At 41.7% G+C, this 72,089-nt stretch overlaps 2 protein-coding genes across 10 annotated transcripts; both read left to right on the top strand.

Moving 5' to 3' along the window:
* The first annotated feature begins 18,904 nt into the window (after positions 1–18,904).
* On the top strand, positions 18,905–21,195 carry LOC147426117 (uncharacterized). Its single transcript, XM_086499253.1, has 6 exons — positions 18,905–18,925; positions 19,080–19,168; positions 19,847–19,988; positions 20,422–20,445; positions 20,536–20,601; positions 20,698–21,195. The coding sequence occupies exons 1-6, from the start codon at positions 18,905–18,907 to the stop codon at positions 20,884–20,886; spliced, it is 531 nt and encodes a 176-aa protein (XP_086355379.1). The 3' UTR covers positions 20,887–21,195.
* On the top strand, positions 21,057–51,984 carry LOC147426116 (CBL-interacting protein kinase 23-like). 9 transcript variants are annotated; one of them, XR_015186306.1, is made up of 14 exons: positions 21,079–21,479; positions 21,898–21,960; positions 22,028–22,099; positions 22,739–22,846; positions 23,296–23,376; positions 23,462–23,515; positions 23,607–23,732; positions 23,996–24,085; positions 24,183–24,332; positions 24,597–24,710; positions 32,212–32,328; positions 33,704–33,760; positions 34,091–34,349; positions 51,830–51,847. XR_015186306.1 is itself a non-coding variant. In XM_086499245.1 (14 exons), exons 1-14 carry the CDS (start codon positions 21,249–21,251, stop codon positions 51,926–51,928), a joined length of 1,437 nt encoding a protein of 478 aa, XP_086355371.1. In that variant the 5' UTR covers positions 21,079–21,248; the 3' UTR covers positions 51,929–51,976. The 9 variants fall into 9 exon arrangements, 7 of the variants coding, with proteins under 7 accessions (XP_086355377.1, XP_086355374.1, XP_086355371.1 ...); XR_015186305.1 differs by lacking the exon at positions 51,830–51,847 and adding an exon at positions 38,922–38,995; XM_086499245.1 differs by having other exon boundaries at positions 34,275–34,349; positions 51,830–51,976.
* Positions 51,985–72,089: the final 20,105 nt, after the last annotated feature.

The raw sequence follows: 72,089 nt of genomic DNA, 5'->3' as shown, positions 1-72,089 counted from the left end.
CTTTGGGAATTTCCATTGCATAGTATTAACCTATATATATAAGCTCAAAAAATATAAGGTATTCACATATGCATCTTATGAATACCATATGACATTCATAGTGTAGTACATTGAAGTAAAGTTTCTCCGGTGTTTATTTACGCACTATAATATTATTGACCATTGATGAAAGTTTGGGAATTTCCATTCCATAGTATTAACCTATATATATAAGCTCAAAAAATATAAGTTATTCATATATGCATCTTATGAATACCGAATGACATTCATAGTGTAGTACATTGAAGTAAATTGTCTCCGTTGTTCATCCACACACTATATACTATTGACCATTGACAAAAGTTTGGGAATTTCCACTGCATAGTATTTACCTATATATATATATATATATATATAAGATAAAAATATATAAGGTATTCCTAATGGCTTCAAAAAAAATAAAATTCGTGCCAACATTGTGCAAGGATACTCTAAAGAGAAGAAAGCTATTGAAGAGAAAAATAAAGGAGAAGAGAAACACAACCATATCGATGTGTACTCGACCACCTCTTTATATGGACTCAAAAAGTCTTTTGACTTTTCACCTTCGTGTGTTTTTTCATTTCCTACACTCACCCTTCACTTATGCATTTAAGATGTTTTGAAAGGATTTTTATTTTTTTGAGATTGGGGGGCCCTAAAAGAAAGGGGCCTTATGTGAACATAAACATAAACAAGCTGCTCAAAAAAAGATTGCGTAAGCATGTTAAAAATTTCAAGCTCATCTGAGGCCAACCTTTTGGAGAAGTGGTTCACCGAGAATGAATGCTCTCTCGTGCTACAAGTTTTAGGCAATGAGAGGTCTCCGGGTTGCCACGGATTGGCAATAGAGTTCTTTAGAGCATTCTGGGATGGTCTTAACTCTCCAATCACGCAAATGGCTAATCAAGCCGTGGTTGATGGAATCTTGGACCTGAGAATTAAAAGGGGCCTCATTAAGCCTATCCCAAAACAAGTTTGTTGCTCCCATCTGAAGCATTGGCGACCATAACGATGATGTCAGTTGCCTATAAAATTATTGCCGAGTGTATAGCCCTTAGGCTCTCCCCCCTTCTTGACAAAGTCCGAGCACGGATTTATCAAGGGAAGGTCAATTTATGATAACATTCTGGCAGCAATGGTGTAGACATGTAGTAGTGTTAGTGTGTATACGCGCTTCACCAGGGGCACTTTTCTCCCACTGGGTTTTTCCCCCTGGACATCTGGTGTGAAAGGACACCTTATCTCTTAGGGTCTCATATAAGCTTTGGAGCTCTGAGTTTGTATATACTCTATTATTCTAATACAGAGAGATAGACTACAGAGATCTCATACGCAAGCTCTGTGTCTTCTCCTTCTCCATCTTCTTCCTACTCTAAGTTGTTGTCTTCCTTCTGTTTCCTGTTTCATCATCTTCAACAATTGGTATCGGACCAAGGTGATTACCAGAGCCTCTACTTGCGTTTTTGCATCCGCGCGCGCAATCACAGTTTTCAGGCAGTTTTCGAAAAATTTGCTCGTGGGAGCATCCTCGACGTTCCGGGAGTATTCTGAGCATGTGACCTGGGGTTTTACCCCCCTTTTGAAGTCGTTCGAGCCCTCACAATTTTGTTCTGAGCAGCATAGCAGAAGTTACTTTTCGGAGGCGTTTAGATCAAGAGGGTGTGCTTTTTGACAGATTTTCTTCAGGTAAGCAGTTCTTTTGGGAAGTAGCTTGTCTTAGCTTTGTGCTGAGATTTTGTGTAGAGTTTTGCTTCTATTGGAGAGGAGATTTGTGAATCTCTTAGAGGTTCTTTTGCTCTCTTGTCTGCATCCACAGTATGGCTCAATCTACGGAGAAAGAGATTTTTGGTGCGTTTACATCCGAAGACAAATTGGATGGTACCAACTATTCTCTTTGGTCTTTTATGGCCAAAAATGTTTTGGTTGGTAAAGGATTGTGGGATTATGTATCTGGAGATGAAGTTCGTCTAGGTAGCATTGCACCTGCCACGCCTGGTCGTGGTGTAGCTGTTGGTGCAGGACCCTCACAAGTCACTCCAGAGCAAAAGAGATGGGATACTAAAGATGCACAAGCTATGGCCGTGATTGCCTTAACCATAAAGAGGACAATCACACCACATATCAGATCTTGCAGAACTTCTGAGGATGCTTGGAACACTTTGCAAGCTATGTTTGGAGGAAGAAACGCTGCTAGAATAGAGTTTTTGAAGAAACAACTTGACAAAATACAGATGGACGAAGGTGACGATATCGTCGAGCATCTTACAAAAATCAGGGATCTTAAAGAGCAATTGCTTAGCATTGATGAAGTGATTCCAGAGAAGGACTTGGTTTCCAAAACACTCAATTCACTGCCACCATCTTATTTGACTTTTCAGACTTCTTTGACTCTGTCTTTGCGAGCTAATCCTGAGCCTCTTCATTTTGAAGAGTTAGTGGCTTTGCTATTGCAGGAGGATCAATCACGTAAGAACAAGTCTTTACAGGTGGATGGTATGGATCATGCTCTTGTTGTACAGAACAAAAACAAGGGTAAAGAGAGTGCTCACCAAGTCTGGTGCAGGACAGTCTTCAGAGAAGTCTAAAGGTGATTCCGACAAGTCCAAGAAGAAAGGTAAATGTCACTACTGCAAGAAACCTGGTCACTACATTAGTGAGTGTAAAAAGTGAATTGCTAAAGAAAAGAAGAAAGAGTCAAGTTTGGTTGTTTCAGCTTCTGGTGATTCTTCTATAGCTAAAGAAGAGTCTGCAAACTTTGTGCAGGATTCTTATGCTTTCGTAGTATGTTCAGATTTTTCTGCTTACAGTGTTGACGAGACACAAATGATTTGGTACTTTGATAGTGGTGCATCCAGGCATATTACCTCAAGGAAGGATTTGTTTTGTTCATTGGATGCAGCTCGAGCAGGAAAGAAGGTGACATGTGCAAATAATGCTTCTTATCCAATCAAAGGCGTTGGTAATATTTTGATTACCATTTCAGATGGTTCAGATTTATGCTTGCCAGATGTCTGCTATGTTCCAAGGATCAAGAAGAATTTGTTTTCTGTATCCTCTCTTGCAAAAAATGGTCTTCGGGTCATTTTTGAGGATGACAGATGTGTTGTACGAGATCGAGAGAATGGTTATTCTCTTATCACTACAGGTACGTTGAAAAATGGACTATTTGTGCTAGATCGTTATGAAAAGCAGATTCAGGTATGTATTGCAGAAACAAAGACTCAGGCCATGCAGGATGCTGAGTTGTGGCATGCTAGATTTGGGCATGTTAGTTATGGCAGTTTGATGACTTTACAACGTCATAATATGGTGCATGATTTGTCTTTATTGGAGATGCCACCAAGACATGTATGTGAAGGTTGCATTCTTGGAAAGATGCACAGATTTGCATTTTTGCAGGATGGTTGAGTTAAAGGGACATGAAAGTTGCAGCTTGTACACAGTGATGTATGTGGTCCTATGAGGACGCCATCTTTGGGAAACAACCTTTATTTTGTGACCTTCATTGATGACTTTTCCAGGTTTTGTTGGGTGTATCCACTCAAAGCAAAGTCAGATGTGTTTGCAATTTTTCAACATATGTCGCCATGGTTGAAAATGAAACAGGTTGCAAAGTACAGACTCTTCGTACGGATCGAGGAGGTGAATACATGTCAGGTGCATTTAAGGATTTTTTGGGAAAGAAAGGTATTAAACACCAATGCACTATGCCATACACACCACAACAGAATGGTGTTGCAGAAAGGAAGAACAGGTCTTTAATGGAGACGGCTAGATGTATGCTCATGGGTAAGAGTTTGCCTCATAAGCTATGGATGGAGGCAGTTGCTTGTGCAGCACATGTTTTGAACAGGTGTCCTACTCGTGCTTTGAAGACCATTACTCCATATGAAGCTTGGTATGACAGAAAACCTTCAGTCAGTTATCTTTATGTTTTTGGTTGTCTTGCTTATGGAGACGGCTAGATGTATGCTCATGGCTAAGAGTTTGCCTCATAAGCTATGGATGGAGGCAGTTGCTTGTGCAGCACATGTTTTGAACAGGTGTCCTACTCGTGCTTTGAAGACCATTACTCCATATGAAGCTTGGTATGACAGAAAACCTTCAGTCAGTTATCTTTGTGTTTTTGGTTGTCTTGCTTATGCTCACATCCCTCAGCAGTTGCGTGGGAAGTTTGATGATAAGGCAATCAAATGTATATTTTTGGGGTATAGTAGTGGAAGTAAAGGTTATAGACTTTACAATCTTGCTACAAACAAGATTTTTGAAAGTCGTGATGTAATTTTTGCAGAAACTATTGCTCAACCTATGGTTGCTTTTGATGTACCTCATATGGAGACACATGATGTATTTGAAGGTTTGCTTCCTTCTTTTGTGGAGAATCAAGAATCACAACAGGTTGATAATCTTGATCAATCTTTTGATCAGCATGTGACACCTCATGATGTAGAGGAAATTGTGCGTGAAGAGCAAGAAGTTCTCAGGGAAGAAAGAACCTTGCCTAAATGGGTTCAGAAAACTTTGCAGGATAGCAAGTTGGATGCACCGTTGCCACGAAAAACACGTGCTGGTACTACTTTTGGCAAAGAGCAAGTAGATTTGGCTTGCTTTAGCACTCTTTGTGATGCAGATGAGCCTGATTCATTTGAACAAGCTTTAGAGTGTGTTCAGTGGAAAGATGCTATGCAACAAGAAATTGATTCTATTCATAAGAATCATACATGGGATCTAGTGGACTTGCCTAGAGGTAAAAAGACTATTGGTACAAAGTGGGTTTTTAAGGTAAAAAGGAAACAAGATGGTACTATTGACAGGTACAAAGCAAGGCTTGTGGCAAAAGGCTATGCGCAACAAAAAGGCATAGATTACGATGAAACCTTTGCTCCTACTTCTCATGCGTCCACAGTTAGATCACTAGTTGCAATTGCTACTCATCATGGTTGGAAAGTGCATCAGTTGGATATCAAAACTGCTTTTTTGAATGGTGATTTGCAGGAAGAAGTTTATGTAAGTCAACCAAGTGGTTTTGTTGTAAAAGGTCAAGAGCAAAAGGTATGTAGATCGCGTAAAGCTTTGTATGGTCTCAAACAGGCTCCAAGAGCATGGTATGAGAAGATACATACTTATTTGATTGGCCAGGGATTTCAGAATAGTCCAACAAAAAGTACTTTGTATGTCAAAAAGAGAGATGGAGTTCTCATTATGCTAACACTTTATGTGGATGATATGCTTCTTACAAGCAATACTGCAGATGAAATTGAAGCGTTTAACGATGCTTTGAGAAAAACCTTTGAGATGTCTGATCTTGGTTTGCTACATTATTACTTGGGTATTCAGTTTGTGCAATCAGAGGATGGCATATACATGTTGCAGGCAAAATATTTGCATAAAATTTTGGACAAGTTTGGTATGCAAAATTGTAAACCAATCTCTACACCCGTAGAAACTGGATCAAAGTTGAGCATGCACGATGCTGGAGAACCTTTTGATGTACATACTTATGCAGCAACGGTTGGTTGCTTGATATATTTGGCAGGCAACACTCGTCCAGACATTCAATTTGGGGTTTCACAAGCAAGCAGATTTATGCACAGCCCAGGTATGCATCATTGGCAAGTTGTGAAGCGCATACTTCGTTACCTTTCAGGTACCCCAATCTTTCCATGTTCTTTCCAAGGGGAGATATGTATGGAAAGAACTGTTCTATGCAGCTTCTTGGTTACAGCGATTCAGATTGGGCTGGTGATTTTGACACACGACATTCCACAAGTGGGAATTGTTTTTTCTTGGGAAATGCATGTATATCTTGGCTAAGCAAGAAGCAATCCACAGTGGCTACATCAACTTGTGAAGCTGAGTACAGGGCAGCTTTCACGGTAACAGTTGATTGTGTATGGATACGCAGGTTATTGGCAGATCTTTGTGAGTGTCAACAGGCACCCACTACCATTTTCACTGACAGTCAGAGTGCTATGGCAGTTGCAAGGAATCCAGTATTTCATGCAAGAACAAAGCACATAGAGGTTCACTACCACTATGTCAGGGAAAGGCTACATGCAGGGGAGATCACACTAACTTACTGTCCTACACAGGATAACATTGCAGATCTATTTACGAAGGCATTATCACGAGAAAAGTTTGAAGCTTTCCGAAAATCTTTGGGCTTACTCTCATACACATGATAATCTGCTACCTTGTACGGATTCACACTATCACTGCAAGGGGAATATGTAGACATGTAGTAGTGTTAGTGTGTATACGCGCTTCACCAGGGGCACTTTTCTCCCACTGGGTTTTTCCCCTTGGACATCTGGTGTGAAAGGACACCTTATCTCTTAGGGTCTCATACAAGATTTGGAGCTCTGAGTTTGTATATACTCTATTATTCTAAATACAGAGAGATAGACTACAGAGATCTCGTACGCAAGCTCTGTGTCTTCTCCTTCTCCATCTTCTTCCTGCTCTGAGTTGTTGTCTTCATTCTATTTCCTATTTCATCATCTTCAACAAATGGTTGGCAATGAATATGCTACCAATACAAAGCCAGAGTGTATCCTGCTGCAGGATCTAGATAAGGCCTATGAGAGGATCACATGGCAGAAAGTTGTAAATTGTTGGTTATGATAATATAAACCACTCACAATTGTAAGTTTCACCAAAAAAAAAATCAAGCTCATTAAAAAAAGTGTATCTAGAGTTAGGTCACATGCGCCATGTGAGCTTGTAATCTTGCATGCCCTTTCGGTTACCATACAGGTAAATTTGGTGTCAATATGGAGGTCAAAATTCTAAAAAAATAGTGGCAAAAATGAAGTCAACTTAAAAAGTGAGGCGGTTTCTCTAGGGATGCAAAAAAAAACAAAGAGCTACACACTTTTTCATGGGCTACTTTGAGTTCACTTTTGGTTTAATGTGTAGCTATCAATTAAGGCAACTTGGCAAAAGGCTAGAGGGCAAGGTCCATGCGACCTAGCCCTTAACATGCAACCCCTGTAAGCCTTTAGAATCTCTAGATCCAAGAACAAGGGTAGCAAAAAATTCTCCTTGTAAATTTTTGAGCAAACCATAAGTAAAAAGAGCATAATTGAAAATTTGAATTTCCTATTTTAAGAAACTTTGAAGGGGAGTGCTCATATTTAGGAAAATGTTTTTGGTATGCCCAAATGGGCTAGGCCATAGTGTGTTTTGTCTTAGTTAAACCTATTTGTAGATAAATATAAGTGTCATCAAGACGAAATCATACAACTCCTTTAAAAGTTATTTTGTCATCTCTCTCACCTTGGTAGGTGTCATGATTCTTATGGCTACCTTCAATGTAGAATAAGATTAGATGCAAGTTTTTTTTTTCTTTTTGCAATTCTCCATTATTTGTGGCATTTGGTAAGATATGTATGCATTGACAAGGAGTCCATTGGATCATTCAAGCGTGTTGTGTGATGTATGCAATCACTAGCTTGATGTAGCACTTCTTTAGTCAGCTTTCCTTTTTCAGTTGACACCACACCATATGGCCACAACCCATCAACCTCATCAAAACGATCTTCAACAAGCTTTAATCATTTCTTTGTAAGGGGTTCTATCTTTGCCCCATAGATGGCAACTTCCATTGTAGAGATCTATGGTATATGTAGTTTCTATATCCTCCACTAACTTCACACTCCTCCTTTCCCAAAGTTTTCTCCTAATTGGAATACATGTTTCCTCAAATGGATTTTTCCATCCTTCAAGAAAACAAGATCTCTCTTCAAAGAATCAGTAAAGTTTCCACAATCTCTTCTATCATGATACGTGCTATCACACCATATACGCTTATGCACAAATCCTTCTTTACTATGAAAATTTTAACATAATGATTGCCCCTTTTCTTCCAGCCTTGCTAGTTTATGCTTCATTTCATACCCGCGTTTGACGAGCTCATTTAGCATTGAAACTCATCACTCTTCTGATTCATGATATCTAGCTTAACAATATTCTCAGGTGGGCTAGTGATAAGAGTCACACTATTTATAACCATTTTGTCTCTTGGTAAGTAGTGAAACTACCTCCTTCTACTCAATCTTCAAGCCTTGTTCAATGTTCTTGTCTTCCAAAAGTATCTCTTACTTCTCTTAAAGTATTTTACCTGCAACTTGCAAGACATAGTTTAGTCTTCTTGGCATCCAAGGCACCATGTTTTGTTGCTTACAATTCAGCATATCTTTGCTCAAACTCCCTTAGCAACTCCATTGGAGACTTTTGATCGTGCAACCCCTTCCCGACAAGTCCTCTTTGAAGCATATTTGGAATCCTCCATGGACTATTCTTGCTTTAGACACTTTTTAAATGCTTCCCAATCTTCCCCATGGTCCTTCCTTATCTCCCTTACATATGCTCTATTTTTTAGAATCACGACAAACTTAAAATTGACAAATATGTGAGTTGCAGGCACCCTGTTTAGCTCCATTTACTTTACATAGTATTGTAAGTACCCTATTTAGCTCCATTTTCTTTACATAGTATTGCAAGTACTTTGAATTGATCCATTTTATCCACAATTGAGTGCTAAGCATTTGTGTAAACACTTCTCTCCTTTTTGTATCTTGTTTGTTGTTGCATAAACAATGCTAAGGACTTTTTTTCCCCCCCCCCCATCAGAGCACATCCCATGTTACTCTTGTTGATCTATAGCATAAGAGGTTTGTAAATAATCTTTGAACAAGCCTTTAAACCCTCTCACAAAATAATTTCACGTTTGTACACCAAAAGTATGTTGTAAACTTTGCAATATTGCGAGGAAGGCACCTTGCCAATCACTATAAGAGTTCGTGCCTTGATCGATAAGAGTCACCACTTGTTCAAAATGGAAACACAATGAAGAAAAACTTCAGTTCAACCATGGAAGCTCACTTATACAAAAAAACTCAAAACTCATATGTGTTTGATGATTTCATGTAGCCTCAACCCCAATTGCACAATTACAATGGTTGTTTCCTTGTAGAAACCTTGTATTCCTCTCTTAATTCTTCATCAAGGAGATTTCATGGAAACTTAATATCCTCCATAGAAAATACCACACGTTTCTTTGAAGATAGAAACCCCTAATTGGTACCTTCACCCACTCGAAAACAAGGTAGAAGCAAGGCGGGATGGCACTAGTGCACCATAAAATAACCGTACGTATCCCTTTTCAAAAAGGAAGAAAGTGATGATATTTAGGCATAAGCAAGGAGATCGCTTTATTACAATCAAAATACCACGACTTATGTGGCATTTTGAGCCAATTTTGACCCAAAATGGTAATTTTTGACCATCTTATGGCCTTTTTGGGCCAATTTTCACCAAAAAATGACCCATTTCAAGTATAAAAACCCAAACAGCCTAGGAAAAATCCCTGAATTTATGGGAAAATTCCATTTAACTCCATTTTCATACTGCAAATAAGTTTTTCACTTTTCATTATATCCAAACACATCATTGATGACTGCGCACACAAATTGCTATTATTTGACAATGAGCTTGAATCGAACTTTCTAGGCATGTCAACTGTGCCACCATGATACACTTGATAAATTCACATTCTAGAACAAAAATAAGCATGGTATAAAGTGAGAAAACACAACATGATTCCACATCTAGGGCCACAACTCTCTGATGAGGTGTGTACATGACAACAACCACGGTAATTGCTTTTGCACGTATGAGACCATGTGCATTCTAGCATTTACTTCCATACATCAAGACACATATAAACCAAGGCAAAAAATTTGTTTTCACATTGTGTATGTACCATGATAACACCAAGTTTGGAACCTATGACCGGTCGAGTCTAAGGTTTGTGACCTTCCACCTGCCTATGTGCATTTGAGTCCATGTATACTACTTTATTATTTCTTGAGTTTCAACTTTTCATTGTCCAAGATAGTGATCCCTCATCCGAGTTTATTTTTCTTTGATTTGAGTTTATTTATCAACATCTCAAATGTGATGCGCATCTTGCCATTTGTTGTACCTAAAGGACTCTTATCTCTCTATTGGTCTTTGTGTCCCCACATGGCCACAGGACATGCCTCCTATGTAGAGGGATCGATTGGCGTTAGCGGCTTGGAGTGGAACATTGATTGTAGCTTGAGCATAACGTAAACCCATTGTGGACCAATTTTATGTGTAGTCATTTTGAGTTAAATGTGAACTAATTGTTGAATGTGTGCCTAGTGTAAATGCCAATTTGTATTTGGAGATTACATGTTTGTCTTTGTAATATTGTGAAGAAGCTCTTAAGGCGTGCAAAAAGTTAGCAGTAAGCCATGTGGATTGACACATGAAGGTTGTGGGTTCAAGCTTTATAATGAGATCCTCATTGGTAGACGTAGGCGAGGTGGGCTTGTTTCTATTTCAAGATTGGGTTTAAAGTGAGATGCTCATTTGTGAGGGTCCCCATGGAATTACATCCGCCATAAGCATTAGCACTTATAGTCCTAAAATGTAGATTCGGAATCCGTTTTTGCTAACTGCATGCACACTAGATGTTATGGGTCCTAGTGTTTAGCAAAGACAGATTTGGAGTGGCATGCAAATTCATGCAATTGATAGCTTATAAGGCATTCTAATTGTAATTGTCAGGACACGGGTCCTACGGGGAAAGGCCCAACCTAGGGGGTCAGGGACCTAGGCCAAGGGCCGGCTGGACCAGTGCACACCTGGGGATCCGCTTAGGGAAAGTGCTAGGAGCTAGCCTATATAAGGGGCGGTAGGGAGGAGGATCCTATGTCCAGTTCCCTAGGCTTTACATTGGTATCAGAGCCATCTAAATTTAGGGAAGGCATGGATAACTTTTTGCATGTGCATGAGGGCAAGGTTGTGGAGCTCTCTCCTTGACAGCTCTCGACAAGGCAATTTCGGTGGGCAACTCCGCTTGCAAGGAGGAGGGTCGAGGTTTGCACCTGCGCCAAAACCCCTGCTCTCTGGCATGACAAAAGGGCACGGGCCTGCTGGACAAATTCCGTCTCTGTGGCGGGTGGTTTAAACCAACAGCCGCGAAGGGCTGATCATTTCTTTCATGCCGCGTTGCCTGCGAAGCAAGCCATGGCGCTGCAGGCAGTTTTTTTTTCACACACCAGTGGCGCTCAATTATTTGGGGTTAAAGGCCAACGTTTTTTTTCTTCAAGGGGCGGTCCCCACAGGCTACAGCGGGTAAACCCCTCTCCCTATTGTGAAGCCGGGCACGGCTCGGCATACCGCCAAGGGTACTGTGGTCGGCACGGTCTCTATTTTCTGTAGATTTACCGCACGTGCAGATTTTACAATTATCTCCAGTGCATTTGAACGCATGTTCACTTGCTCTTTTTGACACTCCACGGGCCCTGAAGACCGGCACTTGTGGACCAAAAATTGGCATTCCACCAATTGCAAATTCCTTCATCAACTCCACATACGGTGACTTGCAACTTGCCGGCCTCCATCCACTGCCAGGGAGTTTATTGGGAAGCTCAATTTTTTAGACGCCTTCCAGGTCATCGAAAATTGAGCCGTCGAGCGATAGTTAGTAGGCTCATCACCGGCCTCTGTGTTTGATACGGCTACAACTTTCTCACACTCCAAGGTACTCCTTTCTTTTTTTTTCGCACAACACGGATTCACCATGAGTGCGGAACTTGATGATAATCACATGTTTGACTTCGAATACCTGGAGTCTGCTTCACCGGTGGATGCCATGTGGCCGGATACTCTCCCGGAGGGTACCCACGTGGCAACCAGGATGGACGATGCATACACAGGTCGTCTATCTTTCTCTCCGCGAGTATCTACACCTCCTCCTCAGAGCGTCTTTGATATTCTCGAGGATGATAGTAACTTGTCGAATCCCAGGGAGTTTGTCACTCGACAGGGCTGGCAAGCTTTTGATGCCCGATTTCACAAGCTAGCTGTAAGGGTACAAATATTGGTTACACAAGTGGACAACCTCGCACGATTAATTTACAATATGTTACCAGAATCAGCTTCTCACTCGCCAGCAACCCAAGGGGTTGTCTGCCCAACAGTTATGTCCAAAGAGGTCGAGAAGGTACAAGAAAAATCAGTGGTCGATACAGATTTGGTCGTGACCAACGTGGTCAGGAAACGACTCTCACAATCAGACTTCCAACGGGCAAAGCGTCAAAAATTATGCTTTTATTGCTTAGGCACACATCAAAAAAAGCAGTGTCCACATGTCCGACATACTTAAGTAGGATGCATGAGTTCGTGATTCGCAGAAGCCTCCAGTTTTCATGCAAGGCACAATAGTTCTATGTTTTTTTGAACCTGTTATGCTTATCCTTTTTCAAAGTACTGTATGTTTTTTTTTCATTGGGTCGTGCTATGCCCATTTCTTGTTTGGTATCATGATTTTTTGGTACGACCAATTTACATGATCAGTCAAACACATTATGAGTTGCACATTTACAATGGACAGTATGGGTTGTTGTACAAAGCTAATGCTTGACCAATTTTACGAGAAGCAAGGCTTCCACTTGTGCTACGAGTGACTTGGCATCAATAGCAGTAGCAATCAAGTTTTGAGGCATTTATGTATTGCCTTTTATGTTTAAGGCCTTCACGGTAACCAAAGGGCTTCCACTTTTGTATGCACGGCATGCTAACCAGGGGGTATAAAATATGTTTTTACCCTTACCCAACCCCTCTGTCAAGGACAAGCTGAGTAATGGATTGTTTAACATACTTACTAGTTGCGATCAACTCACAACACCACTAAAAGGAACCTAAAATTTGCACTTGATTCCCAGGCAAAGTGCCAATACCAAGTCATCCTCATACAATCACGACCCCTACAAGATAGGTGGGTCGGACTGAGTTTTAGGCTTTTCTATTGCCTCTCTCGACGAAAGAGTCATACCAACAAACTGTGGACTGAAGCTGCAAGTCAGGCATACAATGCGTCAGGGCACACAACTTGGATACACACTCTACAACCTTACAGAAAGTTCCTCAGCCCAGCATGCTCTTCTACTCTCTCTCTCTCTCTCTCTCTCTCTCTCTCTCTCTCTCTCTCTCTCTCTCTCTCTCTCTCTCTCTCTCTCTCTTTAAGGGAATAGTAAACATTTTATAACAAGTTTTTGATACATGTTTTTGCTGGTGCGTCAGCCTGAGACAAGGTACTCTAATTGGTACCTAGAAATTCGGCAAGACGCCATCTAAATTAGTCTTCATCGGTTCCTCGATTGAACACTAATTGCAACAAGGGCTATGAGCCACACACACTGGCTAAGAGTCATTGTCAGATCTTGGGTAAAACCCAACTGTTGGTATTCCTTGGACGATTGTTCTTCAACTCGAACAGATCTACCAAGGAGAATACACATCGACGGTAATGGACACGCAAGAGTCTTGTCATTACGGATGTTTAGGGTTTCATTTTTGCACTACTTGTTTTCAACGCGACACTCATGCTGAGTTTTTGATACTCTTGCACTTACATCAGCTAATCTATACCATGGAGTCTAGAGACAGCACACAGTTGAGACAACATGGTTGTTAAGACGAGCTAGACATCTGACTTATGTGGATTTCTTGCTCTCACTACGGCGTGTCTATGGATATACTTTTTGGGGTAAGACCCGACGGGTGATTGTTACATCACCCCATAGGCATTAAGGATCACAGCTTGATCTGCATTGAGGATCACAGTTTGATCTCTCCCAGTTAGACTTTCAAGGAAAGAATTCTGCAATCTACTATGCGGTAGTGAACAAACTCAACTTTTCAAGTTGATTCCGAACATTATGTACATGGTCAATTATGATTGGTTACCGTTACCTGCTAGTTGCGCAGTTTCTACAAAGGGTCTTACCAAAGGGTTTGACTATGTAGTTTTTAACCAAAGGGGTTGGATTGCGAGGGCAACACCCATGGTTCCTAATGCAATGTTGTTTGTTTTTTTAGGTAGGATACGTGCTCCTCTCCGTTTGAATACGGGTAAGTGAACATTATGTTCAAATCTCCAGGTACGCATCTATTGATTTGGTGTTATTCCTTTTTCAGTATGTTTTGCTTGTTTTTTCAAGACATATAAGTACGCTTGAATGTTACAGAGCCATGCCAAGGGCATGATGGCACAAAGTATTTTGGGCCAAGTGTCCAATCTCTTTTTCTACCTTATGCTGTTACGAACCTACTTGTAGGGTTAAATTTGGCACATGTTGTCACATGGGATACAACATGGTCTAGGAACTCCAGGAGTTCGGTTTAGCCAGTGTGGAGCAAGATAATGAGGGTCCCTCTCACTCTTGCCGTAAAGTGTTTAGAGCTACCTCCACACACAAGCACATATTGTACTTGTAGGATGTTCTTTTTCAGACATCCTTAGTTGAGACATATTCCACATGTGGAGGATATGAGTCTCTGGACTGACATTGGCGCCATTATTTCAATTCTGTGTCACGACAAAGTCCCTAGGTGCTGGTCACATCTGTTCTCTAGACCATTTTCAGCACGACGTATCAGGAGCAATTTCATGGCCAGAAATTGTCGGATACTTAGAATGACTTGTTAAGGTACAAGTACTGCTAAACAACATGACAGATGGTTGTTCATACATATAGCAAGGCTCTAACTTGTTAATGAAAAAGTTTCATTGTTTGTACCTAGAAGTGATCACGGTTTCACCTTCTATTATGGTTCAGACGTTTCCGCAAGGCTTGCAAAAAGATTGCAACTAAAAGTATTTAGTTTCTTTCCGAACTATTTACATTCCTCTTTAATGTGTGCTATGCGCATCACATTTGCCATAAGTATTGGCAAGGATCATTATGGATATATAGGTTCGGATTAGTTTTTGCTAAATGCATGCACACTAGGTGTTATGGGCCCTAGTGTTTAGCAAATGCTGATTTGGAACGGCATGCATATTCCTCAGGTTGTTGCTTATGAAGCATTTTTCACTCTATGTGCACTATCTCTATGAGATTACTTTTGAGTCCACTAATCACCAATAGAGGTCATGGCTCGGTTTGGGTGTTTGTGGATTTCTCAAGATAACCATGATGGTTATTCCAGACATTGTTGATTCCTCGACTATGTTATACGATATTGTGATTCCCCATTTACCAGTCGTTTGGGAAGACTGTTTGTAAATCGTGGGGGAAACACACCTCAGCACTGTCAGTATCCAAGGGGATTGACAGATTACAAAGTGTAATCTTGGGCTACAGGATATGCAAAGTGCGTACATTAGCACCAAGCAATCCAATTCATAAGCATTTATTGCTCTTTTTGGAGTTTACTTACTATCAGTTAACACATGTTGCGACTAGGTAGTCTCTTCATGAATAAGTCAGGTTCTCAACCTTGAACACTAGTTAAGGTGGGGTTGTTTACTAATGATGAAAAGTGGGACCAAGTCAAGTTACTTTCAGGGAAAGTGACAAGAGGTACTCTTTTTTGTACACCTGTGTTGTGATAAACTCGTTTACCATGCTCATGAGCGTTATAAATGGAGTCTACACACTACGTTTGATAGGAACCGGTACCATCAGATGGTTACAAATGGACAACAATGTAGAAAATCAAGATGTTACTCTTGGTTTCATTGAACCTCCTACTGAACCGAGTTCCGCTCCAATAAACCGTTGGATCCATGTGGGATACCACGGTGGAAAACATTAGTGTTCTTATGAAGATATCCCCACTTGTGTTTTCGAGGACGAAAACTCTTCCAAAGGGGGGAGTAATGTCAGGACACGGGTCCTACGGGGCAAGGCCCAACCTAGGGGGTCAGGGACCTAGGCTAAGGGCCGGCTGGACCAGTGCGGATTGGGGATCCGCTTAGGGCAAGTGCTAGGAGCTAGCCTATATAAGGGGCGGTAGGGAGGAGGATCCTATGTCCAGTTCCCTAGGCTTTATAGTAATCCACATTTACAAGTCATTGTTGGAGGATTGTCTGTAAACGGTTGGGAAACACACCTCAGTATTGCCAATTATCCAAAGGTTGATAGGCAGTTTACAAGTATTAATCTTGTGTTAAAGATATGCTAAGCGTGTATGCTAACACAAAGCAATCCACTTGGAAAGATTATCTCTAGTTGGCGTTTGCTTACCATGAGGCTAAGCATGTTGTAACTAGGTGTAATCCCTTCATGTTTAGGTCAGGTTCTAAACCTTGATCACCAGTTATGGCGAGGTTGTTTACTGATGAGAGATGATAACAAGTAAAGGATTTAACTTTGTTGACGAGTTATGTAAGCATGTTACCTTCATGGAAAGTGAGAAGAGGTATTCTTTAAGACACATCTTAACTATGGGAACTCATTTAAAGTATTCTCGTGAGTTATAAATAGAGTCTACACACTATGTTGGATATGGGCCGGTTTCACAGACGGTTGCAAAGAGACAACAATGTGGAAAATCAAGATGTTCTTCTTGATTCATTGAACTTCGATCACAGCTGGATCCATAAAAGATGCCACAATGGAAAACATTAGTGTTCTTATGAAGATATCACCACTTAAAGTTTTGTTTTTGAAGACAAAAACGCTTCTCCAAGGGGGGAGTAATGTCATGCCTAAGGCAACGTGTAGGTCAAGGGCTAGAAAAGACATGCGGTAAAGGGAGTCCTATAAATAGCATGGCCAAGGGACTCTATAGGGCATGGCTGGGTGGTGATTTGCATGTGCTACTCTAGAGTCTCATAAAGTTGGCTATCACATATTAAAGTTTAAGACCCTTAACGGATGGGATCTATGGCAACGAATTGAACATGGTCATGTCATGGAGAATAAACAACTAAAAAAAAGGGGGCAATCATGGCGGACCGCGTCCTTAACCCCAAAATGTCATGTGCATTGAATTAATCGTGGGGTTTAGTCCTAGGGTACATTCAGAGTGCAAGCATGCTATGAGCATCTAGCTTTTGTTCCAGCTATCTACGTATTTACACAGGCGCTTGAAGGCTTCAATAGAAAAGCTAGATTCTTTGGGGAATGTTTGATGTTCTAGACCAAAGAGTGTTGGACGTTTCAGCGAGAGGGCAATCCCTTTGAGGACTTGAATTACTTTTCCACCTACTAAGTACTATTTGATCGAATGGCCATAGTGCTCACTCATTTAGAGGTTTCCTGCAATCCAAACTTAAATCAAACACTCACAAAAGGTCGTGAAAAGCTAGCTTCTTGCTGAGCACCAATACCTGGCAACAACTTCAAGAGCTGGCTGAATCATACCGTGGGTGCAGAGAATGATTTATCGAGCACATTTGGAGGAAAAGTCCATGGAAGCCAGGCTTGTTTGAGGGGGAAAGTCCACCCATCAACATGGTGGGTATGTTGATGGGTCAGGCGACGGGAAGTCTTCCCATTACTTTTGGACGGATGGCTAATGCCATCGTTGCAAAACACCCATGTAGATGTGATTGGCACATGCAGAACCTTGAATGTTCGTACAACATGAATGAATGTGGTGGCCGAATAGGCCTTGTTGCACACATGTAGTCAGACGGTTCCATATTGTTTGATTAGCCTGTCTGCAAGCTGCAAAAAGCACATCCAGGCCATGTCGCAGGTGCAGAGTCAAGGTGGCAAGGACTTGAGCTTCTTTCCCGCCATGCTGAACGTGTCTGTTTAGGCTACGTGATGGATGGGAGGGGTTCATCCCATTTGGGACAATCATGGTAGGCTCTTTTTGGTTGAACGGTCGTGCCAATGGCGTGCATGTGCCAAACCAGAAGAGTTTCATTCTAGTCCTAGAGTGACCCCGTGTTTAAGTGACACACAACATTTAATTAGGGGGGGTGAGGGGATCGACGAATGGGAAGTGGACGGCAAGATCTCGAGGCACACTAAACCCATCTCGAGGCGGACTAAACCCGGCCAACGCAAAAATTGAGGCGCTCTAAACCTGGGCAGTGCAAAAATAAAGGCGGCACAAGGGCTCGCCCAACCAACTTTGAACCCACAACCTCACGCCTCGAGCTTTGAGGCACATGGGCTAGCCACTTCAACTGCGGGCACATGATGTAACCTGACCTGTTTTTTTGATCTTTTATGGTGACTCAACATGCTGTGGCCGGGTCTAGGAGGTATAATTTTTGTCCGGGTTTAGTTTTGATGTGATGCATGTGGCTGTGATTGGAGTGGTCTCCGTGCATGGACTTGGCAACCGTGGTCACCACCCGTCATGAAATGTTGTGTGCTACTTAGCCTGGTGTCACATTGGGACACCCGGCCATGCCTTTTGAAGGGTATAACCAATAAAAACTCGGAGTGGATTTCCTTTGGTGTCACATGACTGGGCCAGCGCCAGACGGGTTTTCAAAGGCTGAGCTGGAGGTCCAGCTCCGAGCCAACTTTTGCGTGAAGATGGCCAGCCGAACCAGATCGGCCAACCTGCAAAAGTTCTATAGCAACCAATCAGCGAGCACCGCTCTCTACACCTTCTCTCTCTCTTCGTTTACCCGCCCGCCAAGTCATTTCTTCTACTGCTCTTCTCACTGTTTGGGACATCGTGAGCTGCAGCTCTGCAGCCCCAGCGCACAAGGTAAGCTCTTGTAATTTTATTGTTAATGTTGCATTGCATTGCCTGCTTACTGTTGCACTTCCCTTGTCTCGCCTCCGCACTTCCCTCATCTCGCCTCAAAGCTGGAACAATGGAGTGGTGTATTTGCGTCTTTGAATCGACCTTGGGAGAATAGAATCTTGTGTGCAGTGGTGTGCTTTGTGGTGATGATGGCACTCCAAGACCCACTACAAAGTCCCGAGGAAGAGATGATGGAAGCATGGTGCAATGTTCTGGTGCACCTAGTCAAAGCAGACAAATCTCAGAAATGACGACGTGGTCACTTGACCCGAGCTTGCTAGACTTTCTCCCGTCCCCAGGCTACCTGCAACGCTTTATGCTTGGTTCATGGGATGAGAAGATGTTCAGAAAACGTCTTCGGGTGAGTAAAAATACATTTGAGTACATTTGCTCTATGTTGGCCCCAACAATGAAGCGACAAAACACGCGTATGCGTAGAGCAATCAGCTTGGAGGATAGGGTTTCACTTTCCTTGCATAGACTTGCAAGCGGAGCTAATGTGGAGGTACTTGCAGATCTTTATGGTTGTGCCAGAAGTACAGGTACAAAGATCGTGCTGGATTTTTGCAAGGCAGTTTGTACAAGTGGTTTACGTGATTTCTATATACGTTGGCCATCACGCACTCGAATGTTGCAATTGGCCGAGGAGTTTCAACAAATTCGTGGCATACCCAATGTCATTGGGGCAATTGATGGGTCACACATACCTATCATTGCACCCAGGGAGAATGCTGTGGATTATTTCAATCGGAAAGGATTTCATTCCATTCTCCTCCAGCTGACAGTGGACTCTAATTGCATGGTGTGGGACTATGACGTCGGGTGGGCAGGTTCCATCCACGACTCAGTGAATGTCTCAAGAAGTGAGCTTGGAAAAAGATGCGAGATAGAAGGGAAAGCTTAATGAGTTTTGCCTTGTCGAGGATTGTGCCTATTCAGCTCGTCCGTATATGTTGGTTCCTTTCAAAGGTAGTAAGGATGGCTTACCTGATGATAAATATTATTGGAATTTCATACAATCATCAACTCGCATGGCAGTAGAGAGGGCTTTTGGTATGTTGAAAGCTCGTTTTCGCATTCTTTTGAAGCGTTGCGACATGGAACTCCGCAACATGCCATCTCTTGTTGTGGCATGTTTGGTCTTGCATAACATATGCTTGGTGCACAAAGACCAGTTCAACATGGAATGGATTAGGGATGCAGAGCTGGAGGTTCAAAGATTTTCACGTAGAGAACAAGGCCGTATGACAACATCAGTTTTGAGTGAGTTTCAAGCTATTAGGCCACAAAGTGAGGATCAAGTAGTAGCACGTGGACAAAATGATGTAGGTTATAGTATTGAGGTAGAAGAAGATGACGATGATTGTGAAAGCAATGCACATCACTTGGGCTTCAAAGCTGCCAGGCGCGACAATTTGGCAAGGGTAATGTATAAAGAGCACACACGACGAAATGTCCAATTCGTATTTGGAACCACGAATGTAATTGACAGTGACAATGATAGTGCTGATGATGAAGCTGAGGGAATATGACATGCAAGATGCATTGTTTGTTGCATCGTAAAATGCAAGTCTACCTTGCAGCAATTTTCTTTGCAGTTTTGTCTCTTATTTAAGAAAAGTGGATTTTATTTTGTAGTTCGAGAACACGGATGAATATTTTTGCATTTTGTTTGGCTACGAATCGTAATCAATAATTGTTCAATGGTTGGCCGGTTGTCCTGGTTGTTAACCTGGATTGCTCTGTTAAAAAGCGTGTTTTTTTCCGTCTTCTGGCGAGGTTATCCGCTGAATACATTGGCCTCATTAGCTCGCATTCTGCTCACATTCTGTCTCAGGCTGCTTGTGTTTTGGACAGGTTGGTCACATCCAGCATAGGCTGGTTGCGTTCTAGTTACATTCTGCACAGGCTGAGAGAGAGCTTGCGTTCTGGACAGCTTGCTCTGGGTTAGCTTTGAATTATCGAATCAAGTACCGATTGGAAACCTGGCTATTAGTAGGACCTGTTGATGATGAGACATGCATGCCATGGCTGCGAGTTGAGGCCATTGTTTACAGCTGTTACATGCGCACCATGCTCGACCCTTTCCTTGCTCTCATCGTCAGCTCGAATCTGCTCTTCGTTTTGCACAAGCAAGGTCGCTGTTCTGTAGCGCGCGCAAGGCGTTTCCCCTTTTTTTTAAAGCAAGTCCGCCCCAGTGTGACAGCAAACCAACTGGGCCAATTTGAGGCGCCTGTTGGCCTGGTGGACATCATGTCCCACCTCAGCATGGCCGGGTGTCCCAGTGTGACAGGGGCCTTATTAGTCCTGAGGCTAGAGTGAGGTGTCTCGGGTCAAATTGTCGAGATGGAGGATCCAGATACAAGTTTCTGTCAATTGAGAGGGCCCCGCGCGTGCTCTTTCGCTCTCTCTCGACATAAGCAGCTGCACTGCATGTCGCGACTTGCGTAACAGCAAAAGCAGCGCCAAAGCGGAACGGTACATGCAGCCTTTCCACTCATAACGTTTGCATGCAAAGCTCGGGGAGGGTGAAGCACTGAAGGGCGTCTCTGTCCTCCTCCCCCGCCCCCCCCGCCGCCAACACACACACACACACACACACACACACACACACACACACACACACACACACTACCCAACTTTCTTCTACACGCGCGTGCGGTATTTGATTAGGCAATCATGTAATGCTCTCAGCCATTTCCTGCTATGTAATTAAAGTCTTGAGATCAAACACAAGACGGAGAGCGATGGAAAGGGTTGCATCAGGGCGGCGGCAGATTGGGAGCTATGAGGTGGGGCGAAATCTCGGGCAAGGCAGATTTTCCAAAGTGAAGTTTGCACGTCATGTTGATACTGGCTCTCCCGTCGCCATCAAGATCATTAGGAAGGATCCGCAAGGCACTGTGGATAAACTGGTAAATGACAATTGTAACACAATCTTGACTTGCTTTCGTTTGTGTTTGTGAACAGTCTTTGCCAGTCCAATCACGATGAATGCAGATTTACATGCCTCTAATGCCTGCTTGTCATCATATATGCATGTGCTAATTGTGTGTAGACACCATTGTTTTAATGAATGTCCTCGACGACCTTGTATATTGCAGAGTTTTGTTACGTGCAAGGATTGCGCACACATTTACACACGAAAGTTATAATTCTTGAGTTCTTAAATTTTCTTGCTTACCCGGAACAAACACACCAGCTTGTACTCTACCTTCACAAATGAGACCGGATCAACATACATAGGCATGCAAAAATATGTAACATGAAAAGTCATCCCACATGGTCATATTCGCCCTTTTGAATTGAATATTGCTGTGTTGTCAATCTCAGATCATACAAGAAATTTCAGCCATGAAGCTTATCAAGCATCCACATGTGGTCAGTCTTTTTGAGGTATGAGCATGATAATTCTTGACAAATTTGCCGAATTAGTAGCCATTATTAATGTCAAGGTTGGCAGGTACTGGCAAGTAAGCAGAACGTGTACCTCATTCTGGAGTATGTCAATGGCGGAGAGCTTTTGGACAAAATAGTAAGGTGTAACATTCTTTTTTCTTATTAACACACCAAGCCCCACACAAAGGGTTGTTTCTCCGTTGAATGTGAGCTATGAACCGTAGCTGGGCAATGCCCATGTAAACACAGAGGTATCACCTATTGGACCGTACACCTGAGCACTTGTTTACATATCAAGAGCTCTGCTGTTGTACCACACCAACGGATATTATTATTGAGTAGCATCTGCCAGGACTTGAACCCATAACTTGGCAGTTTAGAGGCTTATGTTTTAACCACCAGACTGTTGGGGCTGGGGCATCCATTATATTGTAATATGCTAGACTTGAGATCTTCATGTATTTTTTCAAGACAAGAGTCCAGCAGGAGTATATATGATCAATGCTATTCATATCTATGCATACATATATACATTCTGAATGTATGCATAGGGCAGCTGCTTGCACATCTAGACACGAGAGTAAGTCTGTAGACGCAGAAACCATTTCAGATGATTCTGTTGTTGTTTACTACTTGTATGTATAACTAGATTTTGTGAATGCATGTGGTGACAGTCATACTTGTTTTTGCCATCATCACATTTGTGTATGTGTTATTTATGATCTTCATGCTTAGGTATGCATGAGATTCAATGTTTGCTTGTATTTTGTTCCAGATTGAGAATGGGGGGCTGAATGAGGGCGATGCACGCAAGTACTTTTGGCAGCTCATCCATGGGGTTGACTATTGCCATAGCCGGGGTGTTTATCATAGGGATCTCAAGGTGCTTTCTTCAATACGTATTTCATCATGCAGTCTGATAGTCACTTCCATGCCTTGTTTGTTGTTATTAGTATGAAAAGTTATGTTGGAGAGGCCATCAACATGCCATGCGTACCTTTCTGAAGCTGATTTTCACTATGAACACATCACGGGAAATTTGAGCTATTACTTTTTGGATTTGCTTGACATTCACCATAGCAGATTTTGATTAAGTCATAGTTTGTGAGTGTGTTTCCTTGTGCCATCATGAACATAGATCCAATATATGTTTCTGATGAATAGTCAGCATAGACATGCAATAGCCATAGTTTGAAGAGCATGAACAAATACCATATTGGTGTGGCTTTGTGGTGCCATATGGCATAATCAATCAAATCGTTGCTATGGCCTTATAGCATGAAAGTAACTTAGTGCCTTTGTATATATGAACTGTCTGACATTTATCTTTAGCCAGAGAATCTGCTTTTAGATGATGATAACAATTTAAAGATCGCTGATTTCGGCTTGAGTGCGCTTTCCCAGCAGCGGCGGGTATACCAACACATACTTGAAGCTTGCAAGAGGAATCTTAATCATTTGCATTGACCTTCCTGTCATGTTACGAATGTGCAAACAGAATGATGGCCTGTTCCACACCATATGCGGATCGCCTGATTATGTTGCTCCTGAGGTGTTTGTGCTCTTTCACTGCTTACAATTGTTGCCAAACATGTTTCTCTTTCGCTGTGGTTAAATGCTAATTACGTAATCTGACCCTGTAGGTAATGAATGAAAAGGGATACAACGGTGCGCCTGCAGATTTGTGGTCTTGTGGGGTTATTCTCTATGTGATACTTACGGGTACCCTTCCCTTTAGTGATTCCAGTCTCAGCCACCTGCACAGGAAGGTAGACAACTTGAAGCTGAGTCCTTTTTTTGTTGTTTGGTCATCTTATGGTATAGATCCTTAATCTAAAAAATGAAAATTTGAATGGATTAGAGAAGCATTCAAAATGCGTCACAGTTTTTATACTTTGTGCCTGCCACAGTCCCTCCTCTTCCCCCTTGCAAAGCAACACTTGAACATTCATCTGTATGGAATATTGGACACTGGTGGAAGGTGAGTTCTGGGAACTTCTCTATTGTAATAGACAAGTCTTTGTGGCAGTAGGTGCATGTACCTGAGCTGGACTTTCCTTCAAATTTTCCCACTGATGCAAAGGAGTTGATCAAGAGGCTACTAGATCCAAATCCACTTACAGTAAGCTATTCTATATGGTTTTCCCTACATTTGCAACTTATGCAGGTCCCGTGATTGGCAAGAAGCACATATTCATGCATGGAAGCTTCTAGTGCAGCGCTTGACAATTCAGGGAATTCGCGAGAGTGCTTGGTTCCTGGCTGGTGGGTCACTCTATAATCTTGACATGTACGTGTCCAACAGTCAGGATTTCGATCAGTGCGATGACACAGAGATGTGCTTTCGCAATGGTCACGGTGATGCTAAGGTGTGTGCAAGGGTATGCACGTTTTGAGCGTGTTGAATTAGTGTGCGCAGATGCACATGCACTTGTGCACATACGCACATGTGCTCGAGTGCGTGCACACACATTCATGCACACGACAGTTGTGAGATGCACATGGCTTTTAATCTGGTGATAACTCAATTGGGTTGATATCATTGTCTGCATCTGATTGTGGGTGCACTTATGTATTCCCCACACACGTTTACCGGCCCTCCCCAATTCTTCTAATGGTGCTTCTTTTGGCAGAGTATGCAAGAGGTGTGCATTCAAGACAGTACACCAGTCTTGATAAATGCCTTTGAGATAATTTCTTTGTTGTCTCCAGGCCTAGATTTGTCCGGGCTCTTTGTAGAAAAAGAGGTAAGACGTGGCCTTTCTCGCCCTGTTAATTTTATGTGTCTGTGTCGTACGAGATTCGGAAGTGAAAGCTGAGGGAATATATGTGACGAGATATATTTGAAATTGTTTTCTATCGTACAATGTCATGATATTAGATCAGCCCTTATAGAAATTCTTGTACAATCTCAGGGTTTTCTAGTTATAAGGCTTGAGGGCCCTGCAGGGAAGGAGGAACTCCTAGATTGTGGGTTTATTTTTCTAGTTTAAGGGCAAGGGACATTAAATATGGCTTGGATTTAGAAGAGATATAGTTTGTGGTCCCCTACAATTTGGTCATTGCTCTCAGAAACTTGAGACTAAAGGATAAAACATTTGTCACGGTGACTGAAAGAAGCCGAAGTGGGACCACCCTCACTAGCTTGGTCTCCTTGCCTCAACACTTCCGATTGCCTCTGTGATGTAAAGCCCTTGGCCATGGGGATTGGCAGCAAACGTCCACCCCAAGCTCTACAAGGACGAATCGGTACAAGACATTGGATTAGAGCAATTGCCAACCATGTGCTCTGCATGGTTACCTACTGACTTGATATGTTTGCAACTGGCGCGCTGGCAACATACTTGTAGCTCCTGGTTGCCAAAAGCAACTTTAAAAGCAACTGCTATAAACAACTGAGTATTCCAAAAGCACCTTGACCACAAATAATTGATGCAGGGGTTTCCCAAAATGGCTGGCTGCCATGTAAGCATCCGTACGCTGTGCCATGTCGGCAGTCTGTACACAGTGCCATGGCAACAGTCCATACATTCTCATGTCATCTTTGGCCACGTCAACAGTCAATGATCGATCTCTTTCTGTCCCTTCTGTACGTCAAGGCCACCACATTATCATTTTTTAAAGCCCCAACTGCCCCTTCAAGCTCTCGCACAAGCTCTAAATTGCATCACCATAATTAATTACGTAGGATAACATGCTCTAGTAGAGGATCCATTCAAAGGAAGGTGACGGATTTCAACCAGAGCAGCAACTCTTAGCAAGAACCCTGGATGTAACATTTAATGGCCTAGTAACTTGTGTGTAGCGGAAAATAGCATGAACATAGTGAGCATTTCATTAGAATAGATTTCTAATGAGCATAACAAGAGTGCTTGGGTGGAGAGAGCAACAAAAAGCAGAACACCTAGTTAGACAGCATGAACAATACTTCAAAAGAGAGAGAAATTAAGCTATTGACAACAGTTGAGGACCGGATTTTCATGGAGCCGTTCCCCGTCCAAAAGGCATTGTATTATAGGTTTCTCCCATCAAGAGAGACATTTTACAATACAATTCTTTGTGTTCCTTCAATACTAAGCTAGTGCAATGAAGATGGAAGCTTCAAGCACTAAACAAAACACTTGTAAAACACAACATCAATTCCCTCACGGTCTCAAACCCAAGACTTCACACACCTTTGAAGATGGTGAGAGCTAGCGAGGTATGAGAGTAGATTGAGAGGAAGGAGTAGTTTTACGAGAAAGATGTACATCTCCTCACATAATCACTCATATTAGCAAAGCATAGCTTAGTAATTAGCATGGTAGAGGAGATGAGCATGCATCGAAGCTTGGCTCTTGGTTAGATTTGCATCACAAAGCCAAGAGTTGGTGTAGGCCTCCCTTCTCACAAGCTTGGAGTAGGTGATAAGATTTCCATTAAAGCTTGAGAAGGAGAGAGAGTCTTCTTGCTCTACACATGAGAGATTGTGTGAGTGTGTGTGATAGTGACTTGCCAATTTCAGCCCCTCTCTCTCTTGGTCGACCCCTCTTGCATTTTACTCATGGTGACACCCCATTGGACCTCTCCCAGCTTTTAGCCAATGAAAATTAAGCAGCATGAGTGATAGCCTTCTGACATGTGTCCCCCTTTCGCCTTTTGTGAGAGCTTTAGGTAATTAATTAATGCAACTAAACTCTCATAGGACCCCTTTGTCTCCTGGCCAATAGGAATCAGGCAAGTCATTGGGCTGCTGAATGCTTATTGGACCCCTTGGGAGACTGTCCAATAGTCTTCTAGAGAGCTTAATTCTTATTGGTTTTTTTATTAAGTGTTTTTAAATTCATTAAACTAGATTTACTCTAGCCTAATTCTCGTTGATCCACCTCCATGGCCATCCAATAGGATTTGAGTAGACCTTGTGGACATCTGGGCTAGGGAGCTGTCATCTGTCCCTCATTCCCTTTGTGTAAAGGAGGCTTGTGAGTGTGTGTGTGTGTGTCTCATCCCCTACTTCCAGGGCTCGCCCCCTCCTATGTAGGACTCATTGAAGACTTTTTGTACACACATGCACAAAGCATCCAATTTTCCTAAGCTTTGACCTTTGGACACAACCTTTGAATTTTGGAACCTTAGCATTTTGGAAGTCTTAATGGGCTGAACCTTAGGGTCTTTAAAAGCCCATTGTTGCACATTGCCTTTGCAGATGGCCCCCCCTTTGGATCCCTATTTTCCCTCCTTTGGATCCCTACTGTGACCGGTCTGTCAGCTTAACCAATATTCTAGCTTGTTCTCCCCTGGCACTTTCCCATTATTAAATGATCAGTTTAACATGATAAAATCAGAATTAGATATTATGACACTGGACGGGTCAGTTAGCTCATGGAATTCTCCTAGGGCGTCACAAACAGGGCGCATATTAACGTAAAATATGCTCGGATATATTGAATTTATTACTCAATAGTGAAGCCAACTGAAATAGAGAAAGAGAGAGAGAGTGAGAAGATCGACACAGTCGTGGGATCAGAAGATGGGTTGGTCCCCCACAGAACCATAAAAGTGTCTTTATTACTGGGGAGAAGTCTATACAAGCACTTGAACCGAATGTATTACCACGTTCGTTCTAGAATTAGACTCCACTGTACTCGGAAGACTTGGCCTCTTGTTTTGGGGGCAAAAACCCTATTCCAAGAAACCACCGTCCCTTACTCAAAATCCTCTAGAACCAAGGTTCTCGCCTCTGGATCTCACCTAGGCATGGTATCCCTTCAACTCTTTCCCAAACTCTACTCTTGGAGTCCTCTTTCTGCAGATGATCTTAGCATCAACTCTCTTTTCCTAGATGCGAAGTCCATCCTTGGGAATCTCAACTCCCTCATCCCAGCTTGAGAGGCTACCACTCTTAGATTCGTAGATCTACTCCCAAACTCAAGGTATGAAACTTTAGGGCTGATCTGGCTTTGTTTCCTTAGAGCGCTTTTCTCTTGTAGAGGCTCATGCCTTCCTGTGCTCCTACTCCCTCACGAAGAGGAAGTGCTTGTGCAAACAAGCACTCAGAGATCAAAACATGAGAAACGTTACTATGAAGTCTCGAAACTCAGAACGCACCTCAGTTCACGAAAAGAAACTCCCACGGGAGAGTTCTCTACACAGAGAAAAACTCTCTTCTGATCCTACAAGAGGTGTGCTGGTGTTCCTTCTTGTAAATCAGCCCCGTCTACGACATCTATGGGCTGAAAACAGAGAAAAACAGCAGCGTGTCGCGATGGAAACAATCTCTGTAGGCACTTCTTGCGATGGAACTACATGGCCATGGCGACATCCGGTACACTCAGGGAAGCTGACATGTCAAGTCACTGAAAAACAGAGCCAACCTTCAGATCCCAGCCGGGGGGCCTAAACCCTAAGAAGCAGAAGCAGTAGAAGAAGAAGAAGCGGAAGAAGTTCCCACCAACTTATGGGACCCCGTTCGATGGGGCCCAAGTGACATACGGGCATCAAAATAAATCTGGACACAGCACACACACACACAGAGGCTAATTTGCGAGTAACTTGATGATGTGTCTGCTATACGGATTTATGGATTTTACGTTGACTGCTGACGTGGCAGATTGTACGGATTTTTGCGTTTTACGTTGGTTGCTGACGTGGCAAAGCTGTATGGATTTCTGCTTTTGTGCTGGCAGTTTTTGGCCATGTGCTTTCAGGGCCAGTTGTTTTTGAGTTTATAGATTTTCATGTAAATTGCTTTTCATAGGCCAAGGGCCTTTAAATATGAGCCAAGGGCTCATTCTCTGGCATGCTCCGCGTGAGGTGCAGAGGATGGACTGAGTTCAAGCAATATAAAGAAATATTGAAAGGGACGCCAAGGTTTGGGGCCAGTGTTCTCTGGGGTGGAACTTCGCCACTCTCCGTCTCTTGTGTCGTGCATCTCTTTTAGTTCAGTTGCTATTTGAAGTGCTTAAAGTTGTTCAGTCTGTTCTTTTCCATTGGCATGTGGTGCCCGTCTCGTGACAATGGTATCAGAGCTTCAGGTGTGTGCTTTCTAAAAGCATACCGGTCCTACCAAAGAGCAGACAGAGCAACGTTGTGCTTCGAAAGTTTTATCTTCGTGTCCCGACCCCGGACTTATTAGCCATTCCCACCCTTACTTCATCGCGCATCGGGCGCGCTCCCGTCTTCATCGCTCTGTTTTACATGGCATAAGCCATAAAGATCACTTACAATGTCACAAAACGGGAGCGTACACGAGCACTTAGAAAATCTGAAAATTATAATTCTTTGAAAACATGAGAGAAGGGAGAAGATCGACACAGTATTGGGGACCAGAAGATGGGCTGGTCCCCCCCCGTAAAGAGTATTCTTTTATTCAGGGAGAATTCTTATACAAGCACGAGAACCCGAGGAAACCCCTCCGTTCTGTAATCTTAGACCCGAAGGTCGTGCTTTCCCGTAAAGGGGCTTGGGCACAAGGCTGTTCCTTCCCGTAAGGGACTTAGGCGCGAAGCCGTGCTTTCCCGTAAGGGACTTAGGCGTGAAGCTGTACTTCCCGTAAAGGGCCTTCCCGTAAGACGGGAGATTCCTGCAAAACAAACCACACAAACATGCGACAACAATTCGTATGACGAATCCACAATAGATACCTGTCACTCTTGCGCGGGAAAAGCGACTTCCGTGCTTCGTAGTCTCGCGATCTCTTGCGGCAGAGTCTTCTCTTGCTGATGTTGGTACCTCCCGTGAGTGAGGGCATGTGGTGCTTTTATAGCTCCCTGGCCACGGCACGAATAACTGCTCGCGTAGAGATCGCGGCCGTTTTTTTTTTTTTTGGGCGTTGTTCTACTCGAAATAGGGAGAGAGAATTCGCTGGCTGGTTTTGTTGCTTTATCTTCTAAGTGGCTGCTTTATTTTATTAATAAAGAGGCCGGTCACTCTATAAAATAAAGTGTGAATCTGTTCAAACTTTAAAAACTCACTCCGTTAGTGAAAACAATGCTACACGGACACATTCCAGGCGTCCCCGGGTGCAGGACACGACACAGATGCAATGCAGACACAGACTCCTCGCGGGAAAGCATCTGCCCTCCCGCGACTGTTCCTGCTTTTCGTAAAAAGCTTCATTGAACCCATCTTTATTCTTGTGCTTGCGTTCTTACACGTACTTTCTTACTCAGTTCGGATTTCCTCCTTAGACCCTTAGTGTGTCCCCTTACCGATGAACCTGTCACCCATCTTGTGACTCATCAGGGACCACCATTACCTGGTCTTCTCCCACCGAACTAATAGGCCAACTCCTTCACGGTGCTTCTTGTCACCCATCATATGACACACCAGAGTCGTCTGTTTCCTGATGGCTTTTCTTACAGATCTGTGATTCCTTAACTTATTAGTTAACTTGTGCACATTTCTTATTAAAGTCCTAATTCTAGAAAATAGAAATTAGAAACAAAATAGTCAAATTAGTTTCATACAAGAGAAGGATCCAAGATTTGTTTCGAGCTGTTGTTTTTCTCAGATGTAGTGCAATGCAGTGGTGGAAGTCTATAGCTACCAAGTCGCACACTCCAAGGACTTGGCAAGCTTTCAAGAAAATTTTTACTCGAAGTTATATGGTTTCTGACATCTTTCTTCGGAGTGCAACTTCTAGCAGAGTGGGGTATGCTGAAATGCTTGCCATGGAAACCCTAGCAGATTATAACTTGAAATTTCTTGACATCTCTCAGTAGGTGTCTCTTCTCGAGTTGATAACCTTGGAGGTCTGGTGTGGCCGAGGGGCCTAAACCCTTAAAAATAAAGGAGTCACACACACATCAAAGTCCTAGTGTAAAAATTGATGACATGGCAAGCTATATGGATCCCCGCGATTTGCGTTGACGCGTTGACGCGGTGGCTGTATGGATTTTCGTTGGCAGCTTTTAGCTCTTAGATCTTGGACTAGATGCTTTTATAACTTACCGCTTTTAATGTAACTTCTTTTGGATAGGCCAAGGGCCTTTAAATATGAACTGTAGGCTCTCTCTCCAAGATTCTACCTGTGGGAGATGCAGAGCAGAGCCGCAAGTATTGTACCTCGTTGAAGCAATATAAAGAAATAACGAAAGGGGCGCCACAGTTTGGGACCATTGCAATCTTGGAGTGGAACTCCACCACTCGTGTCTCGTGTGGATTCTCTCTTTCTTTTTGTTCAGTTGTTTGAAGTGCTAAACGTTTGTCTCAATGCGTTCTTTCAGTTGGCACATGGTGCGTGTCCCATTACAAGTGAACGCAAACTCGCGTACTACTGGTCTAGACTACTAGCGTCACTACATCTTGTACAGTCATTTATGGAAAGAGGGTTATATGGGGGCTCTTGAGTTGTTGGAATTTTCTAGACATGCACGGCAAATAGGCTCACAAAGAGTTCGGCATTGAATTCTCTAGGTTTTCCTAGTCTATGGATTGGCTGAGTTGTAGTAGCATGTCCATGTGCCACATGGAGCCCGTGTGCACATGAGTTGTTTTGAGATTAGGGGCTGGAATCAGCAGCAATGAAGGGGCAGATGAGGTGATAAAATAACAAACAAAGCTGGGTCCTGCTTGCCGCTTCAATCATCTCCTGGGTTGCTTATGACTAGCCTTGCTGACCCAAAACTGAATGGTTAAGATGTTTCAAATGAGGGTATTCCGCAGCTAACCACAGCAACGAATCCCTTCCTATTCTGAGCCATCAATTGGAGTGCATTCCCATCCGCACTAGCTTGCAGACATCAATAGCCCCTAGGTTGCCTAGCTTAAGGGTTTGGCTTTGGGTTGTAGTAGTGTGTCCATGTGGGACATTGAGCGCATGTGCATGTGACATATAGCAAGAGTTTCTAGGTGACCAAAAGGGGAAGCAAAGATCGAAGGTAGGAGGATGCAATGGTACACTAAGTACGGGAGGTTCAAAAGAACTAGCTAAAGGAAGGTGCCTAGAATCATTTAGGTGTATAAAGGAAGTGTGCCTCCAAATGTCAGTTTAAGTACCTCCAAATCTAGATTCTAAAAGGAGTTTTTTCTCTGTATCATATTGAATGATGAGAAAGGGAACAACTTTTATTTGAAGGGGAGGCTCTTTCACTAGAGAATTCTCGTACAAAAATTTACGATGTCTTGTGTCTTGATTTTGGTTTTTGTGCAAGTGTTTTAGCCCGTGTTTCAGTTCATAAGTTCATACTCCTTTATGTATGTATAAACCTAGCATTTTAACATATCATTGTTGTCTTAATGTAACACACCTCTCTCTGATGATTACAGAACATGTGCAAAAAAGACATAAAGTTTACTTCACGACATCCAGCTAGGGAGATCCTATCAAAATTAAAAGATTTTGCTTGGCGATTGGGCTATCAAGTGTGGTGCAAAGACTTCAAGGTTTGATACCCGTCATGTCTTTCACCGCCAAAAACACATTTGTTTTTTTGTATCAGCTGTTCTGTGTTGCTCATTAGCATAATAATGTACCTGTCAATTGGAGATACTAAGTGTCAAATTAGCCATAGCATCGGAACATGGAGCACACATGGCATATGGATAGTGTGTGTAGGGCACACTTTGGATGCAGTGCTTAGGGTGGAGTCCTTGCTAGGGCCAGTAGGCCACATGGGATTCTGAGGAGGCCTAGACAGCCGTAGGGATGTGTTGCCCAGCACATCATAGACATGGGCAGGTTTGGCCAGTGTTCGGCTAGGCCTATATAAAGGGGACTCTCACCGTTCGATGGTAGTTTTATGTCAGTGTTTCTATGAAAGAGAGCTCTTTGGTGATTGGGGATTTAGCAAAGAAAGTGTCTTCTTGAGTTGGACTGGGATCTTGGTGAGTGGTAGCCTTCTTTGCAGGCTGACTCTCTAGCGACAGTTTTAATTTGGTCATGCATTTCGACCCTCAGGATCAGCTGCAAGATATGCTATTTCATGTTGATAGCGCCTGAAGGATTGCCTGTTGTCACAGGTTACGATCCAACTTGTCAGCGTTGTACTTCTTGGTTCATTAGAGTGGGCATACATGATGGATTCTTGATGTGGGGGGCAGTTGCATGGTTTTTGCAATTTCCGGGGTCACACCTTTTTCGAGGGCTTGCCAACAAATCCAGTCTTCATGCTTACTTCCGTAGGATATAGATCAGGCACTCTACAGATGATTTTGGATGCAGGTCACCGGTTGGACTTCTACCAGAGGGATACAATTTTCGATACAATTTGCAGCACCATTCTTTGGACCATGTGGAAGGCTCGTTGCGCTCACATTTTGGGATCACAGCCTTCCCCTATATCCACCACTTTGACAGCCATTTGGACTGAGCTGCAACATACTCTTTGCAGTCAGTGGGATATTTCAGCAGGCTCCTCTAGGGAAGCAGAGCAATTTAGACGCTCCTTTCTTCACACATCTTCACTTCTTTTCAGTCGGGACCATGGTCACATTACATGGCATTATACACCTCCCTAGTGGTTCATTCTACATTCATCATACATGCCACCTTGAGGTTCACATAACCCTTGCTTTGTTATCCCGCTTTTGTACTTCCTATGGATGATAGGCCATTAGGCATCTCTAGAGGTCTCTTTTGTACACAGAATCCATCCTCCTTTCTTGCCAGAAAAAAAGAGAGTTGTACAACGCCTACGTCTCACCAAGAGAGCTGGAAACCCTACGTGACTCTTTTTGTTAGTGCTATTGAGTGGTGAAGCCCCTTCTTTTCCTTCACGTTTAATTGTGAAGATGCTTACTTTACCAAATTTCGATGCAGATAAAGCTGCGCAATTCAAAGCCGGGCAGAAAAGGCTTCCTATGTATTGCCACTCAGGTACTTACTCTCTTGAATTAATGAATGTAAGCGTGCATACCTATTCCATGTAGAGCCATACATGAAATGTCAAAACAAATCGACTTAGCTAATTCAAGAGAGTATTTGAGATTGAGTGTTTGGGTTTTTTTTAATTTGAAACATTGGAAAATCATACTTTGTTACTAAGACTTCAAACAATTTGTTGCTACATCAAGGCTTAAGGTTAAGTTTTCCACTCAATCGGTTGTGCCATCACTTGTACCGTAGTCTGTGGTGAAATGAAACAAGATCATTTTCCTGTATTTATGTGAACTTGTTTCAAGCCAAACGTTTGTCTTTTCTTTTTAGGATATTCCGTATGAAGAAAACAGATTTTTGGGAGATTTTGGTGAAGCAATTTCAATAAAGGAGACTCATATTTGGATTAGTTTGTCTTGCTTTGTTCTACAAAATTTGCTAAAAGTCGATTGAATTGGACATTTTACCAGGGCTTGATTTCAAATATGCTAACTTGTGGGGTCTTTTTGTATAGATAATGGAAGTTGGGCCAGCCTTTTTTCTAATAGACATGCATAAAACAAGCGGGGACACCCTAGAGTACCATGATGTGAGTTATCTTTGAAACTCATTCATGTTTACTTGTTGACATGCCTATTTTAAGTTGGTTGTTCAGAGGAAATGCAAGAGTTTTTTGCTTCTACTCTTAAACAAATTTTAACAAGGCCTTATCTCAACCTTGATATGCATAAATTTCTACAAGCTTGTAAGTGTGCGGGCTATGTCTTCACGAATATAGGCAGCTAGTAGTAGTAGGCTATGCAACTCTTTATAGTACGTCGCAAGAAAACGGCATTTTTAGCCAAACTGGAGAAGGATTTATATCAGCTCTTCTTGCGTCAGGACTCACATGAGGCCTTGCGCTTATTTCACGAGCACTCACCGCCTCCGACGATTACTTCTCGTAAGATTTGGGGTCAATATGTAACATCATTATATATGGTATCTGGACAGCCTCCATTACCAGATCCGCTAGAGCCATGCCTTGCTACTAGTACTTTCTTTACTACGGAAATGGTGAAAAAAGCCATTGATAAGATGAAGACAAGAAGAGCATATGATCATGATGGTTTAGTAGCAAAACATCTAATCCATGCCAGGGATCTACTTTCAGAAGTCCTTGCTCGTCTGTTTAATCGGGTCATGTGTGAAGGATTACCTGAATCTTGGAAATTATCTACAATCGTACCTATTTTCAAGTCAGGGGATCCTATGATACCCGGGAACTACCGTACCATTATGGTAGGTCACACATTGACCCGACTGCACGCATCCATTCTTGAACAAAAATTGAGTAGATGGGTAAAGAATGAGGGCATAAGGGCAACAGGACAAGCTGGATTCAGGAGGGGTTATTCCACTTTAGATCATATTCTTACGCTCAGAGCCATTATTGAGGAAGGAAGAGCAAGCGGGAGAAGGATGTGTTGTTGCTTTGTGGATTTTCGGAAAGCTTTTGATACAGTACCAAGGGCCAGATTGATGCGCAGGATGCAAGAGTTAGGGGTCCCCAAAGAGATTATTTGGGGGATCATGGCCTTATACGGGTCAGTAACTGGTTATGTACGTACTCCAGAAGGGGATTCCGACATTGGTCATTCCACCGTTGGAGTAAAGCAGGGATGCCCACTGTCCCCTACTTTATTTGGTATGTACATAGATGAGGTATCAGATTACATTGATAGAGAGGGTGATAGAGGTGCTCAACTTGCATGGTCATGGATCCCTTTGTTGTTGTATGCAGATGATATTGTATTGATAACAGAATCACCAGATGGAATGCAGAGGCAGCTAGATGCATTACATAAATTCGTGGAGGACAGTGGACTGTCGGTAAACTTGGGTAAAACCAAAGTTATGGTGTTTAACACCACACCGCAGTGGGTTAGGAGATCGGCACCTACATTTGCATATGGCCAAGATACAGTAGAGTACACAAATGCATACACATACCTTGGTGTAGTATTTGCAGGACCGAAGTTTACTCTTAAGAAAGCAGCGGATGCTAGATTGTCCAGAGCCTCTGCGGCCTTGGGAGGGTTGGAGAGGATGTGGTCACAAGTGCAGTTTCAGGAACCACGAACAAAACTTTGGCTCTTTGATACTGTGGTGGCTTCGGCTATGCTTTATGGGGTCGAGATTTGGGGACCATCTGTGGATCAGGATAATTGGAAGTCAATGGAGAGACCTTTGGTATCTATGATTTCCCGAATGATTAGAGCCAAGGCCTCCGTACCACATGCAATTACTCGAGCAGAACTAGCTGCCCCTCCGATAGAAATTGAATAATTAGCAATGAAAGGGGATACATCATGTTGGTATGCGCAACTGTCCTCGTGGTTTCAGAGACATGGGTTCAGTAATGGAAAGATTACCCTCCTTCCAATACTTTCTTGAGGCTCCATCACTGGCAATTACACGAACAGAGATTAATAAAATCATCCGTCAGGATCTTATACAGTTGGATACTAAGAGGACATGGGTAGACCCTACACAAGAATTGGGCATGAAGATGGCCGACTACAAAGAAAACTTCCTACAGCTATCTGAAGATGGATTTGTGATTCGCCCGAGCTACATGGATACCCACCTGTCTCATGGTTTGAGATGTGCTATTGGTCAGATTCGTACATCCTCACACCAGTTGGAAATTGAATTTGGCAGATTTAGGGGAATCCCACCCGAGAGCAGAATTTGCAAGTTATGCGGAATGGAGCCGGAGACAAAATTACACTACATATGCCACTGCACTGTATACTATGAGATACGTGGGCGTTTCCATTGCCTATTTAAAGAAGGCTTTGGACCTCTAGATAGAGTCATGCAATACCAAGATCAAAGATGCTTAGGCTTGTACCTACTGGAACTACATCGGCACAAGGGATAATCTAATGAGAAGACAAAGAGCACTACAGCCTCAGAGGCAGATCACAGATTTCTTCGGATCGAGAGAAGCAGGAGTGGAAGGAGAAGCCAGCCAGCACAAAGGAGTACCCACATTCATACCAAAGGCACCCTCATTGACAGGGCGATTGAGCTTAGGAAATCGAGACGACCACGACCGAGATGCAGAAGCACACTTCACTGGAGGAGACTACAACAAAGGATTAGAAGCATTCTAGCCAGACACCCAGAATGCTCCTAAGAAGTTTATTTAATACTTTGTATTTAGTTTTTCACATTTATTTTCACACTTTCACACTTTTCACACTTAGTACTTGAGTACTAAGGTACCCAGACATTGTAACAGATTCACCACTTTTGTATTAGTTTGGTCTCATAGGTCATTTTGGCCTTTTGAAGACGTTAATATAACATTTCATTTCATTTCATTTCATTTCTCTCTCATAGGTCATTTTGTCCTTTTGATCTCTCTCTCTCTCTCTCTCTCTCTCTCTCTCTCTCTCTCTCTCTCTCTCTCTCTCTCTCTCTCTCTCTCTCTCTCTCATAACAGGTGTTGAGTTCAACTCTCCTCGTCCGTTAAGGTCTCTTGGGATAGTTTCCTACGACGTTAAAAACAATCTTCTTCTTCTTCTTCTTCTCTCTCGCACATGCGCGCACACATTTTGAAGTGTCGCCAGTAGTAGGTAGTAGAAAAGAGTAGTAGGTAGCATGTAGTAGTAGTAGTAGTAGGTAGTAGAAAAGAGTAGTCGGTAGCTTGTAGTAATAGTAGGGAAAATGAACAAAAAAATCAATCAAATCGAACAAGTTTGAATTGAAGGGTGATAGAACCTTAGAAGATGGAAGATGAAAGAGAAAGAATTGGAAGCTATAAATGGTGTGTTTTCATTTTGATTCCATTCTGTTTAAAGTGATAATTAACTTTAAACTAAACTTTCCTATAGCTTCCTTAGCCTTAGCCAATTGGACCATTTACAAATATAGGAAGCCATTAGACCGCCAAAGTGATAATTAACCTTTCACACAAAAGGTCTTTGCAGATGCCTTTAACTTTTCAGATGCCTACAGAAAACTTAGGAACAATCAAAATGAGAAAACATCGAGAGCAATAAAATGCGCTAAAATGATGAAAAGAAAGAATGGAGGACTCTAGAGCTTTCCAATTGTCATGTATTTAATGAAGTCTAGAAACAGACTAGCGAGCAATGCAAATGGCTGTCCATTTTACAAAATGAGGAGATTATGTGTGTAGTATCTTTGAGTAAGGCCCATCTTTTTAGGGCTCTAAATAAAATTCTTATTCACAATTTGAGCAAACCCTTGTTTCACGCGATTTGGGTTAAGATTGTCACCAAAGAGAGAGACCTGTATGGTGAGGACCCTAGCAAGAGCTATCCATGCCACGAGATATCATTTTCTTATTTAGATGAAAGACGCTTATCTGTTGAGGTGATTATTGTGGGCAGCGAAGGGATTTACACTTGATGAATTAAGGTGGCTAGGTGGCCTTGCAAATATTGTTGGGCAAACGCTTTGTTATACTAAAACTGAAGATTAGCATGTTGAACATTTGAGGAAAACTTTTGAATTCCTTTATGAACATAAATTGTATGCAAAGATGAGCAAATGTTTCTTTGCAAAGGATAGTTTGTTTATTTGGGAAGAGAGAGAGAGAGGTTTTATTATCATCCTTGGAAGTTAAATATGACCTAAGGGACCAAGATTTATGGGATTGATTAGTGATTCTTGATGCTCCAAGATTGTGGTCGCAATTGAGAGCCCACTCTCTCGTTGGGAGAGGAAAGTGTCTACGTCTAAGTCATTGCTGAAAATATGAAGGGAAGCAAGTTCGGTTGTGAAAAAAAGGGGAGCACTCTCGTATTGTGTGGTACTGAGAGACTCTTGAACTTGTAGCGAGCATAATGTATAGAGTCTAGTTGACTCTTCTCCGTTGCCCTAGCGCCTTGTCTCGCATCGAAAGGAGTGGGAGCTAAGTTGAATGACCGTGATAGTGCGTATTTCCGTCAAGGAGCTAGGCTCAAGCATATAAGGGTGAGTACGGTTTCCTCTTTTAGCCAAGGACATGGTTTTGTAGCTGGGGGCAATATGGGTGGTGTAATGTATGAAGCGTGACTGACCAAATTCCTCCCAAGTTGTAACACACACACACACACACACACACAGAGAGAGAGAGAGAGAGAGAGATCTTTTTTGGGTGCAGTTTCAACGAGATTTGTGTATGGGATTGAAGGACATAGTGCGGAAATTAGAACATTGCCCTCAACACCCATGACCAATGGTAGATAATATCACATAAATACACGCATAGCCTTGTCCCTACATGTTGCATTGTTCCTTGCTCAAAAATTGATGTACTACTTTTTTCTCTAGTCAAAAAAGGATTTGATGCATTTTGAGGCTTGTAAGAACTTAGCAGATTTTCCTCAAGGAACAATTTTTACTGATGCAAGAGTTGAGTTCTTGTATGTTGTACATAAGTCTATTGTAATTAAACCTCCCTTGGTTTGAAGGTTATTTCACATGGTTTCATTTCTATTCCTCTTCCAATGAGAATAGTGTTTTTTACAATGCCTTCCATTTTGAATGCAAACTAATTCAACAAACAAAAATTTGGGAAACTTCAATTTGGTTGAAATCAAAGGGTTGAAAACACAAGTCTTGAAGAAGTTTGTGATGAAATTACATAAATTTTTTTGCAAAAGAGATGCTAGTAGTGATGTAGTTGGCACGTGCTCATTACTACAGAAGAGCTTAGCAAGGTTGTCTCTTTCAAAAGCATTTAACTTCTTGTAAGATGGGCATTAACTAGGCATTCAATTATGTTGATCAGTAGTAGAGGCTTGTTTTTCCTCTCTTTATGTAGGCCATTGTTATGTTTGCTATCGTAAGTAACCTAGAGATGATGCTTCTTAAGTGCTTTATTTTGCACCCTCCTATTCAATAAACTATCGTCCTATGCACTTCAAGGCATATCTGAGTGCCTTGGGTCTCTCTCTCTCTCTCTCTCTCTCTCTCTCTCTCTCTCTCTCTCTCCCACACTTTTTTTTGTAAATCTGTGGGATTAATTTACAAGTGGGAAACCTCAAGGCGAGGAAAACCCACAGAAAGGATCATATACAAGAACATGAACACAAAAATGTTCATCTGTGATAGAAGGGTAAAAGCATTCATAGGAAAGCTGATGCATCTTTGATGTGATATCACCAACTTCCTAGGAAAAATGTAAAGATTGCCTAAGGGAAAGCTTGAAAAATTGAAAAGGACTTGCAATTGTTATGTTGACACCATAGGGTCCAATAAGCCCAAAATTTGACCCACATAAAGAAGACCGTAAATCGTTATAAGGAAGGCAAGAGAATGTCCATAAAGGGGAAACAGAGCTGCATGCAAGTTGCTATTTGGCCAAGAAAACCTCTAGTAATGGAGCAATCCCAAAGTAGGTGACTAACAGTCTCTTCCGCAATCGAACAATAGACACAACGATAAGAACATATATGATGTGCATTGAGAAAAGAGCCCATTGGGAGAACCCCAAGCAAGCATCGCCAGAGAAACAATCGCTCCTTCAAAGGCAAGTGGCTCTTCTGGAGGGAAGAAAGTGGCTTCTTCCACCAAGCATCAGACTTGTGCATCGACCATAGTGCATTAAAGTGGTCATCAATCCAGGGCTGCAGTCGAAGAAGAGCATAAACCTGACTAGCAGACATAGCCTCAAAAGGCACGTCTCGGAAAAACCAATCAGACATGTGAGCACCATCAACCAAAGGCGGAATGGGCAAAAAGTCAATCAACATGTGCTGAATCTCTCTCCAGATCTGACAGTAATGCATACCCAATCCAAAATGTTGAGCGGCAAGGGGAAATTGAAAGTATAGCCCGCCTCATCAACCACATCAACAACTACTCAAAGGCCACGATAAGAGAGAAAGTATGCATGGCAAAATGATCGACCAAAGTAAGAGAGAATGCCCGACTAGAATGAAGACTCTCCAATCAAAGCGAATTCCCTTCCCGTTGATGTCAACCATGCCAATATAAATGAATTGTAACATCTTTCCAAGCAGAAATTAAACTGGAAGTAACAGGACATCTAGGAATGTGTCCTTCCATCTTACCAAACACAACCTCCCAGAGATATGGTTGCCAATGACTAAAGGAGGAAGTAACAACATGTTGACACAAGCATGCAAGCATAAGAGCCCAAGTCCAAGTTTGTTGCACAAGAGTAGATAACAACGGAGCTTTTCTAACAAGAACATGCCAGCGCAAGTCCAAGATATTGAGACCTCCAAAGCGCTTGGGAGTGCAAAGTTTCCCAATTGACATCTAACACATGCCTTATTTGTAAGCATGAGTTCCCTTAAATGCAACTATGGCAAACAGAACTGTACATAAGCCATCAAGATGCTTTGAACAATTCACAAGAAAACATGTATTGACCATGTGGATAATTTCCAATAAGGCAATTTAACAATCAAACGTTGCATAACTCAATCGACTTTTTGAGTGTGAGTGACATTCCATCCAATTGGATACCCCAAATGCCTAGCAATCACATTCGGAGGAACAATTTCCCTCGGCCACAGCAGATCATACAGATCATAAGGTTTCAGCGGCAAACGCTTCGGTTTGTGAAAATTGACTCTAAAAACAGTCACAAGCCTATACAACTCCAAAGTGTTCATAATCACTCAAACATCAGCCTTGCAGTTGCGAGGCATGAACAAAGAGCCATCAGCATTTGTCTGCCCAATGAACTTGTGATCCGAGGGTAACTACAAGCCATGAAGACGGCCAACAGAAGTCACATGATCAAGATGCATCAACAAAGGGTGAGTGGCAATAGCATACAATAATGCATTAAGGGGGGGCAGCCCTACCTAACTGAACAACCAAGAGGCGAAGATACCGTTAGTTCAGCTTCAAGAATCCCTAAAGACGAACTATGAGCATGCAAGAAATAAACAATATTAACAAATGGAGGTCCGAACCCAAGACACTGCATCGTAGCAGCAATGTAGTTCCATTGTACAAATGTCAAAAGCGTTTTCACTGTCAACTTGCATAACAACTACATCTTGTTATGTGTATTTTGCATATTCCATGTCAATTAGGACATTATCCATGTTGTCCGTGATTTGGCTACGTGGTATGAAACCATATTGAGCCTGGTGAATTCATGTAAGAACGTGATCTTTAATCTGGCTCACCAACAACTTAGCCAATATCTTGTAAACGATAGGGATCAAAGTAATTGGCCGCCAATGAGAAAATTACTCGCAAAGTGCTTGCGTAGGCAACAATTTAAGCAAACCTTGATCTTTCCATGATACTGGAAATTCTTGTCACGCATTCATCAAATCAAAAGCAAAGGCTCTATAAGAGTCTCCCAAGAGGAGAGGAATAACTGCACAGTTAGCCCATACCAGCCAGGGGATCGCCAACGGCCCAATGCAAGCAACAATTCAAAATCAGTTAAAGGTTCCTCAAGGCATTGTGCATCATAAGAAGAAAGGATTGGTTGTATATGACAGAGCAATAACTATTGTGCTTGACAAATTGTTGTAGATGGTTGACAAGGAGCATCAAACACCTGTCTATAATGCGAGACCATCGCATCCTGTCCAAGTGCCTAAAGGAATCTTTACAAGCTTAATATCCTAGGAAACCCTTGTGTGATGTAGATGCCGAAAAAATTATTTTGAAGCACAACCTTTATCCACAAAAGCTCGTTGACAAGCAGAATTTTGCCATTTGTGAAGCTTCTGCTTGTCATTAAGTTGGATATGTATCCGAGCTTCACACGAACTGTAAAAATTGAGTCATATAACGACCGCGAGTCGGCCAATCATTGACAAAGTTGCTTGGCATCATTAACATTGCCTTGAGTCTGATGCATGTACTGTTTACCATAATCTTGAATAGCACATTGCACCCGCATAACAAACGGAAACCAAGCATCATCAAGATCAAGATGCATGTGAGCAAATAAGGGGAGAATAACCCCAAAAATCATATCTCAAAATGCGTCATGAGTAAGATAAGCATTAATAATATGCAATAGACACTTTTGAGAAAGATGTCAATCACAAAGGGATTGCCCAAAATAAAATTCAATAAAATACAATGATGATCCGATAACTGCAAAGTGTAATCCAGTCTTATATCGCATAAAAATCATCGTATTGCTATGAGTTGAGTACATACCATCTATCCAACCGTGCTCGATATGAGTAACAAGCAACATGCTGAATAGTAAATCCCAAGACATTGGGATATAATAATGCCATAAATCAAGCATCTGTGCACAAGCAAGAAGATGATCCCATGCTTGTCTCTCCATGAGTAACATGTGTGAATTGCATGTGGTGCTACATATCAAGAGTATTGTTACAATCACCACAAAGGAGTGCATTGGAGATCCATGGATAAGAAGAGATGTCTCGCCATAAGGCCGCCCTTTGCCCAGAGGCTGTATAGGCATAGATGCCTCCAGTGCCATAAATCTAACCATTCAACAAACATTAAACAATCATTCAACCACCGCGTGTGTCAAGTCTCACGAGAACTGGTTGAAGCTCATCCGAACCATCATCAAAACTCTTGAGTAACCATGCAACACAATCCAATAAGCCGCAAAATAGGAACACTGATCATCAAACTCATGCTGATTGTGTTCTTACAAAATAACCATATCTGCCCTACATGTATTTACACAATGCTAGGTTAGCCGCCATTTATCAAGGTTACATAACCAATGCACATTGTACGAGATGTACTATAATGCGAGAGATCATATATACAAGTGGCAAAAGAACATAATGAATTAGGTAGATATGCCTATGTGCACGTAAGGAATTAGGTAGACGGGCCCATGTGGGTGGAAGAAGACGTGCCCATGTGTATGTCTTCTTCCACCACATTTGTGTTAGAGTCGATCCATTGATTCAATTTCCATAGTATTTACATGCGAGGTGGAAGCCTCACCAATGAGTACTTCTTTATAAGAATGCATCTCTTTTTTCCATGCGATTATTATTACATGGAATTTGCTTGAACAATGCATTCTTATTAGCATTGATAAGTGGAACATAGTTATGAGAGGAGGGTCGGTGCAAATCTTCACCGTCTTTTTAAGCACCTTCCAAGTGCTAGAATCACTGGACCCAACCTTCTTACCCTTTATAGCATTGCCATTATCGGGAATTGCTACTTGGAGGCTTGACTTTCCCTTTTTCCACATTCAAAGCTACAAGTACAATATTGAGTCGTCATTTTGCTTAGCCTCACTGATAGGTTTGTCAGTAAGGAGAGGAGAGCAGATGACAAAACTGCTGAAGGAGGGGGTTGCAATACAGGTTCAGGACATTCAGATTGCATGTGTCAAAATCTACCACATTAGAAATATAAATCTACAAACTTGCCCATTTGAGTTTGAATGGGTGCTTGTCCACCCACGGATCCCCTGAATCAACCATAGTACCTTCTGGGACACGTTTATCAATATCCCGTAGAATGCAAAACCTTTTGGTGTTCACATTCAATTTCGGGGAATAGATCACCTTCCTAAGCTATGTAGACAACAACGGTAGAAAGTGTCTTCATGTGCAAGGGAAGTTAAACTATTTCCACCCACACCGGACATTTATGGCGGATAAGACTTAGATAATCTTTTGTCAGCGTCCACAGCAGAACACTGGTCATTTGCGTGCTAAAGAAGAGCAGAGATTTCTAGCTTCAATATCTACCAACAAGACTTAATATAAAATCAACGGGTACCAAAATAAACACCACGGATAGTCTAGTGCTTGAGAAGAAAATCAACCCATTGCTCAACATCTTGCAATAGGCATTTTCCTCGAGAAACAAAATGATTGCTTTCATAGCATACTGCACAACTGGGTCCATTGGTTTTTGCACAAGAATACACACTTCAAGAACAAGTGCCAAACCATTCCAAGCTTTTCACGTCTCCTGAAAGTCCTTATACAAATAAGGTTTAATCTCAGAAGTGGCCCCCGAGAAACTTTTTGACGCTTAGACACACACAAAGATTCGGACATATATCGACAAAGCCCTAGCCAAAGAGAAAATGCCTAGCGAAGCAAGCACTGCAAAGGAATGTGGATTTCAACAACATGTACGTCTGCATAGAGATCACAAGAGTATGTACATGTGTACAAACACTGCCCCTTCCACAAGTCTGTACAAATTCACACTGCGTATTCCATTTGACCACAATTCGTACACTGATTCTGAGGCAATGTTGATGATGAACATGCACCAACTGGCCCCAGGGACAAGAGCTGACGCTGAGGGCTAACTGCGCTGAATGTTGCCTGCTCACCATTGTAAGAACAACCTTGCAATAGGTGAGGAAACCCTAAAAAATAGCTGCTAAATCTCATAACTGCCCTGTACAATCTCCGAAAACCAAAAACCAGCTCCGTATACATTGACAAAACCCTAAAAATAGGCATACACACACACACACACACAAGTTGCGCAAAGAGTCGGGCAGGAGGATCGTGCGTCAAGGCTAAGGCAGGAGATCAACGAGGAAAATTCATCAAACACTTTGTTTTATAACAACAAAATTCTTAGAATAAAACCTAGTTGCTTTGCAAGCACTATCGTAGATTGGCCATGACTTTTGACAGTCCAACTTACTGATACCATCTTTATTGTGGGCTTAGATAAAACTTCCAAGAATGCCCTATTTCTTTGCAAAAAACTTATTGGGATGCAAGCGTAGACATGTTGAATGGTTCTGAATTTCTGAAGAGCTAATAGCTAATGGTTATTGCTTATTGGTCACAAGGGTAAATTTAGATGGATATTCAATGAGTTAAATAGTGTTTACACAGGTTATAGGTTATGTTGTACAAGAACTTGAAGTAATTTGTGGAAGATAAAAAAATTGCAAACATTTCATAAGGTTTGACTACAACTGGTGTCTAGATTGTTAAAAATGCTAGAGAAGTTATGCTTAACTTGCTAGGAAAATATCATTGATATCTTCACCATCGATATCACACACAATGTTAAGACATCACCTTAAGCAATCGATTTATGAGCGAATACACCACTCAAGTGAAAAGGGAAAACCTTGCTAGTAAGTTTGCCAAAGTGTCTCATTAAGGGAAATCTACAAAGATCCCTTGGCCTTAGGGGATAGATCTTTAAGCCCTCTTGGAATAGTTTCCTGCGACGTTAAAATTCTCTTCTTTTTGTTGTTCTTCTTCTTCTTCTCTCTCTCTCTCTCTCTCTCTCTCTCTCAATTCCGGTGTTAGAAAAAACACAGGGTGCAATGTATTTTAACTGGTTGTAATGGAAAAATCTCGATTAGATTTTGGGATTTCCTTGAAGAATACCCGAAAATTAACACAAGTTTTAGTGTAAATACTAGAAAAAGCTTCAAATTTTCACCTAAAAACCGAGAGAATTTCAAGTTCTCCCTTATTTTGTTTGATTGCAAAAAATGCCTTCTCCCACTGGTCTCTCTATACAGTGTGTCAGAGGAACCAAGGGGAAGATAACGGGTGTCAGCCAAGCACGAGAGTAGTAGGGAGGCACGATCTAGAAAGATCCTAACATAGCCTAAGCTTTGAAATGAAAAACAAACGGTGATTTTTTTGGGTTACACTAGTTTGGTACCAAAACAGGACATTTAAGTGTCCTTTCCCGAATCTAAAGAAAATGCTATGTATATTCTTAAAAAAATTTGAAAATTTCCTTTTGCATGCTTATAGTATGTTAGTCAAGGCATCTTTGAAAATTATATTCACTCATGTTTACACACAAACTCATATGGAACTACCCTCATGAAAAGTACTTTCGTAGAACAACACTGGACGTTTCTCTAAAAGCCAATTCCTAGTCTTAGATAAAAATGAACAGGAGGCATGCAATAATTCATAATAGCTAAGTATATGTGTGCTTTACTATTTTGAAAGTTTTCTATGAAGAAAAATTCTTTTGTTACTAGAAATAAATATATTAAGCTGTATGATTCCAATATGACACTTTAGCGGATTCGTTAGATGGCTGATGTGTCGATTATCCAACGGCTCAGGCAAAAAAATATGGAGTTTAATCGCAATTAAGTGTATGGTTCAGACGTGCAGCCCCCCTCCCCTGGACTTTGACGGCAAGGAAAAACATGTAGTTCATTTAATATTCACATGGTTTTATGATCTTATGTACTAACTCTACCAGCTCAATACTTAAAATGGTTTCATTTGATGTTTATTGTGTCAAATAAAATTTCTAAAATGAGCTAAAATTACAAGTTACGCGTGAGTTTGAAAGCTTGAAAAATATCTATTTCATTGTTCATGGCCTAAAGATATAATGCAGACCTTAAGTTTTGTACCATAACCTCATCATGTTGGTGAAAGAGGCCTTGAAATGCTAGATTTTGCCTCTCTCTTTGCATTTTCAAGATTTGGGTTTCTCGTTTATAGCATATATATGGTGTAAGAAATATTGTTTCAAGCTCAAAATATTGCTACATAACTTGTTTTTGAATACAAAAATCTTCAAAACTAGGCAAAAAACTTTTTTTAATAAAAATTTATGATCATTTCATGAGATTTTTGTTAAAACTACACTAAAATTTTATGAATTTTTCATCATAGAACTTTTCCTAGTAATCTTAATATTGTATTGATTTTTGGATGAATAAAATTTGACACTCTTTTTCACCTCATAACCAACCTAGAGTACGAGCTTGACTTCTAAATTGTGTTTCTAGCTTTGCCAAATAATTATGATAATTTGGTGGAAAAAACAAGACACTTGAGAGTCCCATTACATAACTAGTGTTAAGGTGGCTTTGGTGCGGGGAGAGAAGAAAGAGAGGTAGGGAGGTGTGATGTGTGAAGCCGAAGCTAGAGAGAGAGAGGAGATTTCTTCTGCAACATTGAGCAGGCTGTCCAGGGCGACTGGGTCGTGAGGTTGTTCTTGCTCAGAGGCGACGTTGTACGCAATGGCGGCCGTCGCTCTCAAGTGGAGGGTAGGGAGCCATGTGCAGGGAGGTTTCTAGAAGTCTCTCTCTCTCTCTCTCTCTCTCTCTCTCTCTGTCTGTGCCACAGGCCCACAACCAGCGATTCTCTTTTATTCTTCCGATGTGTTGTCCATCAGTCCGAGAGGACACCATGTCATCGTCTATCTCAGACGCAATCCGATGAAAGGCAATTGATCCTGTTTACGACTATCGCGATCAATGCCTTGCTTTGTCAACTCTCCCAACGCTGCCCATGGGCAGTCCCTCTGCATTTCCTACTAATTGTGAAGCTGCTTCTCTCTTTATCGCCTGCTGGTTGTTGCCAAGCTGCCTGTCTATTCATCGTGCGCTGTTCATGGCCTCAAATGGTGCCTTTAGGAAACCCTAGCTGGAGATTGGAATCTGCTAGGATTCCACCTTATAAGAAGGGGCGGAGCAGGTAACAAACCTATCAACACTTCTTTAAACTCGTATCTACATCTAATAATGTACTCTTTCTCTAACTCCTCCTCAACTTTTGAAAGCATCATCAAACTCACTAAAACGTTTACTAGTAATGGCTTCGACATTTTTTCACTATCACCAATAGCATGAAATTGAAATATTTTGCTGTAACCCATTGGGCCGTTTTCTTAACTAGTGCAAGGATCTTTTTCTTCCAAAAAAAAAAAACAGCAAGAAAACTTTTCTTGAGTTACTTATGTAAGCTCTCTTTAAAGCAAGTCAATGAATTCTCTCTCTCTCTCTCTCTCTCTCTCTCTCTCTCACAAACACACACACAAAGATTTTCGCTCTTACAAAACCTAGGACTACATCTTACCATGAAGTCAAGGCATCCTTTGAGCTTTTACTGGTCTCTCATCGCTTGCTCTGGCTCACAGTATACAGAGACAATACTAGTTGACTGTCTTAAAAGTGTGGGGATGGTTTGCATTAGAAAGGAAAGAATACAACACATGTTCTCTGAATACCTACATGAACATTCATCTTTCGAGTTGAACTCCCCCCCTAAAGATCTCTCTCCCTTATTAACCTAGCTCTCTTTGTGTCCAAACTTGCCCGATTTACAAGGAATTGCCATTTTTCAGCCTTGGCTCTCTGACTCATTCCAAATTCTTGTTCGAAATCCCGATCTTGTATTTTAATTATGAGTATCCTTGACAAGGATTGACAAACCATACCCATTTCCATTCTTGTTCCATGTACAGACTTTTCGTTGGTCGATCTTATGAAACAAGTGCCAAAGGTTTTTCTCCTTATCTACTCCTCTTGCCACATTGTCTGATAGTGGGGTTGTCATGCATTCCGTCTGTCCCAAACCGTGCTCATGGCACCTCTCAAATCGCGTATAAAGCGTGAAATACTTGTACAAATACACATGTTGTGAACTTGCACTAATTAACTCATTGCATGTGCACTCCTTTCTTGATCAATCGGGCATATGAAAACTAGAGGCCAATGCTATGCCAACTTTAGAATTCCTCTCACCCACCGTATTAGCCTCCCGTGTAAAAAATTGGCGTCTCTACCGCTCTCGTGATTATCACCTTCACACCATAAATTTGTTGTCATTATTGATCTACGGCAGTGTTATATTATGTCTCACCCCCTCTTTTGTAACCTTATTAGGCTCTTTGTCTTGCATGCAACCTCATGCCATTATTGCTTACTTTGCACACTCTTGCAAGATACACATACGCGCATGCGCGCGCGCACACCCCCCCCCCCCTGGAATTGCACACAACAATAGATGATAGCAGGACTCACACAAAACCTCATGCCAATCTTGCTTACTCTACACGCTCTCGCAAGATACACACACACACACACACTCAGAGTCGCACACAAAGTCTATGCTTCTGATGTGATATTCAATATTTACTATCACTCTTCTCATTTGGAGGAAAAGTAGTGGACTATATAGACCTTGGTTGATCGCAAGATGGCATCATTTGCCGGCTCATCGATGATGTCACTCACAAGCTCAGATTGGAAAGATGTTATAAGGTTGCTCTTCTTGCACACACATGCAATTACAGAAGCTTTGGATTCATCCGACCCTCAGCGCAAACCTATTGAAGCTTGTGTAATGGAAAACAATGCAATACAAGTAGGTTCATCTGCACCTGCTCAATACTTTTTGGGTTTTCATCTGTATTGTATGTGATGTACTCTTTTGGCCTTAAATATTGGTAAAATTAACAAATCCGCTAAGTTGAAAGCAATTTAAAAAAGCATACTCAAAATATGCAGGCAAACTTTTGAGAGATTATTTGCTCTTATATGTTAAAGATGGAAATAAATGTCTAGCTACTCACACACAAATTGGTTGTTTATTTCAAGTATGATAGGCGATCAGTTTGTTGAGCCTCTTCTTCTTCTTACTAGGTTACCGGAAACCTCATATGAGGGTATCATAGATGATAACTGTGACTAAATTGTTCAAAAATATTGAGTAGATAAAATAGAAAAAGTCGTAGAAATTTTCAAATAAATTTAAATAAATAAAATGTTCTTTTTTTTTTTAATGCCTTCAACCTCTTGTGAGGGTCTCTTGAGAGATGGCCGTCTATGGGAATTTTGAAAAAGTGGTCAGATTTCAAGCAGAATGTTGGCCAAACTTTTGTGATTTTCCATGCGCACGCATACACACACATGGTTGAATTTGCACTCTAAGATACTATTAAGGCGTGACATCACTCACATGCTCTCGGCTACTAGCAGTGCACTCCAAGGGGTGGCTGGCGATAATCATGGTACATAGCAAGCAAGTCTAGAGAAAAACCTTATCTTGATCTAAGTGATTTTATGGCGGTTTGTATATTAGGAAGTCCTTGTGGAAAGGGTTTTCACATGGTACTTGCTAGCCTTTTTAGTTGTTGATGTTCTTCATGAGAATCAGTATGTTGGTCTTTCAGCTTGCTGTCTTTTTTGATTGTGTTGTATATCGTTGTTGTTATTTTTGAAACATAAGTTTTTTGGCCTTTAGAGGATGTGATCAATCCTTACAGCATTGCTGGTAGTTCTAACCATGGTAGTGATTTTGCGGATGAAAGAAATTGAGAAATATGGCTGATACATGTCGTGAACCTGGTTTTGGTCAAATCTAATAGCATATGAAATGCTAGCTTTTGCAAACATCAAAAGACTAATCCATGGACAATCATCTACATATAGATCCACCTGAACCTTTCTCAAAGTTTTAGGGTACAATAACCTAGTTAATTTGATAATCTGGAGCGAGGTTTTATTGCATGAGCAAAGTTTGAGACACAAAATTTAAGTCTTGTTTTGGTATTGATATATTTAGGCTTACATAATTAAAGCGGACTTGAGCTCGTATTGGAGGCCTATATGTACTGTTGAAATGTTTACAAGGTTGTTCTCAACACAAGGTTAAAAAGTTTAGATATATGTGGATTATTTTCAATGATATTGGAAATAAGTTTGTTTACATTAAGCTGTAAAACCTCCTGTGAAAATCTCGTTAAAGATGGCTATGACTCGTGTTTTTTGAAAATATTAAGCCTCGGACAAACAAGATGCTATCAAAAACTTCTTGCAAATTTTAAAAATTGGGTTTTGGAGCATGAAACACAAATAAGAACATAGTCAATAGGGGATATATCTGATTTATTGATTATGTAAGTGAAGGTTCACTCAAATGTAATTCAATCATTACTTTTACTAGTTCAGACCTAAAGCCAAATCTGTATAAGTGCAGTTTAATGCTTTTTGATTATATATTTTCTTTGGTGAATAAATGCATGATTATTGAAAACAATGTTGATATTCTACTTTGAAATCATTTCTAAAAGAGCCTGAATCCTCATGTGAGGGTCTCGGAGGAGATGGCATTGGACTACAGTTTTGAAAATTGATCCAAACTACAAAGAGATGTTCGATTTTTTCTGGAACTAAAAGATGCAAACATTGTAGTAAATAAATAACTCAATGTCTAAACATAGTACTTGATCTGTGCAAGGTTGTTAGTTTATTTTGTAACTTTTGACATCGATAACAAGGGGAGGGGGTCGTTGACACTTGTCTTCCCAATTAATACTAGTACTGATGGTCTTGCATTTTTTGGATGGTGCAAGGTAATAGGTCCTTTCCTTGGAATTACACATGTAACTGCAAAAACTGAAGTCGTGGATTGGACCGGTTCTACATACAAAGACATTTTTTTGATCTTATAACGTATTGTATATATATAGAAAAATTGTTGTGATGTTAAATAAATTCAATAGACAATTTCAGATGTTCTATTTCTTGCACATGTGTAATGTAACTTTAACTTCATTAAAGAAACATTATTATACATCTATAAAGTCTAGTCTGGTCCATTATGTAGTTCAATAGTTTGTATAATTCAAACTATTGTTAGACAATCAATTCAAACACACACACTCTATTTTCTAGCTAGCCTTTGATCGGGATAGCACCATATAATGGACTAGACTAGATATTGGGTTGGAAATCTTTGAGTTCCTTCTTTTGGTCAAGTAGATAGATGTCTATGATAGATTTATTCTCTTCAAACATGAGCTAACCTCAATCCAAGCGGATGCGTTGGGGCCTGGGAGCTCCTTATTGGTCAGGGCATACATTGACATCATTTTGAATTATACCTTTGGTTGACTGTTACAAGCTCGACACACCCCACGGAAACTAATTGCTTGGAAGATCATCATTTTTTGTAATTATTCATTTATTGAGGAAACCTAATTTTTCACCTTGTAAATATTGGGGCTTACAGAAGCTTCCAGATTGTATCCCAGTTTTGATAATTAGATTGAGTAGATGGTTGATTTTGGAACTTTAGGGTTTGAAAATTGTAAGGTATATATACCACTTTTTGACCTTAATGAAAAAACCTTTTGTCATTTTAAAAAACAAGTTTTGAAGTCTGTGAGTGAGCGTACTGTGTACAAGAGAGAGTGTGAGCTTCATCTTGATGCTACGTGTGCACCGGTGGTCAGAATCGAGTGCGGAGAAGTGCAGCGTGTTGCTCCCGACGAGAGCTACGCGCAAATACCTACATTGCGCGCGTACGGTCCGATTTTGCGAAGTCCTTCTACGAGCTTCATCTGGTGATTTGGTGAGCATACGTTGTACGATTTTGCATTGCAGCATATCCACGCGTTCACATTGAGTAGAACTACACATTAGGCACTTTAAATTTTGGAAACGAAGACTTGCAAATTTTGGCCAGACATCCTACGTGATTTTGCACCAGGTGTTTTGGGTTGGGGTTTTGGTTCATAGACCTTAGGGAGAGCGACCTATTGGTGTTAGTAGGGTCTCCTTCAAGTTCTATGGTGTTTCGAGATTGTTTGATGGGTGTTCGGCTCTAAACAGCGTTGTAGGAAGTTTCCTCTTATGCACTCTTGAAGGCTGTGACTTAGACAATTGGTAGAGACCTCTGTAGGAATTATTTAGGAGTCGGTTGAGTGTAGGTTGACACCTTATGCTTGCTTCCACGCGCCTGCGGGTCGAGCTTTGTCCTTAGCTGACATTATATGTTAGGTGAGTTCTCGCTGTGCTGACGTTCCGTCGCAATGTATCCGTCCAACATTGGCGCCGCTGCCGAGGACGAAAACCTTAGGTAGGTGACTGAGACTAATTCTTGAGGATAGGGATTTTTGGCTTGCCAAGAGTCTCGTTTTACATTTAGATAGGATCAGAGGGTGGAGGAATCTCTAGGTCTTAGAGGGAGTCTAGGAAGCGTGTGTCTGGCCTAAATTCTTTGACTTAGGTAGATTTAGGTAGACCAAGATAGTTTTAGGTAGTAGTCGAGTTCTTGAGTAGGAGTTGGAGTGGTAGAAGTGGTGAGAGGAGAGCTTGAGAGTCCAGAGAGGCCAGAAAGCAACCAAAACACCATCACCATTTCACATGATAAGTAGGAGTAGAGTAAGTAGGACATCGTGATTCAGGATCTAGAGCACTTCATGCATGTATACTTACTTGATAAATTCATCACAAGTTTGTAAAAGACGCAAAAGTGTGTTTGAAAGTCGAAGTCAAGTCGAAAACTTACTGTGAGTGTTTCTGATAGAGCTGCAGAGCATCAAGAGCATTTCTGTCAGGAAAAAAATTAATTTCAAGCTAGGAGACATCCTACGCGTAGGATGCCTACATGCTAATCTAGTGAGAATTTTGGGATTTTGAGTTGACCAGTGTGTTCAGAAGTTGGGGTTTACTCTAATTTCAAAGGGAAAGTGAAAATTTGACCATATCTTGACAGGATAAAGCCAGATAGACTGAAATTGCCAAACATCTTACCCAAATTGTGCCAAAGCATTATTTTAAGACCAAAACCATAAGATGGCTGCATGAGCATGACTTGCATGATATATTGAGTGATTGAGAGGGGTTTCATCTCATTTGGGTGAGAAAATTGGGTTCAAAGCAGACTTTAGCACTTTTGACTGAAAAAAGACAAGAATAGCTAAAATTGGGGACTTTTGAAATCCAAACCAAAATCTAAGCATACCACTGGGTTGCTGACATCAAGGGGAAGCTGTGGGTTAAGTCTGGGGTCAAACAGGCCAAAAAGACATTCTACGTGTAGGATGTCTTCTGTGTGATTTTGCACTCCAAACCAAATTTTGAGCATACCAAAGTGATCAGCAACTCAAGGGGAGCCTAAGTTTTGAATTTGAAGCCATTATGATGAAAAATACATACTACGCGTAGGATGTCTAAAGCAAGAAATTGAAGCGAGATACTGACTGGGGGCATAGCAAGGTGTTGTATAGCCTAAGGCAAGCCTCCTTGTCAATTTTGGTCCAAATTGGAGTTGATTAGACTGATCAAGATCAGCACCAGGCTGTAGGAACAGATTTCTGACTCATTGACCATCTTATAGGTGTCCAAATCAAAAAGTAAAAACAGCCGTAGAATCAGTACATCAAGGGGAATCCATAGTGTAAAAATCCAAGCAAAACAAAGCAGGAGACATCCTACGTGTAGGATGTCTACTGGGGTCTACTGAAGAGAAAATTTGACTGGGCTTAAACAGTGAGATTCCATTTGGCTCAAGGGTTCCAGAACTTCTTTCAGAATTGGACCTTGTTTGTCCATTGGATGGAGCAAAAACTGAATTTAGACTTTTTCGCATAAATTGACCAACATCCGAGGGAAGTACAATTCCAGATTGACAGAACTAATCTAGAACATCAGCAGTATATAAAATACAGTAGTGGTTGAGATTAACTCTCCAGTTATACCAATCATTACTAAGATAACCTCTAGCATATAAATGCTTTGATTCGATTGCCGAAATTAAACACTTGTGTACATGTATATTCAGCAACAAAGCAAGAAGTTGTGCGGAGACCGATCCTTTGCCAGGTGAGTGGTTGGATTTGTGATAAATTACATTGATAAGTTTGATGAATTTAAGATCAGGAAGATACATTTTTAGAGACCAGAAGGTGGCAAGTGACCAAGGTAGCTTAGTGTCCACCGAGGAGAGTGTAACTCAGGCAAGGCTAGATCCACTAGCACCGATTATTGAGGAAGGTAGTGATACTGACACTTCGTCAGACAAATCTTTCTTCATGATGGGTAGTCAACAGCCAGGAGGTTTCACCTATGACAGACCAATGCCAGGAGGAAGTACCTCCCTAAATCCTTTGAATGATTCCAAGCTCACTGTGATCTTCTTAGAGGGAACAAACTCGAGGGGAGTCCTAGTCTAATCTGACTATCGAGGACGCAAGTGCATTTGTATTGAAGAGAGGCCAGCAATAATTCGAGTCTACGATGATGGAGATAGATTCCGAGACAAAAAGGGGAACCACTATCTAATAGTCAGTAACCCTGAAGATTACAACAGATATGGAGATAATGTGGCGAAAGGGAAAATGGTTTCAGAAGCTCAAGAACCGCTATCAAACATTGATCGGCCCAGAGCTATTTTTATGTATGATAAGAAAACAACCAGGGTTCCAACTTATAATGAGAACGTGAGAATCTACAAGCATGAGAGTGAGGATATAGTCACTTACTTTCACAACAAAGAACCATACGTAAACGAATTAAGCAAAGACAAGGTTCTTTACTTATTCTCTTATGAAACTGCTATGAGGAAGGGTATAGTTTTTGTTGATAGATACGGGCGAGAATACCAACGTATTCTCCCAGAGGAGGTAGAAAGGGCAACAGGTCCAGAAGCATCAGCATATGGCCCTGAGGAAGTGCCAAGAGCCACCTACACCCCAAGCAAGTCGACAAATCCCTTTTCTGAAGAGTATGACGCTACCTCACATTCCACCCGACTAGCAGGCAATCAACAACCAAAACCAACCAGCAAAGCAGCCATCATTGCAGGCATGGCTTTGACAGTCGACAACAATGGAGCAAGACCTAAATCGAGATGGTTATCAAGCTGCACGAGGGCTAAGGGATTTGCAAGAACCACCACTCTAATCAAGGTATCAAGGAGAGAGTAAGCCAAAGACTCAAGGGTCAATAGAGCCTGGAGGGCCACCCTTAGAATGAGTTCGAAGAGATGAACCATCTCTAGCGAGAACTGTTAGAAATTATGGCTTAGAAGCACCATTGGGAGAGGAACCAGCCTACTACTGAAGACCTGAGGAGGTATATCGATTAGGACATGGAGATTCAATGATGAGGTTTGTAGACCATCGGAGAATAAGACCTTCTCAAGTGCAAAAATGGGTAAACAAGAAATACACAGGAAGTAGAGACCCAAGAGATCATGTAGCAGCCTTTGTGTGTGTAATTAGAGTCGAAGAGGTGTTAGACTTCCCTACCCAATTTGCAGGGTTTGGACTGACCCTAGAGGATGATGCTGCCACTTGGTTTGACTTTGTAGAGCGTAGAGACTTTGAGTCTATGGAGGAAGTGTTTGACGAATTTATCGAGAAATTCTCACAAAGGGGGATAGCTCATAATACCGTCTCACAAATCCTAAATTCAAACAGAAAGATGGAGAATCTGTACGAAAGGCATCCCTAAGACTAAAAAGATATGTTAAGTATTGTCCTGTGGAAGAATTGCCAACTCAGTCCAGACTTATGCTTATATTTATCCAAGGAGTAAGGAATGTGGATCTCCATAAAGACTTATATATGAAGAGGAGCACGACGTTGAATGAGTTGACCAAGGAGGCTCTTTACCTTGTGGACAATTGTGCGGTCTACAAAGAGAGGGAGTTCAAGGACCTTGACGACGATTCATCTTCACAACAAAGTGGAAGCAAGTCTTCTAAGACAGCACCGAAAGGAGAAGTAGCTGTAAACCAAGAGCAACTTGTAGATGAAGTGCTAAAAAAGATTAACTTGTACGCCAAACCCCAAGCTAAACAGCCCAAGTGGTGTGCTATTGAGAACAAAAATGGACAAACCATGGGATCGAGGAATGTTATTATAACAAGGGATATGTGAGAGAAAGACCTTAGGCTCCCCAAGCTCCGGTAGCTTCTCCTCAAGTTCCATCGATGCCTAGGTATCAAGCAGGCAACCTACCAGGACTTGTAGGTATAGAAAGACCACAACCGGTGTTGGGGCAACAACCATCCCTACCAGGATTACGACCAGTCGATATAAGATACACACCAACCATAACCGAATCAGAGGATAAGGCTTTGGTGCCTATGCATGCATATTATGAAGATCCCAATGGATATGAGGCAAACCCTGTCTATTATCCACCGGAAGAACCCTCGACACTAGAACCATGGAGCATGATAGGAAGTACAGGACCACCAACAGCTGCACAGGCAGCAAGAGAAGGAAGATATAGCTTAGATGAACGAACATTGTTATTCATAGCCAACGGAGGCATGGGTGGACAAAGGCATACATACCAACAGAGAGGAGCTCAAGGAGCACCTCAACAACCCAAGGGACCATGCTACAAGTGTGGTGGAGACCATTGGCTAAGAGACTGCCCTCATGATGAAATCATTAGAGTCAACGCATATTGCACCGAGTGTAGAGTTACTCATTTGATTCCCAGTTGCCCTAAAAACCTGAGCAAAGGAGCAAAAACCACCTTGAACATGCTAGAAAAAGTACCTTCTAGTGGAGGGTCAGAAAATGAAACAATCATATCTATTCAAGTGGTAACACGAGCCCAAGCTCAAAGAATGACGAACGAACCCATAGTTGAAGAGCCAAAAACCGATGCCCAAAGTTCAGAAAGGAAAAATCAGAGAAGCACTTGGAAAGCTAGAAAGGCGCATATGAAAGCCAGGAAAGAACGGGAGCAAACAGCTCTATCCGAGGAGTTGAAACATACAAAGGATAGATTAGAGCGGTTAGAGGATCTAGCTAGCTTAAGCTCACACACCACGGTAACCATAGCACCCAAGGAAATAGCAGAGCCCAAAAGTGCAGGATCAGGAGGATCTGTACTGGCAGATAAGGTAAATGAGCAGTTGGATGCGCTTCTAAAAGCTTATGAAGCCCGACTCAAAAAGAACCAAACCCAGGAACAGAGGTGGATGACTTATCCATATGCAGAAATAGAAAAACAAAGGTTGGAAATGTGTAAAAAGATAATCGAAACAGCTCAATCATTGATGGAAGACCCGTTGGGTAAACCTGCAATTTGGCATGAAGCACCAGCTCCAACCCCTATCCATCCAACTTTAGAGAAACAAGTAGCAACGAAGGAAAGACTCACTAATGCCTATGAGTCTAGAGGAGAGCCTATCATAGTGCCAAATACAACAGATGAGGCAAGTGACGGGTTCAAGCCTAAAACATTGACAGAAATGGGCAAGGACTGTAACGGTCTAAATGATATGTGGAAGCAAATCCATGAGGCCAACGAGGCTAATAGGATGAGTAACCACATGAATAGCACGAGAAAAGAAAAGATTGTAATCTTACCTCCTATTGAAGAATTTGAGGCAAGGTCACAAATGAACTTCGGGATACATTCACAAGGGGGAGACCAGGGGTCAATTAGTTCGGGGAATAGCCAACCAGACTCACTGAATACTTTACCCTCTTACGTAGGAGAGTATGAAGCCAAGTTGGAAGTGAGAGCAATCCCATCTCAAAGACTTTCTTCTAACAAAGTGATGGATTCTCAAGGATTGATTGAGTATTGTCCACCCCGGTGGCATGCACAATCACATTAGCAGAACTCCTCAGGTTACGACCAAACATGTGGACCACAGTAGGTAAATTCCTAGAAAAATTTGGAGTGAGAGACCCCACCTTGAGGCTACAGGAAGGAATCAAAGAGTTGGACATGCCTCAACTAAACACTAGGCCAGTACCAGTAAACAAGGTTGGAGAGTATTACGAGGGAGAAGATGGAAACACCACGCTACCAGTAGGATTTCAAGGAGTAGTTACCAAAGCTATTCTTGACAGTGGAGCGGGAGTTGCTATCGCCACCAAGGAAATCTGAAAAAAATGGGAGAAACCAGCTTTAAGAGCTACCAGAATGAAATTGCAATTGGCAGACGGGTTCATGGAGAAGCCTCTAGGACTCTTAGAAAAAGTGATTGTCACTTCGTGTGGAACTGAGTATGAGCATACATTTGTGATAGTCGATTTCGGCAAAAAGAACAATTATGAGATCATCTTGGGAAGACCATTCATGCGACAATTGAAGATGGTCCAAGATTGGGGTTATGACCACATATACCTCTGACATGGCGAGACAACAACTAAAATACACCTGAAAGACCATAGTTACAAAAATGTGAACCAAACACCTATGGAAGAGTTTGATTCAGCTCTACAGTAGTAGGATCGGAACTCCCAACATTGTTAGGGCAACAAAAAGAGCTATGGATGTGCGGAGCTTCACATTGTGGAAGCTTAAGAAGAGAGGAATGTGTCTTAGAAAGATCAATTGAGAACAAGGAGTATATTCCGGAACCTTTCCCTGAAGATGCCTTGGAACCTCTAGAATGGGAACACATACTAGCAACATTGGATATCTGTACCATTACAGATAGTCCAACAACAAAATTTTGCGATAAGGATGGCCATGATGTGCTACCCTACTACATGGTAAGCATTATACCCGGAGAAGATGAGACGATAGAACCACCAGAACAAGAAGAGTTTTATAACTCCTCTGAACATCCAGAAGTAAATGATGATGCAGATAATGAGTGTTCAGACACCTCAAGTGAATGTGGAAGGGAAACCGAGAATATCAAGCTTTATGATTTTGCTTATCAGCACCCTAGACGCCAGGAATGCTATAGGAGGAAACGAGCAGGAAACAAAGTGAGAGAGAACCTGATGCCCAGGATAAAAGGTAAAACTCACTATTTGATGCTTGTAAAAGCAGAGGATTGTGTAAAAGATCAAATATCAAGAAGATTCTGAAAAGATCAAAGGGAAAGAATGCGAGAGGAAATAAAACAGGAACGAAAAGCTAAAACAGAAACAAAATCACAAAAATCTCAAAAATAAAAAAAAGAAACAACAAAAGACCAAGAGTGGACCAAACTGGAGCGTAAACAGAAATACCAAGAACTGAAACGGTCTTTACGTGAGATATGGACTACTGAAGAAAATAGTGATGTGGTAAAGGGGAATCAGAAAAGGGAAACATGAATGTACCATCACACTATCGGAAATTTACCATCCAGTACAGAAAAATCATCATGACACCACCAGTAAGGGAAAAAACCAACCAAGAATCTTATGATGGGCCAGAAAATGCATAAAGAATAGACCTCGCGAAACCAGGTGAAAAGCCTTAGCCAGTCTATATAGCAAACGATTTAGAGCCCGAAGAAGAAGAACGGCTAACACAACTTCTCAAGAAGTATAAATATGTGTTTGCATGGTCCTATAAAGACCTCAAAGGAGTTGATCCATCGATATGCCAACATACAATTCCTTTGAAATCAGATGCAAAACCTAGCAAACAACGTCCTTATACATATAATGACACATTTGCTAAACGAATCAAAGAGGAGATTGATAAGCTCATGGAAGATGAATTCATCTATGAAATTGAACATACAGATTGAGTGTCACCCATTGTGGTAGTTCCCAAAAAGAACGGAAAACTGAGAGTGTGTGTAAACCTCAAAAAGGTAAATCCAGCCACCATAAGGGATAATTATCCCTTGCCAATCACAGAACATGTACTTGAGTGGATGGCCGGAAAACGGGCTTATTCCTATCTGGACAGATTTTCAGGATATAACCAACTGGCAATTGCAAGGGAGGATCAACACCAAACAATGTTTGCCACAGAATGGGAAATTTATGCGTATCGAGTTATGCCGTTTGGCTTAACTAATGCCCTAGCTACCTTCCAAAGGTTAATGACGCACACGTTCAAAGAATACCTAAGAATATTCTTAGAAATATACATGGATGATCTATGTGTACACTCTCTCCTACGAGAGAAACATATTGACCATTTGCAAAAGGTATTTGAAAAATGCAGGACATATCGAATCTGTCTTAACCCGGAAAAGTGTATCTTTATGGTCAAGCAAGGCCGCATCTTAGGACACATTGTCTCAAGAAATGGCATAACCACTGACCTAGACAAAGTCAAAGTAATAGTAGACTTACCCAGGCCTACTAGTGCGAAACAAGTGCAATCCTTCATGGGACACTGCGGATATTATCGAAGATTCATATACATGTATGCGGTCATCGCACAACCTATGTATCGTTTGCTAGTCAATTTCGATTGGACCGAGGAGTGTGAAACTTCATTCCAAAAGCTGAAGGAAAACCTTATATCAACACATGTACTTAAAGCACCGGATTGGGAAAAGATATTCCATGTTCACATTGATGCTTCTGCATATGCAATTGGAAGTATTCTGGCTCAACCTGGAGACGGAACAATGGATTTTCTAGTGTGTTATGCAAGCCGATAGTTAAACAGTGTGGAAAAGAACTACACAACCATTGAACGAGAAGCGTTAGGAATGATTTATGTTGGAAAGAAATTCCGGTATTATTTGCTCGCAAACAAATTTGTGTTCTTTACAGATCATCAAGCTCTTTTGTATCTGGTAAATAAACCATGCAATACAGGGAGAATTGTACGATGGTTTATTATATTGCTAGAGTTTGACTTCACAGTGGTGGTCAAAAAGGGTAAAAATCATCTACGAGTGGATCATCTTTCAAGGATACACAACGGGGAATCTCCTGAAGGAGTATATGATGACATACCAGATGCTTATCTTTTCAATGTTGAAGTGATACCCAAATGGTCTTAGGAAATTGTTAGCATTCTTTCCTTTGGAAGTAGGTTTGATAATACGGAATACAGATCCAAACAACAAACAATTCGACAAACAAAAAACTTTCAGTTGATAGCAGTACGACTGTATCATCTAGGATCGGACCAAATTCTAGGATTATGTATAAATCCGGAAGGATTTGAGTGCTACCTTGAAGAAGCACATATCCAAGATTGTGCATTTCATTGTTCAACAATGAAAACACACGAGAGACTGAAATAGTTAGGGGTTTATTGGCCAACTATGTATGCGGACACACATTCTTATGTTACCAATTGTACTATATGTAGTGTCAAACGACTAGTGGATCACGCGACATTGTTTTTACATTGCACCTGCATGGAGTCAATATATCATTGATTTCTTAACCACCAGGACGTTTCCTGAGAACATCACAAGAGCACGAAAAAGGGCTATAGAGTTGGAAGCTCGCGACTTTCAGATAATTGGGAACCAACTCTATAAGCGAGGAAAGGACAATCAACTTAGAATCTGTGCAAGTGAAAGCGAATACCTGCTGATTCTAGAACATGCACATAGCGGAATAAGTGGAGGCCATTTTTCGGGTGATAAGACGGCAAAAATTGTCTTAACCCCGCAGGTATATGGTGGCCTACATTGCACATGGATGCGGAAGAGTTTGTAAAGCGTTGTGACGCATGTCAGCGCACCAAGGTGCCGATAAAGAGAGATGAGATGCCACTACGGCCAATGATGGGAGCAAGAGCATTTGCAAAATGGGACATTGATTTTGTGGGACCTATCTCACCCCCTGCATATCGCACCCATACCCAATATATCATTATGGCTACGGACTATCTCACAAAATGGGTCGAAGCCAAGGCAACGCAAAAAGCAGATGCACGAACTACTGCACAATTTTTGTACGAGAATGTTTTTGTACGATACGGTTTACCAATATAAATTGTCAGTGATCGTGGGACACATTTTCTTAATGAAGTCATTGAATATCTGCTAGAGGAATTCATGGTCATACATAGGAAATCTGCTCCATACCATCCACAGGCAAATGGCCAAGCTGAGGCCACAAATAAAACACTATGCACGGTTCTCACTAAAATAGTGTCAGAGTCAAGAACAAATTGGGATCAACAGCTACACTCAACACTATGGGCATACATGGTAGCTTACAAAACATCAATAGGAACAACACTGTACAACATGGTGTTTGGCCTAAATGCTATACTACCCATAGAGTTTTTAATTCCAACTCTACGAGTAGCGAAACTCTTAGAATGGATAGGGCATGAGCTCTCTTCAAGAATAGATGATCTTGAAAAGCTAGATGAACTCCGCTTGAGAGCTATAGCTTCAATCTATGCTAAAAAGAGAAGACAAAAAGAGTTTTTTGACAAGTATGTGCGCACCAATGAGTTCAAAACAAGTGATTATGTACTTGTTTATACCTTGAAGCAACATGCCAAGAAACTTAAAAAGCGAGGGATGGGACCATTTGTGATTAGTGATCTATCACAAAGCGGAGCTGTCAAGCTTGATACATTAGCAGGTGAAGAAATGCCAAATTGGATTAGTGGATGTCGACTGAAGAAATATCATCTACCACTCACACAGGAGATGCTCCAACAAATCCATCAAGGAAAACAACGAATGAAGGAAAAACAGAGAGTACGAGAGGAAGATCATGCAGAAGCACAAGAACGCATTGCAAAGAGAAGACTTTTGCGACAACAACAACAAAGTGGAGCATCATTGCAAATCAATGCCATTCGAATAACGCAGTTGGATGAAGACACCGTGGAGCCAATAATTGCAGTCAAAGTGGGTAGCAATCAAGTTGAATCGATGGCATTGCTTGATTCTGGAGCTCAAGCAAATTTGATCTCTTACGGATTATACCAACAACTCAATCCAGAGGTCAACTTCATCCTACTCCTCAAGTGCTGGAAAGTAGTGCATCACACTCGTTGAAAACATTGGATGGACTATATTGTATGTTCAAATACATCAATATATTTACCCACACAAATTCTATGTGGTAGAGGATGACAGCACACAACACCCAATGATGCTGGGACAACCTTGGCAAAAAGAGTACAATGTGCAGATAGATTGGAATGCGAATGCAGTCAAAATTCAGCAGGCACAAGAACAACAGGTGATAGCCTTTGCTCAGCAAGACCGGAATAATCAGCCTGCCAGGAATGCAATCACTGGAAAAAAAACCAAAAGCAAGAATGCCACCAAAGAACAACATGATACCCAAGGCCAACATACAGGTAAAAGCCAACCATGATAACTACATACATACGAAGTCACCGACCGCAATGCAAAGATCTAGATTACCAAAACAAGGGAAACAAGCATGGATGCGGAAGGATAGAAATGACATGGCAGACAAACAACAATGCAATGAAAGAATTCAACCGAAGCCGATAATTCAACCAAAAACAAAGGGCATAACACAGATATGGATTCCAAAGAAAATGCTTAGCAATAACCCAAATGTTACTCACATTTGGATACCGAAACAAAAGCAAAAGGAACTCCCTTCAGTACAAGCAACAATGGAAGGCAGACATCTGCATTTGAAAAAGGATAACCGACTTATGTGGATGCCAATCCGCAACAAAACAGTGGCAACCAAGGAAGTAACAAAACACCTACAAAAAATTGCAAAAACCAGCTACCAATGGACAACAAAATAAATACGGTCCTCGGCCATTCCGGCCAAGCCAATCCTCTCCATAGAAACCACTACGGCTATATCAACAGTAGCGGCAGAGCGATTGCATTTTACAAAAAAGACAATTAAACAGAGAGCAGTAGAGTTACAGCTGTTACTTGCAAAGAAAACAGGAAACCTCGACGGCGACTGCCAATAAGCATCTTGCTTATTCCCTTCTCTTGCACAACATTAATTTTTCCATGCATTGACCGAGTATGCATAAATTAGGGCCACATTAATCGGCCAAGCATTAGCACAAATTTTTCAACCTATGCACGGCACATACTCCAAGGCGATACCTTCCCGTCCGGGAGGACTCCGGCTAGGAGGGGGGGAGGCATTCTCAAATGCGGAACCAATAGCAGAAAGAGCAAAAAAGGGCATGATTTTTGACTATTTTTAAGGGTTGTTGTTTGATTGCAAAATTTTCTGGACTAACCCAAGTATATATGCCCTTATACAACATGTATCTATAGGTATATGGGGCCAAATGCCAAATCAAGCCCTTACGTGTGTGTATATAAGTAGAAATAGCCATTTTTTTGGCAAAATATTGGTATAACGGAGAAATCCGGCCATAAAACTTTCATGCGAGTGTATATAATGTTTTGCGGAGATGTTTGTGATTTATTATGATTTTTGGGGATTTTCGGGGTTTGATTTGCTATTTTCCTTTTAATTTTGCTAATTTTTGGTAGAAAAACTTCAAAAATACAAAAAGCAGGTGAAAAACGGTCGTAATGAAAAACAAAAAATATGGGGATGATCAGTGACTATAGGACGACCTACGGTACAGTGGGGGTGCAATTATGAGACTGGAGCGGAAAGCGTGTTTTAGCCAGGTTTTGACCGAAATGCCAAATTTCTGGTAAATAGAGCAAATGGAGTCCAAATCAAGAAATTTTTGAGCTTAAACCATATCTCGCAGGAAGCTAGGAGCACATGTCAAATTTCATGAAAAGTGGTTCGGGGACCTCCATTATAAGAATTTTTCACCTCATTTTTAGCTCATTTTCACTATTGACCTTGTGGAGAGAGCTTCTGCCACCTAGAGCGGACGGACCTTCCAGCAGCTTCTACGACGCGCACGACTACCCGACGAGCTTCAGACATGAGAGGTAGGCTCACCACCTTGAGCTTTTCGCACATGTTTGTCGTTTGTCGCGAAAACTAGCGTAGGGTTCACACACGTCAAAGCTTGTGGTAGAGACCTACAAGTAGAGACGGCGACCTAATGGCTAACCCAAAAGCAACGAGACTTCATCGGCAGCTTACCCTAGCATAGAAGACCAGTCCTGGATGTCCAAAGGCAGTAGAAAACCATCGAGAAAAACCCTAATTCCTAGAATCCCGCAAGAGGCCACCAAATGGGAAATCGGCGAAAAGACGCCCAAATGCTACCAAATTTCATGGGTAGGAGCATCTCGACATGCTTGACAAGTCTATGTGACCCACATGACCAAAAAGTGACCCGAAGCGGCACTAAACTTCAGAAACGGCAGCAGACACAGAAAGCGTCAAATTGCTCTCACGGCCAAACCGCATGCCCGTTTGCCACCAAACTTCACCAACGGCTTTCCTAGACCATCAACAACCAAGTCCTATGGTGGTAGACCACCACAAATCATCGAAGACATGTAAACGCAACCACGGGTGCTTCTAGAGCGACAAATTGCCAAATGAAGCTCTGGTAAAGCCAAAGTCGACAAAAACCATACGGCAAGGATCCCCAAGGGAACGGGAAGCTATGGAGACCAACATCAAGAAATTTCATCGCCAAAAAGAACTCTGAAAGTCAAAAAACGGCTCAGAGGCTCTGAAGTCCACATAGGGAGTTACTTTCTATCCATTTGACTTTTTTGTTAAAATTAGGCTTAAAAGGGACTCAGGGGGACCAAGGGCAGGCACTAGGAGCACAATCCATGAAAAAATCATCAGGAGACATCCTACACAGGCATTTTTGGGCACAGATCCCAACATTTTTCATCATACGCATTTTCTGAATAACCTTTACATGCTATCCACCAAGTTTCATCACATTTGGACCAACATTGACCTCATATGCATGAAAAACGCAAAGTTAGGGCATAGATGCAAAAATGGGCCATGGACCTATCAAATCTTGTCCAAATCTCATGAAACTTGCACAACACATTCACCAACACATCATCAACCAATCTGTGTGGTCAGAAGCAAAAATTGGTGAAGTAGATATCCTACACGTAGGATGTCTATTTGACATTTTTGGCCTATAGAGGATGTTTTTCCATTCCAGATCCAATCACATCATCATCAAGAGCTCATACACCAATTTTGAAGCCATTCTAATCATTTTTGAACCCCAACACCTTCAAGATACACTTTTTGAGCCCAAAAACACTACACAGGCTCTTGCAAGCATCAATCCTTGTCCAAATCCAAATCCAAGAGCATAGCCATGTTCCATAGGCTAAGGACTACCCACATAACAAATCCCATGCAATTCTGATGAAATAGACATCCTACGCGTAGGATGTCTCCTGCATAATTTAGGCCTTTTGTGCAAAGAGTGACATCATGGAAGCCAATACCATGGTGCAAATGAGCCCATATACCAATTTTCAACCCATTTGGACATCAATTGCTACATGTTATGGACTTTCTACCCAATTTGTGACCTAAAGCCTGAATCAGCCCAGAAAATCCACTTTTTGATATCCAAGCACATAGCCATGTTCCATAAGCCATGCACTACCAGCATGTCAAATATCAACTAATTATGATGAAAGCGACATCCTACGCGTAGGATGTCTAAATGGAAATTTTTGGCCAGATTTGCACTGCGAGCACATGCACAGTTTCACAAGTTCCTTTTAAGCTTTATTTTCAATTTCCAAGTCATTTGGATAGTTAAAACTCAGTGTATCAACCACTAGTATGAAAAAAAAACGCTAACTTCGGACTACTGAGTGCAACAGGATCTATGGCAGCTGCAAAGTCACCGGCAAAGAAGAAAAGAATGACCATTAAGGATTACCTAGAAGAAGTGGAGCCCTTCGTCATACCAGAAGGAACAATAAAGCCCACCAGCACCTGGATCCAAGAAGATCTGCTAGAGTCGAACGACCTAAAGATCTACCAAGGAGTGTTCAAAGACACTGAAGGGAATGTAATCGAGCTACCAATGCTACCGCGAGAACTCAATGAGTTTGTAAGAAGCAAGATGGCCGGATACTTGGACAAGATTGATCTCCACAACTATTTTGAAGCAGTGCCGGGGCAGGGGTTGACATAAAGAGAGTCTGGGAGTTTGTGACAACAATAAAAGAAGACGGAGTAGCCAGAGTAACCGATCTGCAAGGCAGGACAGAAAGAGAAATAGTCATAACCGAGTAGGTTGTAGCAGATGCACTAGACCTCTCCAACAAGGGGGATAGTGTGACGAAAAGAAGGGATGAGGTCAAGGTGTACACTGAGAAGAAAGGTAACTACACCTTTGAAGATATTTCCAACCCAAGAGTGGCAATCATGAGTCAGTTGTACAACCAATACTTCCATATGTGTACGAAGAGGCCACAAAAGTACAGAATGCCGCCAGGTGCAATTGCCACGACATTCACTTGGGCAATGATGAAAAGAACCCCAAAGATAATCAATTATGCAGCATATACACATGAAAACCTAGTGAAGATGGGTAACAAGAAGCTAACGTATATTGTGCCAGGAGAACTAATCACCAAGGTGATTTATGGGGCATCGCACGCAAAAGGAAGATGGCTTGAACCCCCGTCTCAGAACGATTGGCTGAGGCTAAAAGAAGACAAAGAAGACGAGCCACAAAGAGCACCAACGGTTGCTACAAGATTGAAAAGATGGCTAGAGCCTGTTCAAGAAGAGAAGCCGGAGCAAAAGAAAGGAAAGAAAGAATTTGCCCAAGTGCCGGCAAAAGAGACAAAGTCACAAAAAGCGGGAAGACTAGAGCGGCTGATGGAGAGCTTCAGAGCAGAAAGAGCCCTTAAAGGCGATTTGAGTGAACTCTGGAAGCTGTCTCTAGAAGCAATGTCGGGATCTTCCCGAAGAGTGCAAAGGGATAGATTTGAAGATTACATCAAAAATTTTGAGATTCTTGATGCCGCATCAGAAAATATACCGAATGTACCTTTTACAGAGGTGGAAGTGGAGCAGGTACGACAGAAACTGCTAGACGAGCAAGAGAGCCAAGAGAGAGAAAGAAAAACAAAGGCAGACTGAGATCTAAAGAAAAAGCCTACATCTCTACCGGCTAGCCCACAGCCCTCACCACCCCCCTCACCACCTCCCTCACCACCTCCTAGCAGCCCTCCACAAGAAGATAAAGAGGCTGAAGACAAACCAAAAGAACGAGAAGAGGCCACGCAAGGGCAGAGCCAGGAGCCAGAACCAAAGGAAGAGGCTAAGCCTCAAAGTGGGCAACAAGAGTCAAATGAGTCATATAACACATTTTTGGACCTGCTAGTAGCAGGATACACAAAAGAAGAGGCTGCCACAATCGCATTCGACTTGGCAAGCACAGGTCCTAAGGAACAAATGCAAAGCATCAGGTTAGTAGAACTAAAAGAAATGGCCACAGATACAGTGGATATGCACCCGCCCTCCAACGACTAGGATGTGGTGATGACAAAGTTAACTAGGTTAAGAGTGCAATCCATGGCCTCAAAAAGTGAGATGACAGCTCTCAAGGCCATGGAAGTGCTGGAAGTAGACTCTCTACAAGGACAAAGTGAAAGGCAGAAAGAAAGAGAAGCGGAGCTACAGGCCAGTCTAGCAAGGGCATTGCAAAGATGCCAGGACATGGAGAAAGAAAATCAGGCAGCAACCAAAAGAATGCAAGGAGTTGAAGAGGAATGTCAGCAACTCAGCAAATCACTGATAGATACCGAGAGGGAAAGGGATAACCTGACCCTACAACTGGCTGAGGAATCTAAAGAAGTTGAAGCCATGCGAAACGCCAAAGAAAAGGCGGAGATAGATTAAGAAGACAGCCAGGATGAGGTCCTTGAGCTCAAGGACCAGCTCAAAGTGAAAGATCAAACCATCCAGAGGCTGCGAGTATCCCCTGCCAGAGTCAGAGCTACTAGCTTGACTCACATCACTACGGAAAGCCAACTTTATGAAGAACAGATGTAAGAACTTCAGATGGAGTTGACTCTAGAGAAAAAGCAAAGATTGATGATGGCAGAAGGGTCTATTGTTTTGCAAACACGAATGGAAGAAGAACAAAAAGCCATGCAAGATGAGTTAGAAAGTATCAAAAGAAGGCTCGAGGAGGCGGAAAAGATAAACACCAAATTGAACGACCTCCTTGTAAATATGGGCGAAGAAGTTGAAATAGAAAAACAAAAAGTCCTAAAGCAGATTGGGGAGCTGAGAGGATAGCAAGCCGGAAAGTAAGAGGGCACAGGGCCAGCAGCCAATGAAGGCATAGATTTAGAAAATGTGGCAGATCCTGTGGACACACCTATGCAAGAGGAAATCCTAGAAGGATCCTCTCAAGAGCCACAAGATCTGACACAGGAGGAGGAAGAAAAGCTGCGTAAGGCAATAGAGGTGGAGATACCTCTGTAGGAATTAGTTAGGAGTCGGTCGAGTGTAAGCTGAGTGTAGGCTGACACCTTATGCTTGCTTCCATGCGCCTGCGGGTCGAGCTTCGTCCTTAACTGACATTATATGTTAGGTGAGTTCTTGTTGTGCTGATGTCCGTCGCGGCGTATCCGTCCAACATTGACACACCTAATCCCTTGGGATTCCTATTTTGTCAAGATAGGGTATAACTCTTAAGAAATTCAAAATATTTAAAGTAAAGAGTTCAAATTCTTTTTGCAGGATCTTTGATGATTTCAGTATGCAAACACTTGTACCATTTACTCGAACATGGACTCGGTAACTATCATTGAGTATTGTAAGAGAATTTCTAGTGTGCAGTACTCTGTTTAATACAACCATATAAGAATCTAGATAGAGAATTTTTATATAGGCCCTACGGGCACCACTTTACCAAACGGTACCCTTTTGAAAAATTATTATTTTCTTCAAAGTTTTGATCTCTCATTTGATTGAATTTGGGTGAGGGTAGGGGCTCCACGTTGTGCACCCTACCTCCCTAACATTTTTTGTGTAAAGTCCACTTGTAACATTTTAAATGGCATTAGGTGGATTTCCCCTTTCTATTGTGATGTCCAAAATTCATAGCTCCTAAATTTACATTGGCGGAAAGAATCCAAAATTTGGTGGGGGATAGGTCCACTTAGTGGCCTATCCTCCACCAAGTGGACCTCTCCTCAGCGATGGGAAGGGCCACACACACACACACACACACACACACACACGCACACACACACACACACACACACACACACATAAAGGATACATTATTATACGTATAGAAAGTCTAGTCTGGTCCATTATATAGATTAATAGTTTGTATAATTCAAACTATTGTTAGACAATAAATTCAAACACACACACACAAACATACACACACATTTTATCACTAAGTGGAACTAAAATTCTTAACCATGTTTCCACTTACTTTGTGCATGCGTGCACACACACACACACACACACTCCTAGTGGTGCTATTTATTGAGCCTACTAATTTTTTTAATTAAAAAAAAAGAATTGCGGAAAAAATCATCCTCTGCTTCAATTTTTGGAATGCTAGTTCACATTTATTGGTCCACTCGAATTACATGATAAGGGAGTAGAGAGGTTTGGTAATAATTTCATTCGTACAGATGAACCGTCCATAATATCCACAATGGTCCATAAAGGCTTGTACCTTTTCTTGGACACAATGTGCTATAGATTATTTTCTTGTCCCATGAAGACACATTTCTTTCAATTTAAACAGATGCAATATGTTCTATAATTTTTAAAGATCTTTTTCAAGTGTTTCTATATGCTCATTTCTTAATTGAGAATACACGCATAAGTCATCCATGTAGATCTCTGATAATTGCTTTACACATTCTGTAAAAGCATGGCTCATTAACCTCTAGAACATGGCAGGTGCATTGCTTAAGCCAAGTGGCATCAATCTGTAAGAACATATGGACCATTCTGTAGCAAAAGATTTTTTATATTTATCCTCTAGCTATATGGCAAGCTGGTTATAGCCTAAAACCTGTCAAGAAATCTATATGCTTCCTTTCTTGTAGCTCATTCTATCACATGATATATAATAGGTAGGGAATAGTTGTCTTTTATAATAGTTGTGTTTATCTACTTGAGATTCATACATACTTGCAACTTTCCATTCTTCTTGGGTATTGCCACAGTTGGTGACACCCAATCTGTGTGCTCAATCTCGTAGGTAAACGTTGCTTCTTTAAGCTTAGGGTGGCTCCTTGGATGAGATTCGATAGTGGCGCCCCATCACCATCCTCAACTCAGCCTACAAAATTATTGC

The sequence above is a fragment of the Adiantum capillus-veneris genome, chromosome 24, assembly GCF_014529385.1.
Source record: "Adiantum capillus-veneris isolate H3 chromosome 24, ASM1452938v2, whole genome shotgun sequence".
NCBI classification, from domain to species: Eukaryota; Viridiplantae; Streptophyta; class Polypodiopsida; order Polypodiales; family Pteridaceae; genus Adiantum; species Adiantum capillus-veneris.
This window is presented reverse-complemented; position numbering and strand designations above follow the sequence as displayed.

Coding starts and splice junctions, on each gene's coding strand:
- LOC147426117 (XM_086499253.1), top strand. CDS start 18,905: ATGTTCAGAAAACGTCTTCGG. Junction 18,926..19,079: donor TGTTCAGAAAACGTCTTCGG/GTGAGTAAAAAT, acceptor AGGTACTTGCAG/ATCTTTATGGTTGTGCCAGA. Junction 19,989..20,421: donor GGCGCGACAATTTGGCAAGG/GTAATGTATAAA, acceptor TGTTTTGGACAG/GTTGGTCACATCCAGCATAG.
- LOC147426116 (XM_086499245.1), top strand. CDS start 21,249: ATGCTCTCAGCCATTTCCTGCTATGTAATTAAAGTCTTGAGATCAAAC. Junction 23,377..23,461: donor CGCTTTCCCAGCAGCGGCGG/GTATACCAACAC, acceptor ATGTGCAAACAG/AATGATGGCCTGTTCCACAC. Junction 24,086..24,182: donor TAGATCCAAATCCACTTACA/GTAAGCTATTCT, acceptor CTTCTAGTGCAG/CGCTTGACAATTCAGGGAAT.